At 41.5% G+C, this 72,089-nt stretch overlaps 1 protein-coding gene across 1 annotated transcript; it reads right to left on the bottom strand.

Annotated features, from left to right (window-relative positions):
* Positions 1–15,322: 15,322 nt before the first annotated feature.
* SHH (sonic hedgehog signaling molecule) lies at positions 15,323–71,405 on the bottom strand. The gene is made up of 3 exons (XM_077491154.1): positions 70,847–71,405; positions 46,617–46,878; positions 15,323–17,210 (listed from the first exon to the last, which is right to left on the bottom strand). Exons 1-3 carry the CDS (start codon positions 71,159–71,161, stop codon positions 16,513–16,515), a joined length of 1,275 nt encoding a protein of 424 aa, XP_077347280.1. The 5' UTR covers positions 71,162–71,405; the 3' UTR covers positions 15,323–16,512.
* Positions 71,406–72,089: the final 684 nt, after the last annotated feature.

Raw genomic sequence — 72,089 nt, 5'->3', positions numbered from 1 at the left:
AAAACCATGTAGTAGAAGGGCCTGCCTGATTGCATACACATTGAAACTCCTAAGGTTTGTCCTCATATTATATGGTTTTGGTAAATCTGAAGGAAAAACTCAGCAGATAATCTGAGTGTGTATGGGGCTTTAGGAACCTTCACCATTTTGAGAGACTACCCCTAATATTACATGATTACTACATCCTTACTATTCATATGTTATTTGTTTGCTACAAGTTTTTTGATATTTGATTTATATTTTAGGATATATCTAAATATTCTTCGAAGATCATGTGGGGAGTTATGTGAGTTTTAATAGGCACCCCATTATTTTTACCCTGTCTTTTGTGTCCTTATAATTTTGTAATAAAATGTCTGTTAAACGTTCGCTACATGAGAGTCCGATACGTTTTTCTTCTTTCTTTTAAAAATAATTATTTGAACTTCCATGGGAGTCCTGTGAAAGTAAATATTTATACAGTTGTGGTGTTGTGAATTTGTTTTTTGTGTGAAGGTTCGCTTTAAAATATTTGCTTATTTATTTCCTAAATACCCTTCTTTTGGAATCAAATCTGTTACGCCTCACCATTTTAAGTCTGTATTTTAGATGCCATTGATACCCCTCTGTTTAATAAAGAATCTGCTGTGCTTTGCACTGGTTTTGTGGAGGTTTTCTTTTGTTACCTCCCCCATAATCTGCCTGTTTATAAAAAACTAGACTTGGATGAACATTACACATCAAAGATGTAGAAGAAGTGTAATAGTCATTTATAATCACTAGGTGGCGATATTGGATCAGTTTTGTTACAGTCCACAGTTGGAACAAGATTACTTGGCACCTGCTGTTTCTTTCAGCAGATTAGTTATAAAAATTTCTGTATAATGATATAATTTTTCACAATGATGCCCTGAGGTTTCTTTTATTTACTGCTCCCATCAGTGATAGCTACTTAATACCTTCACAAGGAATCATAAAATGTAGTGCCCCAGAACAGCGTTTCTTAACTTCTTTTCAGTTAAGGAACCCTGTTAAAGCATTCAAAGTTTCAAGGGACCCCAGTCTAAAAATCATAATTGTTACTAATCAACGCAACATCTCTGCCTTGGTGAAATTACCTTGGCATCAGAGTTCCCTCCATCACATCAGAGTCACCGATATATAGAGCATAATCTCCAAACGTCAGAGACCCCTTATACACAAGTTCTCCTATACATCAGAGACCCCTTATATATGAGTTCTCCTATACGTCAGAGACCCTTTAGACACAAGTTCTCCTATACATCAGAGACCCCTTATACATGAGTTCTCCTATATATCAGAGACCCCTTATACACAAGTTCTACTGTACATCAGAGACCCCTTATATATCAGTTCTCCTATATGTCAGAGAACCCTTATATATGAGTTCCCCATATATGTCAGAGACCCCTTATATATGATTTCTCCTATACGTCAGAGACCCCTTACATACGAGTTCTCCTGTACATCAGAAACCCCTTATACACAGGTTCTTCTATACATCAGAGACCCCTTATATATGAGTTCTCCTATATGTCAGAGACCCCTTATGCATGAGTTCTCCTATACATCAGAGACCCCCTATACACGAGTTCTCCTATATATCAGAGACCCCTTATACACGAGTTCTCTTATACATCAGAGACCCCTTATATACAAGGTCTCCTATACATCAGAGACCCCTTATACAAAAGTTCTCCTATACATCAGAGACCCCTTATAGATGAGTTCTCCTATACATCAGAGACCCCCTATACACAAGTTCTCCTATATATCAGAGACCCTTTATACACGAGTTCTCTTATACATCAGAGACCCCTTATATACAAGGTCTCCTATACATCAGAGACCCCTTATACATAAGTTCTCCTATACATCAGAGACCCCTTATAGATGAGTTCTCCTATACATCAGAGACTCCTTATACATGAGTTCTCCTATACGTGAGAGACCCCTTCATACACGAGTTCTCCTATACATCAGAGACCCCTTATACACAAGTTCTCCTATACATCAGAGACCCCTTATACACAAGTTTTCCTATACATCAGAGACCCTTAATACATGAGTTCTCCTATACATCAGAGAACCCTTATACATGGGTTCTCCTATACATCAGAGACCCCTTACACACGAGTTCTCCAATCACATCAGAGACCCCTTATACATGAGTTCTATACATCAGAGACCCCTTATATATGTAGCACTAACCCCCGAAGGAGCTGCTGGTTATTTTTGGGCTTACAGTTACCTTCCGTTCTCCTTGTTTTCACGTCTAGTGGATGTCCCCTGGTAGGTGACACAGTAACTTGAGACTGACAATAGATCCACTTGAATGGATTTTATTTGCAAACTTAAACCATTGAACAGTCTTTTAACTTGGGATCAGAGGGTTGGAAAGGAAGTTCAGGTACTCTCAGTGTCAAAGTCCAAAAACGTTAAAGAACTTGCTTACTTTGACTGCATCCAGAGAATAGCCATTTGCAGCTGAATGAACACTCAGGTTGGACAGTCCCACTCTCACAAGGCCTAGCAGCCAACAAGGTGCTTACTCAGGAACATAGTCTTTGTCACAGATGTTGTTGCAGAACACGTAGGAAACTAAGCTTTAGAACACTTGCAGGATACCTGGATCTTTCAGCCTGCTTGGCGATATCTACAAGACCGGATTCTCTCGGTAACTTCAGCCCTTTCAGGCTCTTGTTAAGAAAACCAACCCGTGCGTGGTGTTCTTCTAAAGAGTCCTCCCCTGGAATGCTCGAAGTCACTGGGTCACTCCCAAACCGGAGACGGCCCCCATCCACCTCAGAATCCTCCTCTAGTTTCCCTGCCTTGGGCTAGCCACCCCCGAGGCATTAAAGTCGGGTGGATCCGCACCCCATGCCATAGCCTTCCTGGGGGCTGGTCAGGAGGACCACATCATACTGGACCGGAACCCCGAACCACGTGACGTCCGCATCTTAAATACACTCTCCCAGAGGGCACAGCGAGAGGGCCACTCCCACTGACCTGGCTCTGAGAGAGAGTTATTTAAGCACCTGACCAGACCATAGTTCCACGCCTTACTAAATAGTGACGATAATTTAGGGGCGCTCTAAATAAATTACTCTAATAATGTAAATGTTTTGAGACATATCAATACTCAACATCAATAATAAAAAGTGACATCAATAATAAATAAATCTTCTAAACGTGATCCAATCACCATAGGAAAAAAAATATATATATATAAATTGCACCATGTACTGATTGACATTTAATCACAAAAAAATCCCAATATAAGTGTCTTTACAGCTCCCTTGATGAATATTCTCAAATACTCCAAGTGCAAAGAAAAATCTTGTAAACTGTGGTATAGCAGCAGATGCACAGAGAAAACAGCACCACACCACTCGTGAAAATACAAATCCAAACTGCTTACCAGATTTGTTTGATACCAGATTTCAGCCCCTTACTCAGATCGGTGATCACCCGAGTCTCAGTGACTCGTGATCACATCTAGGGTGTGCGCAGAGAGCATGCACAGGGGAGGCCATCATATGACGGCCTCCCGGAAATTCAGGTCCGCACTGTGGCCATCATTCGGCTATAGCGTGGATGTCAAGAAGTTAAACAATGGGGGGGGTGACACCGGGTTTTACCACACCAGGTGACACCAACCCTAGTGACGCCAATGTGCATGTGTATATACACTACTGTGCAAAAGTTTTAGGCAGCTGTGAAAAAAAGCTGTAAAAGAAGAATGCTTTCAGAAATAGAAGTGTTAATAGTTTATTTTGATAAATTAACAAAATGGAAAGTAAATGAACAGAAGAGAATTCCAAATCATATCAATATTTGGTGTGACCACCCTTTGACTTCAAAACAGTATCTTTTCTTCTAGGTACACTTGCACACAGTTTTTAACCACTTGCCTACTGGGCACTTTCACCCCCTTCCTGCCCAGACCAGTTTTCAGGTTTTAGCGCTCTCACTCTTTGAATGACAATTGCACAGTCATACAGCAATATACCCATATGAATTTTTTATTATTTGTTTCACACAAATAAAGCTTTCTTTTGGTAGTATTTAATGACCACTGGGTTTTTTATTGTTTGCTACACAAACAAAAAAAACTGAACATTTTGAAAAAAAATAAAAACACTTTTATAGTTATAAAATTTTGCAAACATATAATTTTTCTCCTTCATTGATGTGCAGTGATGAGGCGGCACTGATAGGTGGCACTGGTAGGCGATCAATGTCCCTTTAACAGAAGCTGGTTATCGGCTTTCTTTCTCTCTCTTCATGCTGCCAGCGTGAGGAAAGAAAAGCCGATAAGCGGCTTCTGTTTACTTTTGTGATCAGTTGTCATTGGACACTGCTGATCACATAGTAAAGGGCTTCTGTGATTGTCCCTTTACTACAATCTGTGATCAGCTGAGTCCAGAATTACAGCAGGGGGTGCGTGGGAAGCGTGATCATGACAGGATGTTAATAGACACCTCCCAGCAAAGTAAGCCCATGCTGTAGGTGTCATTTATCTATAGCGTGGGTGTGAAGGGGTTAAAGGAACTCAGCAGGTAGGTCGTTCCAAATGTCTTGGAGAACTAACCATAGGTCTTGTGTGGATGTAGGCTACCTCAATCCTTCTATCTCTTCATGTAATCCCAGACAAACTTGATGTTGAGATCAGAGCTCTGTGTGGGCCAAACCATCACTTTCAGGACTTCTTGTTCTTCTTTACACTGAAGATAGTTTTTAATGACGTGGGCTGTATGTTTGGGGTCATTGTCCTGCTGCAGAATAAGACACGTGTGGCCAGTCACCCGCCTCCCTAATTGTATGGCATGATGGATAAATATGTGCCTGTATTTCTCAGCATTGAGGACACCATTGATCCTGGCCAAATCTACAACTCCATTTACAGAAATTCACATTTTGATTCACCAGTCCAGAGCACTTTCTACCATATTTCTGCACCCCAGTTTCTTTGTATCCATGCATAGTTGAGTCCCTTAGCCTTGTTACCCCATCAGAGGTATGGCTTTTTGGTTGCAATTCTTCACAAAGACCACTTCTGACCAGACTTCTCATATGTGTACCTGGGTCCCAATGGTTTCCACCAGTTCTGTGTTGATGGCACTGCTGGACATCCTCTAATGTTGAAGGAAAGTAAGCATGATATGTCTTTCACCTGCTGCATTAAGTTTCCTTGCCTGACTGATGTGTCAATGGCCCTCAACATTGCCCATTTCTTAGTGCTTCTTCAAGAGAGTATGAATAGCATATCTTGAAACCCCAGTCTGCTTTGAAATCTTTGCGTGGGAGAGACCTTGCTGATGCAGTACAACTATCTTGTGTCTTGTTGTTGAGTCTTCCCTTGATGTATGACCTGTGATATGAAACTGTCTTCCACAACCTTACCTTAGTAGCAGAGTTTGTCTGTTCCTCGCCCAATTTTAAGCCTCCTACACAGTTGTTTCAGTTAATGACTGTTTCAGCCTACATATGAAATTGACGATCATTAGTACCTGCTTGGAAAAATTGGTTAATCATACACCTGACTCTAATCCTACAAAATCCCTGACTTTGTGCAAGTGTATAAAACTGATACTGATTTGAAGCCAAGGGGTAGTCACACCAAATTTTGATTTAGATGTTTCTTCTGTTCGATAAAAATTATATTAAAAAACTGCTAAAAATAAACAAATGAAATATATATTTTTGAAAGCATTATTCACACCAGCCAAAAACGTTTGCACAGTACTGTGTGTGTGTGTGTTCCCAATCCAGGGAGCCTTCAGGTTTTCTTAGGGGTGCCTTGGCAGAATGCCTAAAAATTGCCCAAACATATTATGTAAGACAGGGGATGGATCAAGCCTGCCTTTTAGTTAGATAAAGCCACAGATTTTCATTGTGCACTATTACAACCTTCTAGCCGCCAGTGTCCTAACAACCAATGATATCATTGGTTTCTAAGGAGGACGTTGGGCACCTGCACGACACCTTGTTTGTCTTTCCCATTCCTTCAGCATTAGCTGAGTGAGGGAGAGAAGCTGAGAGAGAAGAGAAACAATGGCTTACTAGTCAGTATCAGTGTGCAAAGTTACGTTTGATTTGGAAGAAACCACTTCCAGCATTTGGTGTCCTATGTGTGAATGTCTCTTTGTTTTGTAACACTAATGGTTTCATTTTTTTACATTTTAGAATAGGGTGCCTTGACTGAAAAAAGAGTTCAGAAACACAGGTGCAGAGTTTGTAATCATGTAGGTACAAAGGGGCAGACATATTTGCCCTTTACATAGCAAAACAGTATGCAGAGAATGCTTATTTCATAGATAAGTCTGTCTGATTGAACACAATAGACTTTTTGAAATATTCCTAATGCATTTGAAAACCGAAGATCAAGTTGTGTTTGATAGGCTGCAGATTATATAATAGAGCTCAGAGCACTGTTGTCTCTTTTAAGAGAGGTATGTTGTATCAATATTATTTGGTAATGCTGACCTGCACCCTGTTTAATAGTGTGAAGTGTGATATTTAAAGCAGTAGTAAACCCCAAACCAAAAATATAATATATTTCACCATACTAATCAATAGTTTTGGTGGCTGGCTGCATTGGTTTTCTTGTTTTAGGCATTTTACCCTCTGTTTTCGCCTGGTTATCCAGCCACCTCCTGTATTAGAGTGCCCCCACTGAAGCAAAGCAGAGGGCACAGCAGACAGCAGCATTGTGTTAGATGTACTAGCAGATTTAAATCCACTAAAAACTGAAGCCAAACTCCAGCTCACACTGCAGTTACAACAACTGTTTTTTTCTTTGGTGGTAAGGATTTTACTTAAATAAATAAAAGCTGATCATTGTTAGCACCCGCCAATAGTTTGTCCCAACACTACTAACTGATACATTTGCAGTAGAGCTTGTTCTGTTGAAAAACAACAGACTTACCAGCGGGATCAGCAGGCAATAAAGGAAAGAGAGCCTAAAAGAGAAAACAAATGTAGCCACCACATCTAAGAATTGGTACGTTGCAATATAATAAATGTTTTCTTTTGGGTTTAATCTAAAGTAAGTTTGCAATATACGTTTTTGTAATTTTCCTTTCTTTTATTGAGTGCTGTACTAGAAGCCTCAGTGGTCCTGCCAGTTCATTTTCTGTCAATCCCAAGAGTATCTATATAAACAAAGCAACGTGGTATGTCTGGAGATCTCCAGCTTTCAATTTGCTTAAAAATCACCATTAAACTTACATAATTTCAATCTATGTGATGCTTTGCTTTTCTATCAGATCCTCGTAGCCAAGGGTCAGTTGTGAGGAATCATTGCATTGTCTATAAAAGCTAGTTTGCTAATGATATTACTTAGAAAAAATATTAATTCCTGCAAAACCCAGCAGTTTATGATTTTTTTTTCTTTAATTCCAAAAGATCCCCCGCCCCCCAAAAAAAAAGATTTTTTTTTTATTATTATTACATTTTAGGTGTAGACAGCTGGTTGTGTGTGGGACGTTTTTTTTTTTTTTTCCTCCTCTGTCAAATAATTGTTTTATGAAATAGAAACTATTTGATTTATTTGACTTTCACTAACATAGTTTAAAGTGGAGAGACAGACCTGATCTCATTCCACTGGAATATTCTGACGTTAAAAAAAAACTGAATACAAGAGAAGAGACTACGACAGAATGTGGCCGGTAAACACTGGGCACAAAGCTAAGGAAATCTGAAGTGCTTTCTTCACAACTATCCTGGAAAATAAAGCTGGCTTTGACAGGCTTAGCTAAAGTATGTTAGATAGAACCCTGTACAAAAATCCCTATGACCCCTCCCCTCCTTATTTCATCGCTACTGCGATCTGCGCCATTCTAGGATAATACTTTCTGAAATTCAAAACAAGGCAGAATGCTAATTGCTTAACTGAGAGATATGCTAGGCCATGGGTTCTAAAACTTTTTAATCTGAGGAACCAAATAAAAAAAAAAAATTGTACTGGGACATCAGAAGGAGAAATATTGTCAAAATATCTGAAAACCCAAAGAAATATGGTGGCATAATAAAGTAAAAAAGGACTAAGTCAAGTATAGTTTGCAATGTTTGATTGTAAAGCAGAAAAGTGAAAACCCAAAAATTAAGAATAAAACAGCAATTATCATTGGAAACTGAGAATAGATTTCTCAACATTATTCCAATGTAAATGTTCATATAATATATATATATATATATATATATATATATATATATATATATATATATATATATATATATAACAAAAACATTTTAAAGTTGAACACTAAGCAGATTTAAAAGGCAAACATTAATGTGGCTCTTTATTCATTAATACATAAGTAAATATTTTTGTTTTTAATTCAGGTATTCTAAGTACCTGAGTGTGACCTGGTCTGTGTAAGGGTCCTTTCACAGTGCCGATCCAATCAAATCTGCCTGTCTGTTTTTCTGATGGATCTTTTTGGAAGCTCAAGTTTAGTCTATGAGCAGGCTGACGTAAAAGGACATGCATGAAAATGTATATCCAATTACCTCTGAATATATCTAGATGTGAAAAAAAAAATAGAATAAGACTCACATCCTTTTCCGTGAAGAAATGCTGTAAAGTAAGAATGCTTTCAAAAAAATATTTAAATTGTTTATTTTTTTTATCAATTTACAAAATGCTAAGTGAGCAAACAGAAAAAAAACCTAAATCAAATCAACATTTGGTGTGACTACCCTTTGGCTTTAAACGAGCTTCAATTTCTACACTTGCACAAACTCAGGGATTTTGTAAGATTATGCCCTGTAAACACGGTCGGAAATTCTGAGGGAAAAGGTCTGTTTTTCCATCGTAAATTCCAACGGGAAAAAATTTGAGAGCAGGATCTCAAATTTTCCGACAAAAAAATCCGCTGCTCAGATCAAATTACGAGACCAAAGTTATTGGCTAGTAGCCTCAATGTAATCCCATCGTAATGAACGAACGTCATCGCGTTCCGAACGATCTGATTTTCCGACAACTTTGTCCGACCGTATGTATGCAGCACCAGTTTAGGAACAAAATCCGTCGGAAAAAATCTGATGGATTTTGTTGTCGGAATGTCCGACCGTGTGTACAAGGCATTAGCGTCAAGTGTATGATTAACCAAATATACCAAGTAGGAGCTAATGATCATCAGTTTCACATGTAGGTAGAATTATAGTCATTACCTAAACAAAAATTGTTTAGGAGGCTTAACACTGGTGAGGAACAGCCAAACTCTGCTACTAAGGTTAGGTTGTGGAAGACAGTTTCATGCCACAGGTCACACACCATGGCAAGACTGAGCACAGTAATATGACACAAGATAGTTATACTGGATCAGCAGGGTCTCTCCCAGGCAAAGATTTCAAAGCACACTTGGGCTTCAAGATGTGGTGTGCAAGCTTTTTGAAGAAGCACAAATAAAGGGGCAACACTGAGGATCGTAAACACAGTGGTCAGCCAAGGGAACTTAATGACAGACACATCATGCCTACTTTCCTTCATCATCCAGGGATGTCCAGCAGTGCCATCAGCACAGAACTGACAGAGACCAGTAGGACTCAGGTATAGCCATCTACTGTCTGGAGAAGTCTGGCCAGAAGGGGTCTTTGTGGAAGAATTGTGTTCCACAAAGCCATATCTCCGACTTGGAAACAAGACTAAAGGACTCAACTATACATAAAAACACTGGGGTGCAGAAAAATGGCAACAGGTGCTCTTCTTGACTGATTAGTCAAAATCTGAAATATAAGGGCTGATGAGTGTTTACAGGCAGCAGTGAAGCATAGTGGAGGTTCCTTGCAAGTTTGGTTCTGCAATATGCAGGCAGATACTTATCCATCATGCCATACCATCATAGAGGCATGTGATTGAATCCAGATTTATTCTGCAGCAGGACAACAATCACAAACATACAACCAATGTTATTAGGAATTATCTTCAGCGTAAAGAAGAACAAGGAGTCCTGAAAGGGATGGTTTGGCTCTCACAGAGCCCTGATCTCAGCATCACTGGGTCTGTCTGGGATTACATGAGAAGACAGAACGATTTGAGGCAGCCCACGTCCACAGAAGATCAGTGGTTAGTTCTCGAATATGTCTGCAACAAACCAATCTACTGAGTTCCTTCAAAAAACTGTGTGCAAGTGTATCTATAAAAATGTATGCTGATTTGAAGGCAAAAGGGTGGTCATTCCAAATATTTATTGGATTTCAATTTCTCTTCTGTTCAGTTACTTTACATTTTGTTAATTGATAAAAATAAAATATTAACACTTCTATTTCTGACAGCACATATATATTTATCTCGTGTGTAGAATGAATTTTGGTGATCTAGAAACAGTAAACATTTAGATACTTCAGAAGTTATAGCTTGGAGGCCACTAGAAAATTCTGTTATATGGCGGCGTTGAGGCCTCAAGTAACCATATCGCTTTTTGTTGGAACTTCATTGTTCAGGTTGTTGTTTTCTACAGCCACAAAAAAGTAATGGTTTCTGAAGGTCATCGTCAAAATACATATGGAGTGTTTTGGAATCCCCTAGAAATGACTTTATTACACTATCAGCAATCCTAATTGATACTGTTCTTCTGTGTCCAAACAAATGAAACACCTTATCTGACCCCAACGTTGTCTTCTGTGAATCTTCAACCTGATTTGCAGACAGAGGCTTTAACAGTTCTTTTGTACCCACTCTGTAGAGGTGCAAAAACTAATAATGGCTCTAGGTGTTATTTACAGGTATTCTCTCTAGTAGGTGCTAATTGGATGGTAGTCTTTAGTATTTAAATGTACGTATATAAAATAATTAACCTTTCCACTTTCCCTTTTTTTGTGTTTGATTTCACCTAAGTGAACTGTAGTTCTAATTTCATTTACAAGTGCATGAACAGTGGCACAACAATGATGACTGGAAAATCTAAACTGACAGATTTCCTCTGGTATACCACTATAAACCCATGAATATTTAAATTCTTCTGATCCTGCATAAACAATATGAAAATCAGGCTTAAACATGATTGCTTGATCGTGTGCAAAGTGCAATGATCAATAACAACCAAGCAGAATTTATTTTAGTGAAGTAAGACCAATACAAGATGGAATGTGGCTTGGTTCTTTGGATATTCCACTTTGTATTTAGCGCTTTCCTCTTTGCACTAGCCTGTGAAAGGTTTCTATTATTTAGATTTCCTTCACTGCAGTCTGATTGGGTATTCTGGTCATAGTAATGGGTGATTGACGAATGCTGCAGCTTACTGGGCCACTTTTCCGGCGATGCTCAGGACCAGACTGATGTCTTGCACGCTGGCACAGTATTTCACATATAAATATGAAGAGCTTCACGCAGGTATCATCTCAATTCAGTACATTCCTGCTCTGGCACAAAGTGACATTTCAAATTCCTGCCATATCTTGGAATGAATCACTGACTCTAGTGTATGTTGGTTACTGGATTGTCACTTATCAATTTCTACAGAAAATCCTGTTGACTCTTAAAAACATTCCGGATGGGCCCAATCATTTTTATAATGTCTCCTTTGACTCAGACACACGCTAAATATACAGTACATATACTCAGGTATACAAGCTGACATTTTTTTTTTCGTTCAACCAGCAGGGTGAACAAAAAAGACTCACAGATCTCCATATCCACACAAATGATGTAGAGGCAGGGATCTCCCCCGCTGTGCTATTGTATTCTGACAGGGGGGACTTCCCCTGTCAGAATACACAATCGGCTCCAAAGCCATTGGCTCCAAGCGCTGATCAAATGCTGGTTTTCTAGCATGACTGTTTGACAGAGGCCAGGTGTTAGAAGCTGGTTGACTTTTGGTATGTGTAAATCCACCTTAAAAAGCAGGGTGGTAACTATAATTTAAGGGGCCCCATGAGCTTTCACGTGGCAGTGGCAGTTGGGACAATGGTGTAATTGATCTTAACAAAGTATACCTATAACATAGACAATTAGCTGTTAGCATCAGTTAGTATACTACCAGGGCTGAGGACAGCACTGTCAAAGAAATTCACTTTAACCTTTTTCCCCACCGGTAGCTGTGCCTATGCACAATTATTTTAGAAATTTAATACAAATTTCTGAGACATGTTATACCCTATACACACGGTCGGACATTCCGCCCACAATATCCGTCTGATTTTTCCCAAAACTTGTGTTGCATACACACGGTCCCACAAAGTTGTCGGAAAATCCGATCGTTCTGAAAGAGGTGACGTACAACACGTACATAAGGACTATAAACGGGCCAGTAGGCAATATCTTTCATCTCTTAGTTTATTCTGAGCATGCGTGGCACTTTGTCCGTCGGAATTGTCTACACACGATCGGAATTTATGCGATTGGAATTTTGTTGTCGGAAAATTTTAGATCCAGCTCTCAAACTTTGTGCGTCGGAAAATCAAACAGAAGAAGTCCGATAGAGCCCACACACGACAACATAATCCGATCAGGCTTTATCCATCGGAATTTCCGACCGTGTGTACAGGGGATTAGAGTGGGCAGTCTCTAAGTGGGGGCCATTGCAATGGTTACTGCTTGAATAAAGATTTGAATATATGACGTTATCAGAAGCTTGGAGGGCATTTGGTTCACCTTAAGCCCAACATTGAATTTTTGGAAGACGGAGGAACTTTTGCTTTAGGGCTCGTTTACACTTGCTTCAAAACAGGGCTTCAGACACGCTTTGTTAAAGCTTTCTTAACACCAGCCCCTGTCACTAAATAAAATGGTTAGCTTGCAGTCCTGTTTACACCTTGTGTTTGCTTTACTTCAAAAATATACCCATGTCACTTTAGTGGTGCTTCAAAACATCTTCAAAGCCTCCATAGAAGTCTATGGCAAAGCTGGCTTGAAGCACCTGCAGCTTTTGAGAGGCTTTAATTCAGCTTTAGCTTCACTTTGATTTGGAGAAATTGCAGGTATGGGATACCAACAACCACACAGGACATCTGCCAAGCTTCAGCAAAGCTTCAAAAGAGCATCACTGAAGCTTCACTGAAGCATCAAAAACACATCATAAAAGATTGTTGAAGCGGTAGGTGCTTCAATGTGCATTGAAGCTGAAGAAAGTGTGAATGAGCCTTTATAGCGGAAGATGATTCTCAAATTCTCAGTAATATTGTGTTAGGGCTAGTTTAAACTTGCTTCAAAACATGGCTTCAGACAGGCTTTGTTAAAGTTCTTTGGATTCCAGTCAAAGCCCCTGTCACTAAATAAAATGGTTAGCTTACAGTCCTGTTTATAGCTTGCATTATCTTTGCTTTGCTTCAGCTTTGCTTCAAAAATTATACCCAATGTCGCTTTAGTGGTACTTCAAAGCCTCCATAGAACTCTATGACAAAGCTCGCTTGAAGCACCCTCAGCTTTTGAGAGGCTTTAATTCAGCTTTAGCTTCCCTTTGTTTTGGAGAATTTGCATGAGATATTCACACACAGGCAGGGCATCAGTCATACTTCAACAAAGCTTCAAAATAGCATCACAGAAGCATCCCCGACACTCCACCGAAGCATCACCAAAACTTTATCGAAACGCCACTGAAGCTTCATCGAAGCACCACCGAAGCTTCAAAAACACATCATAAAAGTATGTTGAAGGGGTAGGAGCTTTAATGTGTGTTAAAGCCAAAGCAAGTGTAATTGAGCCTTTAGGCATAAAGGGTTAATATCAAAGTGCTTTCCAGGATGACCAGAAGCTCTGAAAGCAATTCATCACAGATGGGGGGGGGGGGGGGTGCAATGAAGGTCTGTAATAAGCATCTGATGTCAGTTCATTGCATCTGAGGTCAGTTCTTTTGGATTAAAAGCATCAGAAAACCTTTCTAGTGGGGCCACCTTCTTGGTCTCAGGCCCCAAAGAAGCAGTGTGGTCTGCTATGCCCATAGTTACACCATTATAAAGAAGCAATTTTACCCCAATCCACACACACATCAAATACCCAATCAGCTTCAACATAACATGTTGAAACATAAATTCTCCTGAAGCTGATTGGGAATTGGAAGAAAGCACAGGCTAGAGTGAATTATGGTAAACGTGTCTCCAAGTATTTTGGTATCCTCTTAAATGGACTCTCTCTGAATAAAAAGACCATTTGCAGTTGAGTCTTCTAGGGGTTGATTTACTAAAACTCGAGAGTGTAAAATCTGGGTCAACTGTGCGTGATAGCCAATCAGCATCAGTTTCCTAAATTAAGCTTTGACAAAAAAACACTAGATCTGGCAGTTTTCAAGTTTTAGTAAATCAACCATTTAGCGTCTGAATTAATAATACAATGTAATACAGAACTCATTATGGGTGCTGCCATGTTGACTAACCTGTAGTGTGGGACACTCTGGCACAATACTGCTTCTATGCAGTGTTGGAAAATTAAATAAAGTGTCAAAATTGTGTGCTTGGCATTTCCTTTAAGCTGACCTGGAAGCATAAAAAGTTCTTATTTGTGTAAATGTTTAATCCCATCACCCCCCCATGTAGTGAGATAAGAAGGGAAGACATGTTTGTAGATCAGCCTGTGTAACAACTATGGTTTCCTGCATAGATACAGTGGTTTCAGTAAATACTGTCACCATAGAACAGGAAATGTAATATTTGCACGGTTACTGGGTAAAAAACAAAGAAAAACAGGCCACTTCATAGAAGTACTGGTAAGAGGTAGTGCATTACATTTTTGTTTTTGTTTTTTATTTTAGAAAGACTTTTAAACAACTACTGTATGTTGCTTTACTAAACGTGCTGAAAAATGTCATCCTGTGAAATATTAAAGTGAATACTTACCCCTCCTGCTGGTTGCACCACTAAACATCTCATCTCTCCACTAAAACTCTCCTCTAAAGTGTCTTCTGAAACCATTGCTTCCCAGGAGATTTGATATGTTGTGTCCTGTGCAGCAGTCATTGGTTCCTCCTGTTGACCTCCTGTGTTGAAAGTGACATGGAGGTCAGTGAGAGGGACCACTGAGCACTATGTGTGACACTTTGAATAAACTCTCCGAAAAGTGCTGTTTTTTGAAAACGCTTAAGCGGAGAATTACTTAACATTGTATTGCCATTCAGTGGCATGAGCCATTATCCTAGCAAGTTTAGTAAAACTTCAATTTAAGTTACTTTAAGTTCTAGTTAACAATAGAAAAAAAACATTTTGCTCCTCAGCATGTTTTAAGATAATTCAAGTTTAAGTCTTTAATTTTTATTACAAAAATGTTTTTGTTAATTAAAAAAAAAAGCCTTTACAAAAGTACATGAACCATTCTATTAAATTAATTTATGTATAATGTTCTTAGTCATATAATCTGAATTTTCAATGATTTTTCAACATTAAATACAAGCAAGCTGTGCATAGCACACTTTATTTCTATAAAACTATTAAAGCTATTACAAAGTATTCCAAAAAATACATTTTAGTAAATTTACAGCAGTTATTCAATTTATTAATGCAAATCAACAGTCTTCATCCACTGGAGGTCCTCATCTATGTGCGCTTTGTATTTTGTTTAAAAAATATGACTTTCTAATAAATTCTTTGCAGGTAAAATTACAAGATTCCTACTGTGTCAAAGAGAAAACAAACTGATAAAAAATGGAATTTTGTGTAACAGTCTGTGAGTTAGGTGAATGTGACCAGATGCAAGTTTATACAAATGAAAAAAAAAAATTAAAACATAAAAAAAACAGACATAGAATATGCGATAACGTTACGTTGTGAAACTATTTAAATTAAAATAATATATTCTTGTATTGTACACTATTTCCAAAAAATAAAAGAAAAGAAATGCAGTTCAGTAAGTATTGATCTCTGAAAAACAAAATTCTAATTTACAATTCTGTGTATAAAAATATAATTTACTGACCCCCACTGAGACAAGTCATTTCTCACAATTATTTAACACTTTCAGTGACAGCCAGGCCAAGTAAAACCCCTTATGGACACCTACAATGGAGGTCTGTCAAAGACGGTGAGGGAAAGACAAAAGTAACGAAACAGTACTAAGGGGTAGATTTACTAAAGGTAGTATCTTTTTATTCCAGAGTTCTGACCAGCACCTGTGCTTTCAAAGACCAGATTGCTATTTGTATCTTTATCTTTACCTGGTAACCCTTTGAAAGGAACATGAGTTTCCTAAGTTGAAGTAAAAGTTGTACCCTTGAATAAATCATCCCTTAGAGTTAAGACAACTCAACACGTAGAAAAATAGAATCTGCTTTGTTAACTTAGAATCAACACAGAGAACTTTCACGAGTTCACGGAAAGTTCGCAAGACAATAAATTATCAAAGAAACTAGTTAAGGCTTCTTGTATATCCCGTTCATATTTAACATCTAATCGAACAACACACAAATAAATATTCAGCAGAAGAGAACAAAAAGAAAGTAAAGTACAATGTGATGCAAGAATAAAATAATAAAAAAATAATAATAAGGACAAAGAAATGTGGGATGGGGTTCCTTAGTGTCTACTTTGGACAGTCCTACATTAAAAATAAATGTCTTAATATAATGACTGAGGAATGTTTCAACTGGACCTCGTTGACATTCCCAGTGGATGAAGAGAGTCATTATCCAAGATCCAAGTTCCTAACTGGTAAAGGAGTTGTGAGTACCAATGGATGCCTTCAACATGAAGGTATGTGGAAGGTGGGTTGTAGTAGTCTTTGGGGGAAACGTAGGAGAAAAGTTTAAAGGCAAATCTGAGCGGGGCAAAAGCCATGTGTGCCCAGCTATGTTCTTCAATGACTGCATAACAAGAGGCCAGGAAACCATTGATGACCACTGTTCCGTGAGAGGTCACAGGAGCATAAGCTCCAATGTCTTCTTCTAGGTGGACCTTGTCCACTGTCACCACCTTCAGATCCATCATCGTATGATCAGCTAGAAACACCTGATCTCCTGGTTTTATGTTGCTGGCAAAAACAGACTTGAAAGCCCCGGTGCCATTAGCTGAGCTCTGTAACACGAAGATAAGATGGGCAGCTGTCAGTCTGATGCTCTGCTTGGGTTCAGGAGTCTCAATCACATAGAAGACCTTTTTCACACTCTCCTGTTTGTCCAAGAAGGTGAGGAAGTCACTGTAGACCAGCTTGCCCTCCTCATTTGCTGCTAGCACCCGATCCCCTGGCCTTAGGTCCTTCAATGCCTTGGTACCACCACCTTCCAAAGAGACGCTAGCATTAGCAGGAAAGCATCCACCGGATTTTGCAGCCACCGAGTTTTCTTAAACAGAAAAAAAAAAAAGATTAACAATGCTAAATATTTTATTAAAAAACTTCACATATTGCTATCATCACACATGCTAACAATTTCAAACCCCATTTAAAGGCCGGGTTGCTTTTGTTGGGATTGTTTCTTAGGTCCAGTTACATATAGTATATGCTATCTATTCAATCATCTCTTTAAACTATGTTGGACTCCATAATTTCTGGAGCTGAAAGTTCCACCACTCCATGCTTTGTTAATACTGTCTTTAGATGTACATACTTTATATTAACGTGTACTGATTTGCCCAACAAGAAATCACTGCACTACCTGCTTAGAGTTTGCATGTTCTTCCTGTGCCTTCATGGGTTTCCTCCAGGTACTCCACTTTCTTCTCACACTCCAAGGACATGCTGGTAGGTTAATTGACTCCTATCTAAATTGGCCCTAGAATGTGTAAGTCAGAATGTGAGTTAGGGTCCTTAGATTGTAAGCTCCTTGAGGGCAGGGACTGTGAATGTGAAAGTACAATATATATGTAAACTGCTGCGTAAAATTGTTGGCTCTATGTAAATACCTGTAATAAATGAAAAAAATTATGCTGGAGAACTATAAAGCCAAGCTTGTCAAAGCTCAGTTAATAATATTTTTTGCTAAGTATTATTACTTTTCTAAAGTTTGAGCCTACAACATTGACCAGCATTTCCTGCTTCAAGTACCATGAATGCCTGATACTGTCCAAGCAGTTGTAATTCATCTAGCATTGTAAAGGGACATAGTTGGTCCATGATTGAATGGCTGAAATTTACAAAACATAGTTTGCTGTGAAATTACCACTTTTGCCCTTGTTGAAAATTCATCAACATTGGACTTTGACTCCAATACATTTAATGAATGCTGGTGAAACAATATAAAAGTAGTGATAAGCGAAACATTTTTATTTTACAGACATTCATTGAAATGCATTAGTCAATTAGTGGTTAATTTTTGGAACATTTGGGTAAAAGTGGCAGCTTGGAGTAAACTCACTTTTGGAAAAGTCTCATGAGGCTGGATTCACATCTAAGCCACATGTGCCTCACAGCAAGGGTCCGGTGCATCCCTATTCACCGTCTCAGGTCAAATTTCAGCCCGAATTCTTTGCTCAATTGGGACCTGAAATGGACCAAAAGATGCACAGGACCCCGGTGCAAATTCGCACCGGGGGCCGCAGCGGAGATATATGATCCGGCTCCATAGTGAGCCAGTCACAATCTCCTGCTATTGGAAATTCACATCCAATTCGCACTAGTGTGAACCCAGCCTTATGCATCCCTAATTTTACAATGCAGTGCCTGTGTGGCATTATTTATATAGCAGCTCCATGTTAAACCTACTTATAAAGCCACTATAAGTCAATAAGTTCCAACATTCACTCCCTGAGTGTGATTTACCCAGGAGCCAGTTTTTAGGAAAACTTTGAGGTTGATTAACTGAAGACAAATAGGTTTAATAACTTTGCATGGGAATTTACACTTTGTAGGCGGATTTTCCCCTAACTAATGAATGACAGGAAGCTCTGCTGACTTACCTCATCCAATCATGTGCAAGGAAAAAAAAAAGTGCTAATTTGTTTTCCCTGCACATGAGTGAGCATTTCTTTTGCATTCACCGCATTCACTAAGCTAAATCAACCATTTCGATTTTTCCCTACAAACAGCTAAGCAAATGCGGGGGGGAATAATAGCATAACCTGTATGAATGTTTGGGGCAACTTGGATTCATGGGACTAAGTACAGAAATGACTCCTTTATTAAATCATATAATATAATGAGAACTGATGTGGGCCGGGGAGTCGAGTCTGTTTTGCCGATGATTCTAAAATCCCCAAGGACTATTATTTCTGTGAACAAATCCAAGTAAGAATTAAAAAGAAGTAAAAAAAAATCTCAAGTAATTTACACCTGTCTACCATCTGTGTTAAGAAGCAATCGCCTAACACATGCAGTAGGTATTTTCATTGTATTACAACTTTAACTGCTTTATCTTGGGTCATGCTAGATAATGCAACATGATGCAAATTATTTGTGTTCATGTATAAGTGTAATTAGCATTATGTGTGAAATTCAGCTATACATGGGTAAAAAAGATTCAAGTGACCATTATGAAAAGGGAAATTGCTGTTGGTAGCAACCAATTAAGCTCCAGTTGTCATTTGTCAATACATTTTTGAAAAGAAAAGAAGCAACCTAGTTGGATGTTGAGGTAACACCACTTTGACTTTCGTCCATATGCATAGTAGGTCCTTCTTGATTTCACACTTGTATTTATCTCTGATCACTGATGACTTGTGAAGTGGAAGGGTTCCCTGCCAAACTTCTTTTCCTCCTTACGCTTAAGTGTTACAATGATTTCTTAAACCAACACTTCAAGCTGCTGCTTCATTACTGTAACGCTAATGGTTCTCTCGGGAAGAACTAACAGGGTGAAAATTTAGTTTTTATTGATCTGCTAACATCTTTATCACTTTCAGTGAACAAATTAAACAAACTGCAAAAAGATGGGAGAAATCCTGCAGCAGGAACCGACCACAAACAAGCTGTGCATTTTTTTCTTCTAACGTTTGTGCTACTGTTCTGTCCCATGGAGATGGTCCTCAGAGACAGAACAGCTTTGTTTGCATATTTTGGGGGCTGTTGAATAGATCGCAGCCTGTACAGCCACTCTACAAACACACTAGTGGATTGCCTGAGGTGTGAAGATTGAGTAGCCTCTTGTTTGGGTTCCCTAATTAAAATCCAATTGTCATTCTGATTCCTGGAAGAAAATGGAGGCACTCTTGGAAAAAAAGGATGCTTCATTTTTCTTCCCAGCTCCCCTATTTACTCAGGTGCAGAAACTCTCTCTGCCAATTCACACACACATACACTCCAAAATCCAAGAGGCACTATTTGCACAAGGCAGACACTTTCCAAGGCACTCAAATGCCTTTGAATTTTAAATGTAATGGTTTTTCTGCTGTGAAGACCACCCTGCCCTGGCAGTGATAATAATTCTGATCTCTGGGGCCCATTGTCCACTGTCATATGTTCAGTAAACAAGATATCTTAAAGAATCTTCCTGCTTGGAACTGTGGACTTTAATCTCCTCATCGTATTCTTCAGCATGAAGGGGAGACAGGACAATGGCAGGCTAGTTTTAAGCTGCAGGAATCCAATATTTGCTCTCGAATTGTGGATGGTGCAGTCACACGACCTTACATGGCACCGCAAACCATCAAGAGTAATGCAATAGACATAGGATGAAACTTGGAAGATGCTAGCACTCGGATGTTGGCAGCTTTATTGTTCATCATTGGAGAAGAACAATTCAAGGATTGAGCAAATCCTGACAAATTCAAATTACATCTTTTTCTGAAAAAAAAAAGGTTTGGATTTGCCTGAATGTGTTTAGGCAGTTTTGTCTGATCTGCAGCAAATTGCACAATTCACAAATCTCTATTCCATGAAGTCACTAACGCTGGCCATACATGGATGGAAATGCTGTCAGTTCAGTAGAGACTGGCCCAGATTTGAGCTATTTGTGAGCAGGCTGATTGTACCTAAGTCGATCCATTGGTCATCTTGGGTACAACGAGCCGGTTGGATTTTTCACGTTCGATTAGTGCCAGCAGCTATAGCTGTTAGCAATAATCATTGCGTTCTGCCGGCAGAACACAATAGCAATGGGAAAATCGAGCACATTTTCATAAATTCCACCTGTGGTGGAAGGAAATACAATTAAATTATATCTGGCCTGCTTAAGGCTTTGTGTACAGCACTCGCAGGAAAACGCTAAACGCTGCAAACACTGTGCGGTTTTGCCGTGTTTTTTGCCGCTGTTCAAAGCCTTCCTATCCTGAACGTGATATTTCCCCATTCAGGAGATGGATGTTTAAGCTCACCTAAAACGTGGCAGCTCCTAAACTCTGCTGAAAGCCTATGTGTACATTAACACATAGGCTTTTATGCAGTTGAGTATAGGAGCTCTGCCAAAGAAATGGCAAAAGCTCCTAAACTCAAGTTTAGGAGCTGCCAGTGTAGGCTAATGCCCCATAAACATGGGGCATCAGATCTCACATTGATCGGACATTCCGACAACAAAATCCATGCATTTTTTTACGACGGATGTTGGCTCAAACTTGTCTTGCATACATGATCACAAAAAGTTGGTCGGAAATTGTGAAGTCAAGAACTCGGTGACGTACAACATGTACGACGAGCCGAGAAAAATGAAGTTCAATAGCCAGTGTGGCTCTTCTGCTTGATTCTGAGCACGCGTGGAACTTTGTGCATCGGAATTGTGTACACGCGATCGTAATTTCCGACAACGGATTTTATTGTCGGAAAATTTGAGATCCAGATCTCAAATTTTGTTTGTCGGAAATTCTGATGGAAAATGTCCGATGGACCCTACACACGGTCGGAATTTTCGACAAAAATCTCCCATCGAACATTTTTCTATGGAAAATCCGACTATGTGTACGGGGCATTAGTGTACATGAAGCCTAAGTCTGTCTGATCACATTTCACTTTGGCTCATCTCTATCCACAGTACATGGGTTACTCTATATACAGGCAACTTTTTTGAAAAACTATTTTTTGTTGTTTTTTTACATGTATACATGTAATAAATTATTTCCTGTAATAGTCTTATTGATGCATTAGTGTTTGAAAAACATTGTCCCTGCAAATAGTATTTAAAGTGGACCTGAATTAAGTGAAGATGTGTTTTTTAATATAGAATGTCTTTTGTTATATCCTCCTAAAAAAAAAATAGCAGTGAACCTCCTGTGATGTGCCCTCAACCTCATAGCTGGATATCTGCAATGTGAAATCATCTGAGGCACTTCTGTATCAATATGCAAATCTCACGAGGTTTGGTGATATCACTACTATGCTGTTTACTGTCATCCTTGCTGTAGAGACTAAGCCCTTGTACACACGGTCGGAGATTCCGACGGAATGTTTCCTATCGGACCGTTTTGTCGGATATTCCTACTGTGTTTGGTCTGTATCGGACTGTTTCCGTCGGAATATCTGACGTACCAAGTTCTCCAACTTGCTGGTAAAATTTTCCGACAAAATGCTCCTATCGGACATACTCCGATCATGTGTAGCCTACTCTGACAGACAAAGTGCCACGCATGCTCAGATCAAATTCCTAGACCAAAGCTATTGGCTACTAGCCTGAACGTAGTCCCATCTCACGAAATAACGTCATCACGTTATGTACAATCAGATTTCCCGACAACTTAGTCAGACCGTGGGTATGCAACATCACTTCCGGACCTCTTCCGGAATTAATCCATCGGAATTACTCAGACGGATTTGGTAGTCGGAATCTCCAACCGTGTGTACAAGGGCTTACAGAGGAATGTTTCTGCTCCTACTTCATCCATTCTGTGTATATTGAATTTCTGAACCTTTTTTGCTACAGCTTCAATATTTCTCTATCACTTTTGATATGAGAAAGTAAAGCCCTGACAAAACGACCACCTCTACACCAAGACCAAGGAACAAGGTATAGTAAGAAAGTAATGGCAAATAATCTGCTCTATAGAGACCATGACCAAAACCCTTGACTAGTTTTTTTTTTGAGGCTCAGCTTCCCTAGTTTAGATCTCCTTTAGTCATAAATGTTCATGGAATAAGACATTTTCTGTGATTACATATGCAGGCCTTTTATAACCACTGCATAGTATTTGTGACTTGTTTAACCTCTTATCTCCCTATAAGTCAATCAGACAGGTTCTGTCTGATTTAAAATCATGGGCAATGCTGACATGACAGTAAGAGATCATTACCCTGGCCGAGGATCTCAGAGCAGGATATTTTTTATTCACTCCAATCTAAAGACATAATGTGATTTGGTTATGCTGACAGCTACCCGGTTGATTCATGTTAAGTATGAATGATAGGTCCACTTTAAACACTATGAATAGTCTACAAACCTTAACAAACAATTTGAGGAAAAGTAATTTGGCAAGGTCACATCTTTTTGTACTTTTGATTGATATATTTAAAGTTAACTTACCCGGCCTCCTTTTGAAAATGCTAGTTACCTGGCTTCAGTACTTTTAGAGTTACTGACCTGGAACAAGCATATAACGGGTGGAGTCAGGGAAAAGTCAGATCTCCTGATTTGTATACTTGTTACAGGACTGTAACTCAGAACCCACACACGCCAGGTAAGGTTTATTCCAATGACAGCACACCACTCACTTCCACACAAAGCCCTGCCCCTGACATGTTTCACCCACAGCAGGGTTTACTCATGGGGAAACCCAATGATTAAGCCCTGCTGCAGGTGAAACATGTCGGAGGCATGGCTTTGGGTTGGAGTAGGCAGTGTGCTGTTGAACGTCTTTGGTGCGCGGCCTATTATTTGGATGGTGAACTACAGTGAAGAAGGAACAGACTCCAGGACCTTGGCATCTGGTTGATTGCAGAGAATCAAAGTGGATACAGGCTGGCCTGTGAGCAGTGAACGAGGTTGAGTTCATCATCAGAAATATTAGGTTAGCTTAAAGTGGTTGTTAAGCCACTGTTATATCTTCATATAATCCTCTGAGTTTCCTAATCCTGTGTGCCCCTGTCTCTGTGCTTCATAAAAAAAAATGCCATCTATATTTCAGAGCAACCATGGCGCTCACGTGACCAGCCGCCTCTCCCCTCTCCCAATCTAACAGCTAGAGCAGGAGGAGCCGAGAATGCCCTGCTGACGTTAGTCAGGACGAGAAGAGGAGAGAAGCGTCCGGTCACGTGAGCACCAAGTGACGATCTGAAATCAGGTATAGGCTGCATTTTTTTGTAAAACACAGACACAGGGGCACACAGGATTAGGAAACAGAGAATTATATGAAACATTAAAAGTTATTTCAGCCGCAGGAGGGGAGGGGAGGGGCGGGCACTGTCATAAGCTGACAGGCAGGGAGGGGGAGGGGGAGAGGAGGACAGGAGAGCTGTGGATGAGGCACGTAAACTGACCACGGTATCAGGGGCTCAGCAGCCATGATAAACCATTTAGTTTACAGGTAGGAGGGCAGAACCTGGCAGGATCAGCCAGGCATTTCAGGTGATATGGGGGGCCCAATTACACAGCACAAGCAATTGTTTTTGGGTAACAAAGGCTTTAAAGCCCAATTAAAACTGTGCCAGTAACTACATGTAATTATTTACTAATGAGACAAAAGCTTTCTGTTAACAGAAAGGAATAGGCAGCAGGCTGCATGGAAGAATCCCCCGGCTTCACTGTTTGATCAGTGGTGTCTGTACAGCAGTCAGCACTACCTTCTACCCCTGCCTTGTCAGCACTACTTGCAATTAGCAACATTACATTTCTGGCAAAGCTTTAATGGCCAGGCAACTAGTATTTTGAAAACAAAAGTTTAGAAATGGCAGCCTACATATTTTTCTATAGTTTTCCTTTATGGAGTAGCTGTTTGGGCATTAAATAATTTGTGGATGACAGATATTCTATATCTATGTATTCTCTAAAGCAACCTATACATATAAAATGTGCCTAAAAGGTAAAACCACAGTGTGGGTTCTGTAAAATGATCATGTCATACAAATACACAACAGCACAGTCTGATTATGTTTTAGGCATGTGTAGGCACTCTGCTGTCTCCAGCCTTATCTTGGTGGAACAATAGGGATCCTCCAGGAAAATGTTTTCCTGATTATCAGTTATTTTCCTGAAATCAGTCAGCCAGGAGGAAGCCCCATCATCTTTGCCATATACAGACACAGTCATTCCTTGATGTTGGTGGGAACATTAAAGGGTCACTTCATTCAAAACCCATATTTCATTTTTTAGGCAGATCCATGGTGCTAAGGTAATTTGTTGGCTATAGCACCATGACAGTCTGTGGAGGTTTTAAATACAGCTAATGACTTCTTCTAACATTCACAGATTCCCGTGATGAGATGTTAAAGTATTACAAAACCTAGGACCCTGCATTCACTATATCTGCTCTCCCACAGTACACAGAACTTGGAAATGCAAAATGCAATCAGGTTAATAAATATAAACTGCCAAATACCTTTTCTCATCAGCAGTATATAGCAGTCTTGTGACTTCTATCAGTGTCTGCTTAAAGCTTGTAGGAGGAATTTTCATACTGCACTGGCTGTCCTATCAGGATCCAGGACCCCTGACCCTCTGTCTGGACAGTGCTGATCCCATGCACTCCCAAGAAAAAAAAAACTCTCTAGCAATACACATATCCGGACCTGTTTTGGAGTCAGTGGAAGAAGAGAAGGATCTGTGTATACAGGATCAAACAGCCTTCTTACACAATGCAGAGGATTAACCCCTTAGGTTCCACAGTGAGTATAACAAGCATGCTTTACTGCATATACAGACTGATTTTACTGTTGTGGGTTTAGTAACACTTTAAGTTCCCAGGAGAATTCAAAGGGATATGTGGGAACACAGATAAGTAAGTATTACATCTAGAACTTCAAGGTAAGTAGGACCAGAGCTAGGAACTATGCCGGGGAGATTTAGGCACTAGAGTCCTCAAGTCAAGACTATATAGGAAGCCTCAGGTTCACATATTCTATCAGGCTCCATCTATCTGAATTCTTTTGATGCACTGACCATTAAGAACTAATTACATCATAACCCAGGGAAGATTTTGTACTCGCTTTTCACAGCTTTTTATTTCTCTTTGATTCTTCATCAGAAGTGGAACTACAAAGTGCAACCTATTCTACTAGCTGCTGGCTGTCAGTACAAGCTGGGACTTGCATTTCTCAGTATGCGGAGAACCACACATTACAAAAACAGAAGATACAACACTTACATATTAGGGTTGATTTACCACTGCTTTGTTTATCCTTTTATGTGCAAAGGACATACAGTGAGGGAAAAAAGTATTTGATCCCTTGCTGATTTTGTACGTTTGTACACGGACAAAGAAATGATCAGTCTATAATTTTAATGGTAGGTTCATTTTAACAGTGAGAGACAGAATAACAACAAAAAAAAATCCTGAAAAATGCATTTCAAAAAAGTTATAAATTGATTTGCATTTTAATGAATGAAAAAAGTATTTAACCCCTTTGCAAAATATGACTTAGTACTTGGTGGCAAAACTCTTGTTGGCAATCACAGAGGTCAGACGTTTCTTCTAATTGGCCACCATATTTGCACACATTTCAGGAGAGATTTTGTCCTACTCTGCAGATCTTCTCCAAGTCATTAGGGTTTCGAGGCTGACATTTGGTAACTCAAAATCGTCAGCTCCCTCTACATATTTTCTATGGGATTAAAGTCTGGAGACTGGCTAGGCCACTCCAGGATCTTAATGAGCTTCTTCTTGAGCCACTCCTTTGTTACCTTGGCCATGTGTTTTGGGTCATTATCATGCTGGAATACCCATCCACAACCCATTTTCAATGTCCTGGCTGAGGGAAGGAGGCTCTCACCCAAGATTTGATGGTACATGGCCCTGTCCATCATTCCTTTGATACAATGAAATTGTCATGTCCCCTTAGCAGAAAAACACCCCCAAAGCATAATGCTTTCACCTCCATGTTTGACAGTGGAGATGGTACTCTTGGGGTCATACGCAGCATTCCTCCTCCTCCAAACACAGTGAGTTGAGTTGATGTCAAACAACTCAATTTTGGTCTCATCTGACCACAACACTTTCACCCACTTCTCCTCTGAATCATTCAGATGTTCATTAGCAAACTTCAGAGGGGCCTCTACATGTGCTTTCTTGAGCAGGGGGACCTTGCGGGCGCTGCAGCATTTCAGTCCTTCACAGCGTAATGTGTTAACAATTGTTTTCTTGGTGACTATGGTCCCAGCTGCCTTGAGATCATTGACAAGATTCTCCCGTGTAGTTCTGATGATTGAAACTCCAACGAGATGAGATCTTGCATGGAGCCCCAGACTGAGGGCGATTGACAATTATTTTGTGTTTCTTCCATTTGCGAATAATCCCACCAACTGTTGTCACCCTCTCACCAAACTGCTTCTCGATGGTCTTGTAGTCCATTCCACCCCTGTGTACAGTGCCTTGCGAAAGTATTCGACCCCCTTGAACTTTTCAACCTTTTGCTACATTTCAGGCTTCAAACATAAAGATATAAAATTTTAATTTTTTGTGAAGAATCACCAACAAGTGGGACACAATTGTGAAGTGGAATGAAATCTATTGGATATTTTAAACTTTTTTAGCAAGTAAAAAACTGAAAAGTGGTGCGTGCAAAATTATTCGGCCCCTTTACTTTCAGTGCAGCAAACTCACTCCAGAAGTTCAGAGAGGATCTCTGAATGATCCAATGTTGTCCTAAATGACTGATGGTGATAAATAGAATCCACCTGTGTGACAAGTCTCTGTATAAATGCACCTGCTCTGTGATAGTCTCAGGGTTCTGTTGAAAGCGCAGAGAGCATCATGAAGACCAAGGAACACACCAGGCAGGTCTGTAATACTGTTGTGGAGAAGTTTAAAGCCGGATTTGGATACAAAAAGATTTCCCAAGCTTTAAACATCCCAAGGAGCACTGTGCAAGCGATCATTTTGAAATGGAAGGAGTATCAGACCACTGCAAATCTACCAAGACCTGGCCATCCCTCTATACTTTCAGCTCAGACAAGGAGAAGACTGATCAGAGATGCAGCCAAGAGGCCCATGATCACTCTGGATGAACTGCAGAGAACTACAGCTGAGGTGGGAGAGTCTGTCCATAGGACAACAATCAGTCGTACACTGCACAAACCTGGCCTTTATGGAAGAGTGGCAAGAAGAAAGCCATTTCTCAAAGATATCCATAAAAAGTCTTGTCTAAAGTTTGCCACAAGCCACCTGGGAGACACACCAAACATGTGGAAGAAGGTGCTCTGGTCAGATGAAACCAAAATCAAACTTTTTGTCCACAATGCAAAACGATATGTTTGGCGTAAAAGCAACACAGCTCATCACCCTCAACACACCATCCCCACTGTCAAACATGGTGGTGGCAGCATCATGGTTTGGGCCTGCTTTTCTTCAGCAGGGACAGGGAAGATGGTTAAAATTGAGGGGAAGATGGATACAGCCAAATACAGGACCATTCTGGATGAAAACCTGTTGGAGTCTGCAAAAGACCTGAAACTGGGACGGAGATTTATCTTTCAACAAGACAATGATCCCAAACATACAGCAAAATCTACAAAGGAATGGTTCACAAATAAACGTATCCAGGTGTTAGAATGGCAGAAGTCCAGTCCAGACCTGAATCCAATCGAGAATCTGTGGAAAGAGCTGAAAACTGCTGTTCGCAAACGCTCTCCATTCAACCTCACTGAGCTCGAGCTGTTTTGCAAGGAAGAATGGGCAAGAATTTCAGTCTCTCGATGTGCAAAACTGATAGAGAATTAAAACCAAGCGACTTGCAGCTGTAATCGCAGCAAAAGGTGGCTCTACAAGGTATTAACGCAAGGGGGGCCGAATAATTTTTCACGCCCCACTTTTCATTTTTTTATTAGTTAAAAAAGTTTCAAAAATCCAATAGATTTCGTTCCACTTAACAATTGTGTCCCACTTGTTGGTGATTCTTCACAAAAAATAAAAAATTTATATCTTTATGTTTGAAGCCTGAAATGTGGCAAAAGGTTGAAAAGTTCAAGGGGGCCGAATACTTTCGCAAGGCACTGTAGGTCTACAATCTTGTCCCTGACATCCTTGGACAGCTTTTTGGTATTGGCTATGGTGGAGAGATTGGAATCTGATTGATTCTTTCTGTAGACAGGTGTCTTTTATACAGATAACAAGCTGAGATGAGGAAGACTCCCTTTAAAAGAGTGCTCCTGATCTCAGCTTGTTACCTTTATAGAAGACACCTGGGAGCCAGAAATCTTGCTGATTGATAGGGGATCAAATATTTATTTCACTAATTTTTTATTTTTTTATCAAAAAGGTTTTTATTGAACATATTATATAGTTTCCAATGCACAAGCCATAATTTTTTTCAACAATGATGGTTACACAGTCGAGTTAACGTTGCAGATGCTTCATATACAAACATATCATACGTTTGCTCACTTCCACACTGCCCCCACATGGACACAAATCACTTAATGCATGGGTCATATAGATAGCATGTTCACCCCTAGGGACACTGTAGAAGTCTAGACAGCACCAATTCTCTGGGACTTAGTCCAGATGTGTCCAGCCAGCGTTTATTTCAATCATTACAATGCAAATCAATTAATAACTTTTTGAAATGTTTTTTGCTAGAATTATAGACTGATCATTTCTTTGTCAGTGGGCAAACGTACAAAATCAGCAAGGGATCAAATACTTTTTTCCCCTCACTTTACTTTTATTTAACCACTTGCCAACCAGCCGCCGCAGTTGTACTGCGGCAACATGGTTCGGCTGCGTAAATAGCCATCATGTTAGGTTGCTAACATAGACAGCCACTAGGGTGCACATGCACATCCCCTGCTCGCCCACGGAGCCGATGCGAGTGCCCGGCAGTCGCGATCACCGCCGGGCTCCCGCGATTGCTCGGGCACACCGAGAACCGGGATCTGTGTGTGTAAATACACAGTTTCCGGTTCTTTGAGGGGAGAAGAGACAGATTGTCTGTTCATACAGAGTATGAACAGTGATCTGTCATCTCCCCTGCACAGTCCCATCCCCCCTTCAGTTAGAACACACACTAGGACACGCTTAACCCCTTCATTGCCCCCTAGTTGATAACCCCTTCACTGCCAGTGACATTTTTACAGTAATCAATGCAATTTTATAGCATTGATCGCTGTAAAAATGCCAATAGTCCCAAAAATTTGTCAAAATTGTCCAGTCCTGATAAAAATCGCAGATCACTGCCATTACTAGTAAAAAAAAAAATGAATAATAAAAAAGCCATAAAATTATCCCCTATTTTGTAGACGCTATAACCTTTGCGCAAACCAATCAATATACGCTTATTGCGTTTTTTTTTACCAAAAATATGTAGAAGAATATATATCGGCCTAAACTGAGGGAACATTTTTTTTTATATATTTTTGGGGGATATTTATTATAGCAAAAAGTAAAAAATATTGCTTTTCTTTCAAAATTGACGCTTTTTTTGTTTATAGTGCAAAAAATCAAAACCGCAGAGATGATCAAATACCACCAAAGAAAGCTCTATTTGTGGCAAAAAAAGGACGTCAATTTTATTTGGGTGCAACGTCGCACGAACACGCAATTGTCAGTTAAAGCGACGCAGTGCCGAATCGCAAAAAGTGCTCTGGTCAGGAAGGGGGTAAAATTTTCCGGGGCTGAAGCAGTTAATAACTGATGATTAAATGTTCAAAGTAAATTTAGGTTCCCTTGATTAGGTAAAAAAATGTACTTTTATAGTAAACCACCTCCAAAGCCTTATTGGTATTGGTTGTTTCACCAGATATATCCTGATGCACTATTTTTGCACTTGAAGGTGCTAAAATGTTTTCTTTCTTTGAAGGAACAATTACATTTTTTACTGCCTTTCTTAAAGACAACACATTCAGCTTAAATGTCGTTCTAGGACATGGATGCTGATGACAGATTGCTATTTTGTCTGCTTGCTCAGTGCTTTAGCAAAGATCATCCATGCTATTGGAAGTAACAGGAGCTGTTGCTGATTAGTGACAGAATGTGGCGTCCTAAGTGCATGGAAAGGAATCCAGGCCTCACTAGCTGCGGATGGCAAAGAACTGTTGCAACATAAGTCTTTGTTACAAATCCTTTATAAAAAAAATGGGCATGATTTCTTGTATTTCGGCTGGGAAATTTTGTACTGAGTACTGAGACATGTGAATGAACCCTTTGGATGTCATTTTTATGATTGGTAAATATTATTTTGTTTTTAATTACAGTGCCTTGCAAAAGTATTCACCCCCTTGGCTTTTTACCTATTTTGTTACATTACAGCCTTTAGTTCAATGTTTTTTTTATCTGAATTATATGTGATGGATCAGAACACAATAGTCTAAGTTGGTGAAGTAAAATTAGAAAAATATATACATAAAACTATTTTTCAGAAATAAAAAACTGATAATTGGCATGTGCGTCATATGTATTCCCCCCCCCCCCCCCCCCCCCATTTGTTATGCCCATAAAAAGCTCTGACACAATCAATTACCTTCACAAGTCACATCATTTGTGAAATGATGTCCACCTGTGTGCAATCTAAGTGTCACATGATCTGTCATTACATATACACACCTTTTTGAAAGGTCCCAGAGGCTGCAACACCTAAGCAAAAAGCACAACTAGACACCAAACACTGCCATGAAGACCAGGAAACTCTCCAAGCAAGTAAGGAACAATGTTGTTGAGAAGTACAAGTCAGAGTAAAGTTATAAAAAAAATATCCAAATCTTTGATGATCCCTAGGAGCACCATCAAATCTATCATAACCAAATGGAAAGAACACGGCACAACAGCAAACCTGCCAAGAGACGGCCGCACACCAAAACTCATGGACCGGGCAAGGAGGGTATTAATCAGAAAGGCAGCACAGAGACCTAAGGTAACCCTGCAGGAGCTGCAGAGTTCCACAGCAGAGACTGGAGTATTTGTACATAGGACGACAATAAGCCGTATGCTCCATAGAGTTGGGCTTTATGGCAGAGTGGCCAGAAGAAAGCCATTACTTTCAGCCAAAAACAAAATTGCATGTTTTCAGTTTGCGATAAGGCATGTGGGAGACTCCCAAAATGTATGGAGGAAGGTGCTCTGGTCTGATGAGACTAAAATTGAACTTTTTGGCCATCAAAGAAAACACTATGTCTGGCGCAAACCCAACACATCACATCAACCAAAGAACACCATCCTCACAGTGAAACATGGTGGGGGCAGCATCATGCTGTGGAGATACTTTTAAGCAGTCGGGACTTGGAAACTGGTCAGAGTTGAGGGAAAGATGGATGGTGCCAAATACAGGGATATTCTTGAGTAAAACCTGTACCACTCTGTGTGTGATTTGAGGTTAGGACGGAGGTTCACCTTCCAGCAGGACAATGACCCCAAACACACTGCTAAAGTAACACTTGAGTGGTTTAAGGGGAAACATGTAAATGTGTTGGAATTGGCCTAGTCAAAGCCCAGACTCCAATCCAATAGAAAATCTGTGGTCAGACTTAAAGATTGCTGTTCACAAGCGCAAACCATCCAACCTGAAGGAGCTGGAGAAGTTTTGCAAGGAGGAATGGGCACAAATCCCAGTGGTAAGATGTAGCAAGCTCATAGAGACTTATCCAATGCAACTTGGAGCTGTGATAGCCGCAAAAGGTGGCTCTACACAATATTGACTTTAGGGGGATGAATAGTTATGCACATTGACTTTTTCTGTTATTGTGTCCTATTTGTTGTTTGCTTCACAATGAAAAAAAAAACATCTTCAAAGTTGTGGGCATGTTCTGTAAATTAAATGATGCCAATCCTCAAACAATCCATGTTAGGTCCAGGTTGTGAGGCAACAAAACAAGAAAAATGCCAAGGGGGGGGGGGACTTTTACAAGGCACTGTATACTATTTAATGTAATAATGCAAATAGTCAGTGGCAGTAGTAAAAGCACTGGGGGGCATTTACTAAAACTTGTGCACACAGAATCTGGTACAGCTGTGCATAGCAACAAATCAGCTTCCAGGTTTTATTGTCAACTCTTAATTGAACAAGCTGAAGTTAGACGTTGATTGGGTACTATGCACAGCTGCACCAGATTTTGTGCACCAGTTTAAATAAATCTCCCCCTCTGTGTCACAAATGTAACCACTAATTTTTCAGACAAGATGTAATTAAAGGTTCCATTAAAAGTTCTTTATGATAAATTTGATGTACCCCATGAAGACTCTTCTGGGTTGTTTCATCCTATAAGCCATATATAATATGATTTTTGATTTATAGTTTATCAGTCTTGTAAGTTCTGTGTAGTAGGAAAAATATAACTATAATCTTAGCAGTAGTGACCTCTAAAGATGGTAACATACACCAATCAATTATAACATTATGATCACTAACAGGTAAAGTGAAAAACATTGATTATCTCGTTCCAATGACACCAGAAAGTGGGTGGGATACATTGAGCAGCAAGTGAACATTGTCGCTGGAGTTGATATGTTGAAAGCAGAAAACATGGGCAAGTGTAAGGATTTGAGTGACAAATTTGAGAGATATTTTAATGGCTAGATGACTGGGTCAGAACAACTCCAAAACTGAAGCTCTTGTGGGATGTCCTCAATTTACTGTGGTTAGGAACCCTCCAAAAGTGGTCCAAGGAAGGAAAACCACTGAACCGGTGGCAGGGTCATGGGCAGCCAAGACTCACTGATGTGGGGTGCATAGGCTCGCCTGTGTAGTCCGATCCAACAGAAGAGCTAGTGTGGTTCAAATTTCTAAAAAAAGTTAATACTAGTTCTGACAGAAAGGTATCAGAACACACAGTGCATTGCAATTCATTGCGTTTAGGGCTTTGCGGCCTCAGACTGGCCAGGGTGCCCATGCTGACTCGCGTCTACAACCATATAATGCGCAAATGGGTGCAAGAAGCTGGAAAATACATTGCCCAAAAGCATTCTGTAGTACAAAAATGGATAACTACACTACATAAACATGCTTGTTTTACGAGCAGACACTCCTATGGCAGTCTTATCTTTTCGAAAAGTCCATCCTGTAGGTAAGTTTCTCTCCTACCATCAAGTGTACCTACATGGGTTGCATATGACCTCATTCACATGATCCACTAATGGTGGATGAATTCTTGAGTTACTGCTCTTTAGTTGAAATAAACCCCGGCAGTTGATATTGTGTCTTGAATTGCCTAACATTTACTGAGCAGGTAAAAATTAACCTGTGCCTTGTGCTTAAGCTATAGTTTCACCTCTAATGCATAACCCAAAGGCATTTGGAAGATAGTATACAGGGTACACCAAAGCTTTCCTATATAAAAATAAAAATAAGTCAGCAACAAAGAGCTGATATACTAACAGACTGGATCTGTTCAGCCTATGTGTACTCAGGTAGTCTATGCAATGGGGTTTGCCATGCCATACAATGAATGGTGAAATATCACAGATCAATATATATGTAGCTCCTGAGCTCTTTTTATGATTTCAGAGTACAGAATAAAGATTGTTGTATTATGGAGGTACATTCTAGGAGATAGTAGAAGCATTGTACTGCTGGAAATTCCATGAACTCTCTGCCATTGACGGCCCATCCATACGGGGCGCAGGGGTGCCGTCCCCGCAATCAATGCGTCCAGCCCCTAATCTACATTCTGAACACATGATTCCAATGAGTTTTTTTAAGCACATGATTAGAGCCTGAGGCTCTAAATGGCACGTAAAAAAAGGGTGGACTCTGGACGCAGAATCGCTGCCCCCTGAGCCCACCCAGTTGTGTGAGGATAGCGAATTAATATTCTCCTCCCAGCCAATCAGGAAGCGGGTCCTGGGACCCAGAGTCTTATGACTTAGGATTGGCCAGGGAGTCTTAGGGGGTTTGCCAGCTCTCTGTTGAACAACAGAAAGGATATTCAGCTGCAGGAATTGTTTCTTCTAGAACTGGGTGATGGCCAACAGATTTGGCATAAAAGTCTGCTCTGTATTCACCATGCATCGGTACATTTCAACTCTGTCTTTGTACACGCTGCAGTGTGAAATCTAGGAGGATAAAAAGATACATTGCTATGTAAGTGTAACTTCGGCCAAGGTTTTATAATAATTTAGGAAACAGCTTTAAAGGATTACAGCCTCTCTAAAGACTGTCCCTGGGAAGGTTTCTGTTGAAATAATGTTCCAGAATCCACAGTAAAAGAGACAGGAAGTGAGGAGAAATTACCCAAATAGGGACACAATATGCAATAAAAAACTGACAGGGGTTCTTAACAATTCACATTCTACTGTAGTAGCCTGGTAGGATTAGAGAGGCTTGGATAGTGTACTTTAAATGAAAGTTTACTCGTTCTTTGATTTAATTTGATTGAGCCTTATGGGTTCATAAGCCTCACTAAACCAAAAAAGGAGTTTAGTGAGTGCTATACACATCTGCAAGTCTGAGCCCTTGTACAAACGGTCGAACATTCTGACAACCAAATCTGTTGGATTTTGTCCGACGGATTTTGTCCGAAACTGTTGCATACACACGGTCGGACAAAGTTGTCAGAGAATCCGATTGTACATAACGTGATGACGTTATTTAGTTACGACGGAACTACTACCAGGCTAGTAGCCAATAGCTTTGGTCTAGGAATTTGATCTGAGCATGCGTGCCACTTTGTCCGTCCGAGTAGGCTACACGTGATCGGAGTATGTCCGATCGGAGCATTTTGTCGGAAAATTTTACGGATGGAGACCACACACAGTCGGATTATCCGACAAAACGGTCCGATAGGACACATTCCGTCGGAATATCCGACCGTGTGTACAAGGGCTCACACTATACTTGATGTACCTTTCGATAGGGCAGCTATTCCAAACTCTGTTGTGGTCAAGTGCTAAATCCTCCAGCAAAGTCTTTAGCTTTCAACATGTCCAGGAGTGTCAAATGGGTGTTCCCTCACTGTGCTCAGTGGTTCCTGCAGTCACTACAGTGTCTTAAAGGGGCTTAGGGGCTGGCTAGAGGAACCACAGTGAGCATATAGATACATAGGTATCCCATGCTCCCAGAAATGTTGAATACCATTAAATTAAGCTTTTAACACTTAAAGACAGAGGAATTTGGACTCTCTGTGTCAGACAGGTAAGTATTCCACGTCTTCTACTGCAGGGAACTATTCTTGTACACCTTTTTAGGGCTGTGACAGTGTTGCTTCAAAGACAAATGGGCTTTTGTTGGCTTTAAAACATGCAATGAGCTTTTTATTATCTCATGCGGGATACAGAACCTCCTTCTAACTATCCTGAATCTGTTCTTGTGTCAAAAATGGTCCCAAATTAGCCTCATTAATTTACCCTTTGCAAAGACAATAAAAAACATAGACAAAAAATTTTAAAAAGGGAAAGCACACAAATAAAAAATCAAATATATGTGCAAAAAGGGTAAAACACAAGTTCAAAGAACACTAAATAAAATAAACTTGCCCTCTTACACCATCCAAAAAACAACCAACCACTCCCTCTATATTCATCAAATTTTATCTAGAACCTCAATAAATGAAATCTTGAGTTTCTGCTTTGACACAATTTCTCTGACAGCGATATTGGTAATTTTGCAATGAAATAATTTTTGCTGAAATCGCTCCTTTCATCAGTATTTATCATAGCAGCACCTAGGGTGTATTTACTGTTACATCATAAAATTAAATGAAACCTGCACTGAGTGAATCATGCTAACTGCTTTTTGCTGACCTTGTTCTGGAAATACATGCTGTCCTCCAGGAACTGACTTCAAAACTTTAAAGTGAACCTTTACCCATCAGATTAACTTTGTCTTAGGTTCTCCCTTCCCCCGTCCTCTTACATAATAACATAACTTTTTTTATGGTTGGCCCACCACTTCACGATTCCTCATCTAGTCAAGGATGATGTAGGGCTACCCCTCTACATCACACATCCCAGGAGGCAGTGTAGGAATACATGCATGCCATGAGGTTCAGTGAATGTGCAGACATGCCATGAGTATCTTGCCTGTAGTATGTATGGAATCCCCCCACGCCTGTGAGGACATGCTGGAGTTCTCATCCAGGTCCAAAATACTTGTGGTATGTCTGGGGTGTACACATACCGGGAAGTTTCCTTTTTAAATTATTGAACCAAATCAAGTATGCAAATGGGGGGCCATAGTAGTCAAAATGCCATATCTGCATACTTGTTTCAGGTTAGTATCTTAAAAGCTGGGTCCAATGGATCGGCATGGCAGCCAAGCAACCAACATTTTCAAAATGAAATATCAGTAATGACAGTCTGCATATTTCAGGTACATCTTTCCTTTAAACTGGACAATGGCAGACTTGGTGAGTCCTGGGAGCTTTGTTTTGCTTTACTCTGGACAAAAACTGCTGGAGTTATAAAAGTTTGAATTTTATCGATATGTTTTTTTTATGGATATGTTTTTCTTCAAGCTATGAACTAAGTAATTATATTGTATATAACATTGTTTAATTGAGTTGGCTCACAACCAAGTATTCTTTTATGGATGACACATTCTCTTAAAAATGAACTGTGCTTTGCCCTTGAAGAGCAGAACAACAGGTTCATCTTATAGGTCCTACCCAGTAGTAGCACATGCTTTTATTTCCTTGACTCCTCCTGGCTGCTCCAGTCAGCTGTTGGGAGCTAGTAGCTCAAGTCAAAAATAAAAACAAAAAATTGATTTTTGGCTTAATCCACTCCACATTAGCCTATGTCTAAATAATCTCCTATTTGACCCACTATCACTGATTCACAAAATCCCTATTAGATGCCGTTATGACAAATCTTTATTCAACATATATTGGAAGGCACAACATCCAAAATTAAAAACCATGTCTCATGCCCTTTCGCATAGTGATCATATATTATACAATGTAAATTCCAGAAATAAATATTTAATCACCAAATGTATATGTATATAAACAGGACACCAGTATCAAATATAAATCCTTATTTCTATGTAGAAAAGTCTCAATAGACTATTGATGAAATGGCAATGATTGATCATTTAAGCTGAAAATCAATTTTTTTACTTATACAGTTCTGTGGAAGGCTCCACTCTGGAATATTTGATCATACATTTTATTTAATTAACTAAGATCTGGTAGAATTTTTTGAAAGTTTTGATCATGTACAGCTAGTAGCTCTAGTCTACACTGGGCTAATGACCCAAGCTAATCACCAAGCGCTAGAAATGACACATGGGAAGAAGGGTGTAAAACACTTGCTCCTCCATACATGAAAGTTCCGGGGACACTCTCTGTGGCTGAACAGAACCATGGGGGGGAAGGAATGAAAATAGGTGAATATGTTGGTGGAAAGGGGGTACTAAAGGGGGCCCTGTTCAGCCAAAATAAAGGTTTCCTGTAAGTATGGGTATTCACTTTTTTTTTAGCCTAAATTTTGCGAGGAACGAGGGGGGGGGGGAAGCTGTAACTCATGGCAACCAAACCTAATTGTCAAAGGAAAAGAAAGTGCCGCAGACGACGTCATTCTGTGATGAAATGCATAGGGTGGAGCGACGTGCTGTTGTCATTGTGTTCTTTGGTTCTCAGAAGTGTAGGTTGCGTGTGCTTTGCTGGCTGGCGAGTTTGTTTTTAAGACATTTTATCCATTGAATTGATGTAATAAAGTATATCTTAAGATTTTACACTATGTGGAGTATTTTTGTATGTTTTTGGGACAAAATAATGGAGGCAATATCTGAATGACCTGTACCTTGAGGAGAACCAATAGGAGCAATATTGAAAGTCCCTGGCTGGGTGTATAGCTGCAAGTGGTGTTGATCTTCTGTTATAGAAGGTCCCATATAGCTGGTAAGCAGGCATTTCTACTATATATAGGTGGTGGTGTTTTAGTCAAGACTTCACATTTCTGTGATGGATGTTGACTACACTCAACTGTCTCGATACTCTGGTCACATACTGTATGAGGAGGACTTTATTTCATCTCATTCCTTTTTTAATTTATGATTCACAGTTTTTTGTTTTTTACTTTCAGTGGATTATATCTTATTCCGATATTTTTACTGGACTTTATTTTTGCAATTTTTGGTGCGTTATATTTTTATTTTGTAATTGAATATTTATATAGCGGGACTCTTTATATAGCGGAACCTAATTATCACTAGGCGAAAGCTGGAAACTACTTGGTTGTCTCTTGTGATTTCTCTTTGTTCTTCTTAAATAATTATTTAGGTTATGGCTTTTACATTTCCAGTTGTCCTCTTAGTATAAGTCCTGGTAACTAGAAAGAAGGGAAGATCTAGGCTGCAGACCTATAGGGGGTTCGGTTCTAACAACAGCAAATAGTAAATATACCCAACTTGATGGCTGATACATTTGTTTGCCAAGGAAGTCTTAACATTTATTAGTTTTTGGTCATACCAAAAACCACATTACTTTGCAGAACTAATTTTGTTGATAGAATTTAACATAGCTGATGAAATTTTAATTAACTGCTGTATGAGTGCTAAATATCCCTACTCAGGGACTACTTTAAATTAAAAACATATTTCTTTTATAGGCTATTGGGGACTTTTAAAGGCTCTGTTATTTATCATGGAAAGCCCCAACGTTTGATCCTTTACTACTATTGCACTGCTAAGCATAACATTCTCTGGAAGACATAAAGTTATACAATGGCCAATAATACTGGATGTTACTCCTTACTCTACAGAGATGATTTCCGCTTCATAAAATTAGCATTAAACTGCAATATTTAAGTTTAATATGAGTTTTCCATTATATGTTGGGTGTTGCTTAAGTTCAATCATTTTCCTTAGTCGTTGCTGCTTGCGTCTGCTATGTCTCCAAACTGATCTATTATGTTTTGTTGAGAAGTGTAGAAAATGTTTAACAAGTTTTGGAGTTATTTACTAAATATATACTTTTTATGTTATCCCATTATCAACTGTTTTAAGCTTTACCTATACAACCTAGTCTTGAAAAAAAAAAGGATCTATACTTATTCACCGGTGTGATGTAAACACATAACAAATAGTGTGTCCATCATCCAGCATCCTGGTTGCTGGTTGATGGACACACTATTTGTTATATGTTTACATCACACCAGTGAATAAGTATATATCCTAATGTATGATCTATGGAATTATATCTATGTATATATACTTAATGAATGTTTCTCCATTTTCATCTAGAAATTATATATACGCTCCCGAAGAAGCGGTTTCCCGCGAAACATGTCACGCTTCATGTAATCCATACTTTGCAATTAGCCCTCATGACAATACTTGTAGTTGTCACCAGCACACCCCTAATGTAGATGGCTGTCTTGGAGACATATATTCAACTATTATTTGTTTTCTCAATTACAGTTTTTTTTTTTTATTTCTGTTTATATATTTATGTGGTGTGATTAATAAAATGTATATCTTTTATCAGTGGTGCCTATAAAGCTAATTTTTCCAATTCTATTTTTCTTAATTTCTTAATACAGTAAAAGATCCAACATTTTTTGTTCTTTCAAAACATATTCCAAGATGTGAGACAACAATGGGATATTTGCTCTATTGATAATTTGGTGGATTGCAAATTATTACTTTTTCCGATGGGTAAAGATTCAATTTGTCCAACAGTATTGGTGTACTGCTAAAAAGTGGACCAGCCATCAACTTACTATTATATGCAGAGGGTCCATCGGCCCCTCTACCCAATGAGGAAGCCACCACACATACAGAGTCCAGGTTTCCCACCTACGGGGAATGGGGACTTGAATTCTTATTAGATAATATAGTACTTTCTTAGTGGGGCTTCAATATTACGCAGTGGGGGAGATTTAATAAAGCAGGTGCACACAGAATCTGGTGAAGCTATGTACAGCAACCAATCAGCTTCCAGGTTTTATTGTCAAAGCTTAATTGAACAAGCTGAAGTTAGATGCTAATGCACCAGATTCTGTGTGCACTAGTTATAGTACATCTCCCTCATTGTTTCCTTGTCCCAACAAAGGTCTACTAGAGTTTCCGTTAAAAACATCAACATTTCCATGTATGCTAGAGGAGTTTTTCCATTGAATCTACAGATATTCTTGGCTTTCAAATACTACTTTCAAACACTGATAGATATGTTAGCATTTATCTACACTGAGGGAAAAAAAAGTATTTGATCCCCTGCTGATTTTGTACATTTGCCCACTGACAAAGAAATGATCCCCCGCTCCTGAACACAAGTGCAAACGCAGTCTTAACCTTGTGTTCAAGCTTTGTGCAATAAGCCTTGTGGATAATTAAAAGTGCTGCAACACACCTCCATGATCCAACAGCTGAACAAAATCAGTGGACTGGGTTACAGTTCCCTAACATCTTGGGCAACTTTATATTGGCTAATTCATTGCTTGCTGATGTGATGATGATTTCGGAATTACTTATACAGTGAGGAAAAAAGGTATTTGATACCCTGCTGCTTTTGTACGTTTGCCCAGTGACAAACTGATCATTCTATAATTTTAATGGTAGGTTTATTTTAACAGTGAGAGACGGAATAACAACAAAAATATCCAGAAAAACACACTTCAAAAAAGTTATAAATTGATTTGCATTTTAATGAGTGAAATTAGTATTTGATCCCCTATCAATCAGCAAGATTTCTGGCTCCCGGGTGTCTTCTATACAGGTAACGAGCTGAGATCAGGTGCACTTTCTTAAAGGGAATGCTCCTAATCTCAGCTTGTTACCTGTATAAAAGTCACCTGTGCACAGAAGCAATCAATTAGATTCCAATCTATCCACCACAGCCATGACCAAAGAGCTGTCCACGGATGTCAGGGACAAGATTATAGACCTACACAAAGCTGGAATGGGCTACAAGACCATCGCCAAGCAGCTTGGTGAGAGAGTGGCAACAGTTGGTGTGATTATTTGCAAATGAAAGAAACACTAAATAACTGTCAATCTCCCTCAGTCTGGGACTCCATGCAAGACCTCACCTCATGGAGTTTTAATGATCATGAGAACGGTAAGCAATCGGCCCAAAACTACAAGGGAGAATCTTGCCAATGATCTCAAGGCAGCTGGAACCATAGTCACCAAGAAAACAATTGGTAACACACTATGCCGTGAAGGACTGAAATCCTGCAGCACCCACAAGGTCCCCTTGCTCAAGAAAGCACATGTACAGGCCTGTCTGAAGTTTTCTAATGAACTTCTGAATGATTCAGAGAAGAACTAGGTGAAAGTGTTGTGATCAGATGAGACCAAAATCAAGCTCTTTGGCATCCATGCAACTTGTCATGTTTGGAGGAGGAAGAATGAGGCCTATGACCCCAAGAACACCATCCCCACTGTCAAACATGGAGGTAGAAACATTATGCTTTGGGGGTGTTTTTCTGCTAAGGGGACAGGAGAACTTCACCCAATCAAAGGGATGATGAACAGGGCCATGTACCATCAAATCTTGGGTGAGAACCTCCTTCCCTCAGCTAGGACATTGAAATGGGTTGTGGATGGGTATTCCAGCATGACAATGACCCAAAACACATGGCCAAGGCCACAAAGGAGTGTCTCAAGAAGAAGCACATGGGCCTACCCAGTCTCCAGACCTTAATCCCATAGAAAATATGTGGAGGGGGCTGAAAGTTTGAGTTACCAAACGTCAGCCTCTAATCCTTAATGACTGGAGAGGATCTTCAAAGAGGAGTGGGACAAAATCTCTCCTGAGATGTGTGCAAACTTGGTGGCCAACTACCAGAAACGTCTGACCTCTGTGATTGCCACCAAGCACTAAGTCTAGTTTTGCGAAGGGGTCAAATACTTATTTCACTCATTAAAATGCAAATAAATTTATTATGTTTTTGAAATACGTTTTTTCTGGATTTCTTTTTGTTATTCTGTCTCTCACTGTTAAAATAATCTTTGTCCACTGACAAAGATTATTTATTTGTCAGTGGACAAATGTACAAAATCAGCAGGGGATCACTTTTTTCCCCTCACTGTACAAGCAGCTCCAAAATCATCATCACATTTGGTCCCAGCTGCCTTGAGACCATTGGGCTGATTCCTTACCGTTCTCATTATAATTAAAACTCCATAAGGTGAGGTCTTGCATGGAGCCCCAGACTGAGGGAGATTGACAGTTATTTGGTGTTTCTTCCATTTGTGAATAATCGCACCGACTGTTGTTACCCTCTCACCAAGCTTGCCAATGGGGTTGTAGCCCATTCCAGCCTTGTATAGGTCTATAATCTTGTCCCTGACATCCTTGGACAGCTCTTTGGTCTTGGCCATGGTGGAGAGATTGGAATCTGATTGATTGATCGATTGCTTCTGTGGACAGGTAGGTGTTTTTTATACAAGTAACAAGCTGAGATTAGGAGCACTCCATTTAAGAGAATGCTCCTTATCTCAGCTCGTTACCTGTATAGAAGACACTTGGGAGCCAGAAATCTTGCTGACTGATAGGGGATCAAATATTAATTTCACTCATTAAAATGCAAATCAATTTATAACTTTTTTGAAATGCGTTTTTCTGGATATTTTTGTTGTTATTCTGTCTCTCACTGTTAAAATAAACTTACCATTAAAATGATAGACTGATCATTTCTTTTCAGTGGGCAAACGTACAAAATCAGCAGGGGATCAAATACTTTTTTCCCTCACTGTATAAGTAATTCCGAAATCAACATCACATCAGCAAGCAATGAATTAGCCAATATAAAGTTGCCCAAGATGTTAGTGCCCGTTCACACTACCGCGACTTGTCAGGCGACTTAGCCGCCTGACAAGTCGCGCTCCGTTCTGTACTATGGAACCGTTCTAATAGGAGCGACTCAAGTCGCTCCGACTTAGAAAAAGGTTCCTGTAGTATTTTCGGGGCGACTTCAGGCGACTTGCATTGACTTCTATACAGAAGTCATTTTGCAAGTCGCCGCTGAAGTCGTGTGCAGGTCGCGTCTGTGAGTCGCGCTGCAAGTCGCGTCGCCCCTGTGTGAACGGGCACTTAGGGAACTGTAACCCAGTCCACTGATTTTGTTCAGCTGTTGGATCATGGAGGTGTGTTGCAGCACTTTTTAGTTATCCACAAAGCTTGAACACAAGGTTAAGACTGCGTTTGTACTTGTGTTCAGGAGCTGGGGAGGCATTAAACATACGTTTCAGCCACGTTTTACCTCAATCACTCCTCCTTAAGCAGCAAAGACAGCAGTCAGGGGTGTACATATGTTAGGGCTGCGATACTTTTCAAAAATGATCCTCCCCATTACATTGAGCGGGCAGTACAGTTCGCAGAACATGATCCGTTTTGACTGAACAGAGAGTGCCACAACCATGTGCATTGCACGGGGTATCAGTGCGGTGATGCTGGATTGTAGGAGTTAAAACAATCAGTGATGAGGCCACATAATGCCGCCTAGTTGCCTGTCAAATGCCTTTTGAAAAGTCACCGCTTTTCAGACCACTTGACCTGGGGGAATCTAGGATGGAAAAGGACCTGGGGGTCTTAGTAGATGATAGGCTCAGAAATGGCAATGCCAAGCTGCTGCTAACAAAGCAAACTGAATATTGGCATGCATTAAAAAGGGGATTAACTTCAGAGATAAAACGATAATTCTCCCGCTCTACTCTGGTCCGGCCTCACCTGGAGTATGCCATCCAGTTCTGGGCACCAGTCCTCAGGAAGGATTTACTGGAAATGGAGCGAGTACAAAGAAGGGCAACAAAGCTAATAAAGGGTCTGGAGGATATTAGTTATGAAGAAAGGTTGCGAGCACTGAACTTATTCTCTCTGGAGGAGAGACATCTGAGAGGGGATATGATTTCAATTTAGAAATACCATACTGGCGACCCCACAATAGGGATAAAACTTTTTTGCGGAAGGGAGTTTAACAAGACTCGTGGTCACTCATTAAAATGAGAAGAAAAGAGGTTTAACCTTAAACTGCGTGGAGGGTTCTTTACTGTAAGAGCGACAAGGATGTGGAATTCCCTTCCACAGGTGATGGTCTCAGCGGGGGGCATTGATAGTTATAAGAAACTATTAGATAAGCACCTGAACAACCGCAACATACAGGGATATACAATGTAATACTGACATATAATCACACACATAGCTGGGACTTGATGGACTTTTTTCAGCCTCACCTACTATATGTAACCATTTGGGTATGCCTTATTGTGTTCATTTTAAGTGTTAGGATAGCAGTAGGGTTTTACATTTAGGGGTGATGTGTTAGCCCTTGTACACACGGTCGGAAATTCAGACCACAAAATCCGATGGATTTTTTCAGACGGATTTTGTCCGAAACTGGTGTTGCATACACACAGTCGGACGAAGTTGTCGGAAAATCAGATCGTTCATAACGTGATGACGTTCATTCGTTACGACAGGACTACGTTCAGGCTAGTAGCCAATAGCTTTGGTCTCGTAATTTGATCTGAGCATGCGTGGCACTTTGTCCGATCGGAAATCTCTACAAGCGATTTTTTTGTTGGAAAATTTTAGATCCAGCTCCAAAACTTTGTTGGTTGGACATTCCGACGGAAAAAGTCCGATGGAGTGCACACACGGTCTGATTATCCGACAACACTGTCCGATCGGGCATTTTCCGACGGAATCTCTGACCGTGTGTACAGGGGCTAAGGGTTAGGTGAATTTTTAAGGTTTCATTTTCAAGGGTTTGTTTACTTTAGGCAGACCAATAAGGTTAAGGGTTATAGATAGGTCAGGCTGGGGGCGGGGTTGGTTAATGTGAAATTACATTTTATGTACTGATGGGTCCATACTTAAATGTACTGCTTCCGGCTGCCAGTGCCTAAAAGTAATACGTGAAAATTGAAAATAGTTGGTCACATTTTGAACTTTACAAAGGTTGCTAGAAATGACTGCATAAAACAAGCATTTAACATGCATGTGTACCTCCACTCTGGTTGTTATACATCAAAAGGGATATCAGTTGGCTATGGAGGTTCTCAACACGCAATACGAATAATTTTCAATAAGTTAGGCCCAATCTATGTGACATGCCCTACATGTTGACATCTTATGATTTCAGTTCTTATGGAAGTAGAATGCTGCAGCTTTTACTGCTGGGTGAAATACAAAAATCAACCCTAATTAGTCTTGAATAGTCTCAGAAAAATGAATTAGTTATATTATCACACATATGTTAGTCATATATATCTGTTCTGAGCTTCTTAAACCTTAACATGTAGAGCCACATATCTATTAAACCAAGTCTAATGCCGCGTACACACGACCAGACTTTTTGATGGACTTGGTCCGACAGAACTAATCCGCCGGACAATTTGATCGTGTGTGGGATCCATCGGACCTTTGCTGTCCAAAAATCCAAAGGACTTTAGAAATAGAACATGTTTCAAATTTTTCCGACAGACTCGAGTCCGGTTGAAAAATCAGTTTGTGTGTATTTTAGTCCGATGGACAAAAACCGACGCTAGGCCAGCTATTGGCTACTGGCTATGAACTTCCTTATTCTAGTCCGGCCGTACGCCATCACGTTCGAATCCGTCGGACTTTGGTGTGATTGTGTGTGGCCAAGTCCGTTCATTCGGAAAATCAGTCGGAACTCCGCCAAAAGTCTGTCAGGAAGACGGTCGGACCCAGTCCGCTCGTGTGTACACGGCATTAATGAGCATACTGCCCTTTTCCCACAATTCATCTGCTGAAGAACTGCAAGTTCTAGTATACGCCTTCAGCCCCCTAGCTGGCAAGGCATGCTGCGAGTTGCAGCTCATTAACAGCTAAAGGGTCACAAGTTGCTCGTGTGTAGTTAAGACTGCCTGTAAAAACAAGATAATGATAAAGTGGAGTTGGTCTTACCTGCTTTGACAGAACAATGGATGTGAGCTTTAGACTCATAGTAGACCCAGTCAAATCCAGCTTCCACTGCCAATCTGGCCAGCATGCCATACTTGCTGCGTTCCCTATCAGAAGTGGTGATATCCACAGCTCGCCCTTCATAGTGTAACGATTCTTCTGAGTGGTGCCCATCTTCGTCCCAGCCCTCTGTCACCCGTAATTTCACACCCGGCCACTGGTTCATCACTGAGATTGCCAAGGCGTTGAGTTTGTCTTTGCATCTCTAGAGGGAGAAAGCAAACAAAGAGAGGGCGAGGAGTCACTACTGAGATAAAAGAGGAAACTCCAAACTCATGAAAGAAGTTGCAGGACCAGTTTGTGGAATTTATGATGAGAAATTAGTGATTATATTTATAGCTGTCTTAAAGGGTCAGTCCACCGACCATTCCTATTTCAGTTTTTGGTTGGTGTCAGAGATTTAGGTGACCCACCACCAGCTTCTTTTTATCTCTGGGGGTTATAGGGGCAATATATCAGTAATTCAGTGCACAGTTAAGTGTTCTGTTAAATCTCTCTGAATTAGTTCAGCTTTCGCCTACAAGAAGTAGACCTTGAAAGCTTTTCCTCAAACGTTAAAGAGGAAGTAAACCCTGATGAGTTTACTTCCTCTTTTATTCCCTGCAAAGGCAAAGCATAATGGACTACTATGCATCGCATAGTAGCCCATTATGTGTCACTTACCTGACACAGGAGCCAGCGAAGTCGCCGCTGTCCCCTGTAGTCTGCCGCATCCATCTTGTTGGTGGGGTCTCGCAGCTCCGCCGCTGTCATTCGGCGAAGCCACGATGACGTCACTCCCGCGCATGCGCACGGGAGACGACACACGTGGCAGCTCCGTCGCTGAGAATGTCGCGCTCAGTGCGCCTGCGCGCCGCTGTCTACGGCGCATGCGCCGTAGACAGCGGTGCCCGTTTTCGGGCAAATATCTCCTAAACCATATAGGTTTAGGAGATATTGCTTGGACCTACAGGTAAGCCTTAATCTAGGCTTACCTGTAGGTCAAAGTGGTTTGTAAGGGTTTACAACCACTTTAACTGTTAGTGTTCATGTACAGTACTCAATTATGTTGTTATAAGGGCCCTAAAATGGCTACTATAACCTCCCATTTGTATATTTATGAAAACTGCAGCACAGGGAATGAGACTTCAGGGCAATGAAGCAAAGTTACATATGGGAGTCCTCAAGAAATAAATTTTCAGTGCCTATAAAGACCTGTAATATCTGTTTCGGTTGACTGACTCTTTAAAGCAATTCTGTCACTTAGAGATAAGCTCCTAGATATACAGCATGTCAAAGTTTAAATAAAATAATTTGTCCCAAACCCATGCCAATATTACAGAGTAATAAAAAAATCAGTGTTTGAATGAGTATCTTTGTTTTCACAGAGCAGCATTGCAGGCTTCTGACTCCATGAAACTTCTATGTTCAGAGCCAGAGATGTGAGAAAACAGGAACACAAGCAATGCTGGCTCACTGCAATGGATGCATGAATCTTAAAAAAAGCAAAAAAAATAATAATTTATATTATATCTGTGTATTCTATTTTTGATTCATCTGAATGCTGGCAGGCACATCTGTTTAAATTGTCATGCAATCCAGGAATCCTTTCAATTTGTGATTCATGGATTTTAGGACTGGATTTTACAAAGCTGCTTGCTTATATTTGGGCAAATGAAAAAAATTATTTCTTAAGCCATGATGTTTTTGATTCTCTTTAAATGTTTTGTGCATATTTAACATGGCTGTGCAAAAACTAGTGTAACGTTTATTTATGCCAACCAATCATATTTCTTTTCATATCAGTAAAATCAGATCAATGAAATATGACTGCAGACTGGTTGCTCTGGGTTATTGGTGCAGATCTTACAATCCAGGGTCCCTGTTTCATTTACTGCAAGACAGATTTAGTAAACATTCTAAAGTTTACTGCAACATCAGAAAAAAACATATAAGAATCAGGACTCCCAAAGTGTCTCTCTCTTGGCTGCTACTGGGCTGATATGCAACAGGTTTGGCAGTCTGTTCATTATTTTAAACTTCCTCCTTAAAGTGGTGTTCCCCCCCAAAAAAAAAAAAATTTTTTAAAATTCCGAAAAAAATAAATAAATAAAAAATTGGATTTTTTTTTAAACTCACCTCTAAATGCCTATTGCTAGGGGGTCCCTCGTAGTCTGCCTCCTTCAGTGCCTGGGCAGGTGACATCACTTCCCTTGGTGCAGGAAGGGCCCAGCTCTGCCCCCTCCCTCCTGTCAGTCATCTGGGACACGTGACAGGTCCCAGATGACTGCATGGCCAATGACGGTGCACGATGACACTCGTGCATGCGCAGTGGTTGCCCGGCTGTGAAGCCACAGCCGGGTGCCCACAGTTGCAAAGCTGGCACCACTGGGCGGAGGGGGGGCGGGTGGGGCTTCATTCCCCCGCATCGCTGGACCCTGGGACAGGTAAATGTCTGATTATTAAAAGTCAGCAGCTGCAGTATTTGTAGCTACTGACTTTTATTTATTTTTTAAGGGGAACTCCTCTTTAACTTGGTTTTATTTATTTCAGGTCAGGTACTTATATAGTGCCATCAATTAATGCAGTACTTTAAATGTTAGTGTACAATCCCTGCCCTCAATGAACTTACAATCTAAGGTCACATATGCTAGGGCCAATTTTGGCAGAAACCAATTACTCTATCAGCATGTCTTTGGAGTATGGGAGGAAACCCATCTAAGCAGAGGTAGCACATACAGGCTCCATGCAGCTAGTGCTGTGGTTGAGGTTTGAACCAACAACCCTAGTGCTGCAAGGCAGAAGTGCTAACCATTACGCCACTGTACACAGTATAAATGTATAAAAATATGTAAAAACTTAAAAACTTAAACTTGAAGGATATATATACAGTGGTGTGAAAAAGTGTTTGCCCCCTTCCTCATTTCCTGTTCCTTTGCATGTTTGTCACACTTAAGTGTTTCGGAACATCAAACCAATTTAAACAATAGTCAAGGACAACACAAGTAAACACAAAATGCAATTTGTAAATGAAGGTGTTTATTATTAAAGGTGAAAAAAAATCCAAACCATCATGGCCCTGTGTGAAAAAGTGATTGCCCCCTAAACCAAATAACTGGTTGGGCCACCCTTAGCAGCAACAACTGCAACCAAGCGTTTGCGATAACGTGCAATGAGGCTTTTACAGCGTCCTGGAGGAATTTTGGCCCACTCATCTTTGCAGAATTGTCCTAATTCAGTTACATTAGAGGGTTTTCGAGCATGAACGGCCTTTTTAAGGTCATACCACAACATCTCAATAGGATTCAGGTCAGGACTTTGGCTAGGCCACTCCAAAGTCATCATTTTGTTTTTCTTCAGCCATTCGGTGGTGGACTTGCTGGTGTGTTTAGGATCATTGTCCTGCTGCAGAACCCAAGTTCGTTTCAGCTTGAGTACACGAACAGATGGTCGGACATTCTCCTTCAGGATCTCTTGGTAGACAGCAGAATTCATAGTTCCTTTTATCACGGCAAGTCTTCCAGGTCCTGAAGCAGCAAAACAGCCCCAGACCATCACACTACCACCACCATATTTTACTGTTGGTATAATGTTCTTTTTATGAAATGCAGTGTTCCTTCTACGCCAGATATACTTGGACACACACCTTCCAAAGAGTTCCACTTTTGTCTCATCGCTCCACAGAATGTTGTCCCAAAAGTCTTGGGGATCATCAAGATGTGTTGTGGAGAAATTGAGACGAGCTTTGATGTTCTTTTTGCTCAGCAGTGGTTTTCTCCTTGGAACTCTGCCATGCAGGCCATTTTTGCCCAGTCTTTTCCTGATGGTGGAGGCATGAACGCTGACCTTAACTGAGGCAAGTGAGGCCTGCAGTTCCTTGGACGTTGTTGTGGGGTCTTTTGTGACCTCTTGGATGAGTCGTCGCTGCGCTCTTGGGGTAATTTTGGGCGGCCGGCCACTCCTGGGAAGGTTCACCACTGTTCCATGTCTTCGCCATTTGTGGATAATGGCTCTCACTGTGGTTCGCTGGATTCCCAAAGCTTTGGAAATGGCTTTATAACCCTTTCCAGACTGATAGATCTCAATTACTTTCTTTCTCAATTGTTCCTGAATTTCTTTGGGTCTCGGCATGATGTGTAGCTTTTAAGGATCTTCTGGTGGACCTTACTGTGTCAAGCAGCTCCTATTTAAGTGATGCCTTGATTGTGAACAGGTGTGGCAATAATCAGGCCTGGGTGTGGCTAGAGAAATTGAACTCAGGAGTGGACAACCACAGTTATAGTATGTTTTAACAAGGGGGGCAATCACTTTTTCACACAGGGCCATGATGGTTTGGATTTTTTTTCACCTTTAATAATAAACTCCTTCATTTACAAATTGCATTTTGTGTTTACTTGTGTTGTCCTTGACTATTGTTTAAATTGGTTTGATGTTCCGAAACACTTAAGTGTGACAAACATGCAAAGGAACAGGAAATGAGGAAGGGGGCAAACACTTTTTCACACCACTGTATATATATATATTTTTTTTTTTTTTTTTCTTTTCTTATTATTTATTATACAGGATACAGGATTTATATAGTGCCAACAGTTTGCGTAAGGCTTTACAACATGAGGGCAGACAGTACAATATAATTCAATACAGGAGGGATCAGAGGGCCCTGCTGGTTATAGCTTACAATCTAAAAGGGAGGGTCAAGTGAAATAAAAGGTAATAACTGTGGGGGATGAGTTGATGTAGAAAATAAAAGTACAGTTGTAGGTGTGGGCAGGATAGGCTTCTCTGAAGAGGAGGGTTTTCAGGGATCATCTTAAAGCAAACATAGTAGGAGATAATCAGACATATTGGAGTAGGGAGTTCAATAGGATGGGAGAGGCTCTGGGAAAGTCCTGGAAGCGAGCATGGGAGGAGGTGATGAGTTAGCTAGAGATCATATATATATATATATATATATATATATATATATATATATATATATATATATATATATATATATATATATATATTACTGAAGAGGGTGAGGTGCATCACAGCACATGCAAATCAGCCCTTCCCAGGGGCCATGTGTAGAAAAAAAGGAGAGGCATTGCTGCACAAATAGAATTACATAAAATGACATACTTTCCATGTTATGGAAAGGTGACAGTTTCGGGCTAAGACGATAGCACCCTTTTTCAGACCATTATGCTTTTGGTCTGAAGAAGGGCGTTATTGTCTTAGCTTGAAACTGTCACCTTGCATAACATGAAAAGTATGTAACTTTTTATATCTTATTTTAACCACTTGCCGCCCGCCCTATAACAAATTGACGGTGGCAAAGTGGTTGCATAATCCTGATCGGACGTCATATGACGTGATCAGGATTATGAGCCGCTGCGCGCCCCCGGGGGCGCGCATCACGGCGATCGTTGTTGCGGGGTGTCAGTCTGACACCCGGCAACTACGATCTCGGTAAAGAGTCTCCGACGGAGACTCTTTACCACGTGATCAGCAGCCGTGTCCAATCACGGCTGATCACAGTGTAAATAGGAAAAGCCGGTGATCGGCTTTTCCTCACTCGCGTCTGTCAGACGCGAGTAGAGGAGAGCCGATCGGCTGCTCCTCTGACAGGGGGGGTCTGTGCTGATCGATTATCAGCACAGCCCCCCCGAGAATGCCCACACTGGACCACCAGGGACGCCACCAGACCACCAGGGATACCCAGGACAAGGTATGCCACCCTAGACCACCAGGGATTCCAGTCAGTGCCACAATGGATGCCAATCAGTGACCATAATTGATGCCAATCAGTGCCCACAATGGGCATCACTGATTGGCATGCATTATTGTTTGGCACTGATTGGCATCCATTAGTGCAATATATTATAATACAATGCCGCCTATCAGTTCTTATCTGTGCCGCCTATCAGTGCCCATCCATGCCACCTATCAGTGCCCATTCATGCCCACCTGTGCCGCCTACCCATGCCCACCTGTGCCGCCTACCCATGCCCACCTGTGCCGACTAACCCATGCCCACCTGTGCCAACTATCCATGCCCATCCATGCCAATCCGTGCCAGATATCAGTGCCAATTTGTGCCACCTATCAGTGCCCATCCGTGTCGCCCATCAGTGCCACCCATCAGTGCCGCCTATCAGTGCCACATATCGGTGTTCATCAATGCCACCTCATCAGTGCCACTTCATTGGTGCCACCCATCAGTGCCGCCTTATCATTGCCCATCAGTGTAACCGCATCAGTGCCCATCAGTGAAGGAGAAAACTTACTTATTTGCAAAGTTTTGAAACTGAAACAAAAAAAAACATTTTTTTTTTTCAAAATTTTCGGTATTTTTTTATTTGTTTAGCAAAAAATAAAAACCGCAGAGGTGATCAAATACCACCAAAAGAAAGTTCTATTTGTGGGAAAAAAATGATAAAAAATTTCATTTGGGTACAGTGTAGCATGACCGCGCAATTGTCATTCAAAGTGCGACAGCGCTGAAAGCTCAAAATTGGTCTGGGCAGGAAGGTGTTTAAGTGCCCTGTATTGAAGTGGTTAATAAACATTCTATTTGTGCAGCAATCCCTCTCATATATATATATATATATATATATATATATATATATATATATATATATATCAGACCATTTTTAAGCATGTAGGTTTTTTCATTTTATATATATAGATATCTATCTATTTATGGATCTATCTGTCGATCTATCTATCTATATACAGTATATATATATATATATATATATATATATATATATATATATATATATATATAGATAGATAGATATATAGATATATATAGATATATAGATAAATATAGATATATCTATCTATCTATCTATCTATCTATCTCTCTTTCTCTCTCTCTCTCTCTCTATATATATATAGATAGATAGATAGATAGATAGATAGATAGATAGATAGATAGATAGATAGATAGATAGATAGATAGATAGATAGATCTCTGTATATATTCATATACTAATATGCATGTTAAGTGTATGCCCCATTTAAGTCTGTTCAAGGAAAAAGTAGTATCTTACTGCACTTCCAGTAAGGAATTTAAATCCATTCTTAAAATGAAGTGATCGCACATTGAAGTGAACTTGTGATCCACAATTATTTATTGTATATTTCAATTCAGATGTGTCTGATCTGTAGACTGTTACAGTTTAGGTTTTCTGCAAAGTTGTATGTCCTCCTAAGCCTGGACAAATCTCCACATTGTATCTTCAATTTAATATTCATGCAAATCCAAAGTTTGACAGTTGGCTGAATAAAAAGTCAATGTACCCATATTATCTATTCATATGTACAGTATAATGATTTATTTGTTGGTGTAATTTGCACTCTATAATACTTGTTCTACCTACCCGACTACTATTCTAATCAGACAAAACTCTGAACCCCCAGATTCCAATACTCAGCAGTCTATCTGAACATTGTAACAGCAAGTTATCAGTTCCCCATCAAACAGATCTCTCCGGCCAAAGGGGGTCCTGGGAAAATGGAAGGGACCGCATGGAGGGTTCTGCACTAGGTCCTGGCTTCCAAACGTGTCAGTCAGTCAGTCAGTCCCCAGTGCGACATTCAGCTCGCTCCATGGACTTTAACACACTGAACTTCTGCTAGAAGACAAATGCTGTCAGGACTTTAAATGGGGAGCTGGGATTTCCACCGGAAAGTCTGGGGATCCTTTTCACATGAATTCCTGGCACACCATTATGTGCAGCTCCTCCGCCTTGCAGATCACTCAGTAGGGTCCTTAGCTGTGCAGGTATGTGCAAGGTGTAAAGTGTCCCCTCACACACTCTACTACAAACTTCTATAGAGGAAAGATAGGGCAAGGACTGGGAAGATAACAATGTTAAAATAACAGGTGATTGGACTTTAGGAAAGGCAGTGAACAAACATTATTTATCTTGAATGTCACTTCAAAAATCTCCTTTAGTCTCTAATCCACCCCCCCCCCCCTTTTTTTTTTTTACCTAGTAAAATAATGTTCCTAAATGCCACCAAATAACATGCACATAAATGCAGATGGCCACTGCCGTCATTCATTAGAGTTATAAGTATATCAAATTCCATAAAAATCAGAACCGCTCACATTGCTTTCTCTAATGCTGGGTGGAGACTGGAGATCTTCTTCCGAAGCACTAATATATTTCTGCTCCTGGATGATAAAATATTATTAATGTCATCAATAGATCGGCGTCATTGATGTGCTGCTATGACGTGATATGTCATTATTAGATCGGTGACTACTCAGCATGCAACCCCATTCCAAATCCACCATTCTAGTGAAGTGCATTAAATGATTGAACTGCTATATGTTTAATTGTATGCTCCTGTATGTTAGGAGGGCTCTCTGTAGTATGTTTAATGGTATGCTCATATATGTTAGGGGACCTCTCCATATTATGTTTAATTGTATACTCATATTTGTAAAGGGGGCTCTCCATAGTATGTTTAATTGTATGCTCATATATGTTAGGGGGGCTCTCCATAATATGTTTAATTGTATGCTCATATATGTTGGGGGCCTCTCCATATTATGTTTAATGGTATGCTCATATATGTTAGGGGGGATCTCCATAGTATGTTTAATTGTATGCTCATATATGTTGGGGGCCTCTCCATATTATGTTTAATGGTATGCTCATATATGTTAGGGGGGATCTCCATAGTATGTTTAATTGTATGCTCATATATGTTAGGGGGGCTCTCCATATTATGTTTAATGGTATAATCATATATGTTAGGGGGGCTCTCCATAGTATGTTTAATTGTATGCTCATGTTAGGGGGGCTCTCCATATTATGTTTAATTGTATGCTCCTATATGTTAGGGGGGCTCTCCCGTAAAATGTTTAATGGTATGCTCATATATATTAGGGGGACTCTCCATAGTATGTTTAAATGTATGCTCATATATGTTGGGGGGCTCTCCATATTATGTTTAATTGTAAGCTCATATATGTTAGGAGGGCTCTCCATAGTATGTATAATTGTATGCTCATATATGTTAAAGGGGCTTTCCATAGTATGTTTAATTGTATGCTCATATATGTTAGGGGGGCTCTCCATAGTATGTCTAAATGTATGCTCATATATGTTGGGGAGCTCTCTATATTATGTTTAATTGTACGCACATATATGTTGGGGGGCTCTCCACATTATGTTTAGTTGTATGCTCATATATGTTAGGAGGGCTCTCCATAGTATGTTTAATTGTATGCTCATATGTGTTAGGGGGGATCTCCATATTATGTTTAATTGTATGCTCATATATGTTTCTATATCTGAGTAGCTACGAGATACTCTAGTGATCATTATTATTCTTTATTTATTAACTTAATTTCATTAAACTGCTACATTCCTTTTTTAAAGTGTTTATACATGTCTATCTTTAACTGCTTTGTGAGCTGTTACAACCACCACTGAATGCTTTTTATCATATCTGACTGATAAGTGCAGAAACAAAGTAACTGTTCATCCAGACAGAAATCTAGTGAGATGATAACTTCATGGATTCTCTGCCTCTGGGTTGTTATCAGTTAGCATTGTTCTCTGCTATCTCCGTGGACTATAAAACACCTCCCCCTGTTATGCAGAAGTGACGGAGGTTTAATATAGTCCTATCACACTCCTATGGTGACAAGGCTGCTCAGTAGCGTTATCACCCTAGGCCAGGTTAAAAGAAAAAAAAGTGTGAAAAAAAAAAATCTAATGCAGCCAAAACAAGGGTTGGTCAGCTGTAATTTTATCCCTTTTTATTATTGGGTTTAGATACCCTTAAAAATGTTTGTTTGTGTAAGGATACAATACTTCCTAACGTTTTAAGTTAGATCTGATAACTATTTACAAAGCCCATAAGGGGGCTTAGTGGTTAGCAGTTCTGCGGTGCAGCACTAGGGTCCTCCAATCACAACCAGGACACCACATGCATGGAGTTTGTATGTTGTATAGACAACATATAAATAAATATAGACAGGAGACAATTAATGTATCAACATGTTCAAAAACAACGTGTAAGTTAATTGGCCCTAGTAAGTGCAACCAAGCATGTGAGGTAGGGAATTTAGATTGTAAACTACTTGAAGACGGGGATTGATGTGAACTTACAATATGTAAAGTGCTGTGTAAATTGTGTGCTCTCTATAGATATACTTGTATTAAAGTAAGAACTGAGGATATGGTAAAAAGTGAAATAAATAAGTGAAATAAGAGCAGGATTCCGAGATACCAGAAAAGTAAACCAAATGACAAAAATACACCTATATTTACAAAAGAAAATCATAATAATTCAGATTAGGATTCAGAATACTTTATTGATCCCAAAGGGATAATAAAATCCGTTCCCAAACACTACACGCAGTAATGTTTACAAACACAAAACACTAGCTTTTTACTACTAAGAGTATTCAGCGCTTTCCGACATGAGGTTTATTCATCATTTATCCGAAATAAATGGTTGCTATTTTTTTAAAATAAATTATTAGATTCGATCCCAATAGCTGTTTAAATCATTAATAGTTTAATAACTAGGGGGATACCCCAGTTAGAATAGCTATGTGTATATAGGCTGTATGGGGGCATATATATGTAATAATTGTAGTTTACAATCTGGTGTAATGATCACAATGTACATTTCCAGTGACAGACTTTTCTATGTGTATGATGTATGATTGCAGAGTAGAGTGTGATGACAGTAATATTTCATACACACAGAGTTTACTAGGAGTTTACTAGGAGTTAGTGGGACCTTGTGCCAGCCAGGGGCTGCATTGTCAGAGTCACAACCGTGAAGATGAAGCCATTCATGAATGCACTGGGTCGTGTGCCACAAATCAACCCCAATTCTGCTCAGCCAACTTGAAGCCCAGCGGGGCAGCCCGAGCCAAGGCTTTGTGATCAGGGGAAGTTGGACAACAAGGCTTGGCTGCCTGCGACTAATCTCTTCATACAGGGAGACACTTCGCAGTTACCTGTCAGGGTAGACAAGCTGCTGATGGCCCTCCGCAATGCCAGACATTCCACAGGGGCTGGGGGGCACCTAGGTGACTAAGTGACACTCTGCTGATACTTAATGCGATCCAATGCAAACTTCTCACTTCCACACAAGTCAAGATTAAGGGGCATTATTAATATTATTATGGGTCCAAGTGAATAGAGGCTGTGCTGGGAATTTTAGTTCTTCATCAGCAAGAGTTCCTTTCTTTAACTTTGTCTACAATATATGGCTGGCAGTAAAAGCTGGCATGACATGCTTGGCTTTGTAGTCATTTCAGCAGTCCTGGTTGAGTGTTTCTGCTCTAGTGATGGACGAACTTCCGACGGGACGTTTCGCGAACGCGAAATGCGAACGGACCCAAACGTTCGCGAAACCGACCGTTCGCCGCGGGCCCCATTGACTTCAATGGGAGGCGAACTTTGCAAACCTTCATGTCGAATTTGCGGCCACGTGGTAATTATTAGGGGGTAAAACGTAGTCCCACCATCTGGACAATGACATAATACATGTATGAGGTGAATTTGGGATCGATAACTACAAGCATTTTTATTTTATTTGGGAAATTGTTCTAACAATTCAGGACTATGGAGCTAATGAAGGCAATGGAGGAGAGGGAAGGTCAGGGACCAGGGTAGGCAAAGAAGAGGGTGCAGGAGATGATCACCAGCAGCGTGACATACCGGAATGACACATGCACCGTGATAGAGGCATCTGACAGCAGCACCGTAATACAGAGCACTGACAGCAGCACCGTGACATACAGCGCTGACAGCAGCACCGTGACATACAGCGCTGACAGCAGCACCGTGACATACAGCGCTGACAGCAGCACCGTGACATACAGCGCTGACAGCAGCACCGTGACATACAGCGCTGACAGCAGCACCGTGACATACAGCGCTGACAGCAGCACCGTGACATACAGCGCTGACAGCAGCACCGTGACATACAGCGCTGACAGCAGCACCGTGACATACAGCGCTGACAGCAGCACCGTGACATACAGCGCTGACAGCAGCACCGTGACATACAGCGCTGACAGCAGCACCGTGACATACAGCACTGACAGCAGCACCGTAAGCAGCCCCAGGAGGAAGTCAGCACAGCACAGGGATGGTGTGATCCCCTCATAATAAGAACCCCCAGGAGGAAGTCAGCACAGCACAGGGATAGTGTGATCCCTTCATAATAAGAACCCCCAGGAGGAAGTCAGCACAGCACAGGGATATCATAAGCAGCCCCAGTAGAAATATGACACCGCTCAACCTCTTCAAAGAGGAGGGTAGGGGCATATAGTACGGTGTGCTTTTTTGGGTCAAGGAAGTGAGCCAAATGAATTAAGAAGGTCTGTGTGCTTGATTAAAAAAATAGTTTATAGACATATACATGGTCTACTGGTCACATGTGTTGAATTCCTCCGAGATCCATGCCTCATTCATTTTTAGAAATGTGAGGTAGTTAACACTGTGGTGAGCTAGGCGAGTACGCTTATCGGTCACAATCCCCCCTGCTGCGCTGAACGTCCTTTCGGACAGGACACTGGATGAGGGGCAAGCCAACAGTTCGATTGCAAATTGGGCAAGCTCTGGCCAGAGGTCAAGCCTGCCCACCCAGTAGTCTAGGGGTTCATCACTCCTCAGAGCGTCCACATCGGCCGTTAACCCAATGTAGTCGGACACCTGACGGTCTAGGCGTTCCCTGATGCTGGATCCGGATGACACCTGTCGATGGGTCGGCTGAAAGAATGACCTCATATCCGAAGTCACCAACACATCTTCAAACCGGCCTCTTCTTGCAGGCGCTGTTGGATTGGTACCCGCAAATCCTTCTCTGGGAGTGGGAATTGCTCCTCTGCCAGCGCACGCAAAAGCAGAATGCAGCATTTCTCGAAGCAAGGCCTGGAAGTGCTGCATTCTGACAGCCCTCTGCGACGGCGGTAACATTTCCGCCATTTTGTGTTTGTACCGGGGGTCTAAGTACGTTGCCACCCAGTACTGGTCCTTGACCCTCATGCTTTTTATACGGGGGTCCCTATTAAAACACTGGAGCATGAAGGCCCCCATTTGCACTAAAGTGGAAGCGGTGTGGTGGCCTGGCTCCTGCTCATCATCCAGGATAATGTCGTCCTCTTCATTCTCCTCTCCCCATCCTCGCACAACAGGGATCCCAGAAAGGTTTAAAGCATGCTCTTCTTGCTCCTGCTCATCCGCCCCGGCACCATCCTCCTCTGACTCCTCATCAGACTCCTGTTGTTGACTTGTCTCAGATAGAGTAGCCCCCCCTGGGAATTCATCCAGCATTGCGACTTCCTCATCTTCCCGCTCCTGCTCCTCCACAGCCTGATCAATGACACGACGCAATGCACGCTCCAGAAAGAAGGCATAAGGTACCATGTCACTGATGGCGCCATGGCTGCGACTGACCAGTTTGGTGATCTCCTCAAATGGCCGCAGAAGTCTGCATGTGTCGCGCATGAGCAGCCACTGGCGCGGTGAAAAAAAACCCAGCTCCCCAGAACCGTTTCTTTCGCAGAGTTCATACAGGTAGACGTTAACTGCACGTTTCTGCTGGAGCAGCCTATCAAGCATATAGAAGGTTGAGTTCCATCGCGTCGGGCAATCGCAAATAAGACGTCTGACCGGCAGATGGTGTCGCCGCTGAATGTCAGCAAGGCGAGCCATGGCCGTGTAAGATCTTCTGAAATGGGCCGAGATTTTCCTTGCCTGCCGCAAGATGTCCTGGACCCCAGGGTATTTGACAAGGAATCGCTGCACGACCAAGTTTAAGACGTGTGCCATGCACGGCACGTGCGTGATTTTGCCCTGTTTCAATGCGCTAAGCAGATTGGCACCGTTGTCACACACCACTTTACCAACTGTCAAATTGAGCGGTGTTAGCCACTCATCTGCCTGTGAACGCAAAGCTGAAAGGAGTGCCGGGCCAGTGTGGCTCTTTGCTTCCAGGCACAACAGACGCAGCACGGCATGGCAACGTCTCACCTGGCATGTGGAATAGGTTCTGGGGAGCTTGGGCGGTGCAGTGGAAGAGACGCTAGCAGCGGAAAAGGAGGAGGCAGCTGAGGAGGAGAGGGAGGAGGATGGAGTAGGAGGAGGAGAAGAAGAGTCAGGCCTGCATGCAATCCGTGGCGGTAAAACCAAATCTACACGGGTGCCACGGGTTACATGCTTGACGGCCGTCAGAAGGTTCACCCAGTGGGCAGTAAAACTGATATACCTTCCCTGCCCGTGTTTGCTAGACCACGTGTCTGTGGTCAGATGTATCTTGGCACCGACACTGTGTGCCAGAGATACATTCACTTGCCGCTGAACATGGCCATATAGCTCTGGGATGCCCTTCTCTGAGAAATACTTCCTTCCTGGGACCTTCCATTGTGGTGTTCCAATGGCCACAAATTTGCGAAAGGCCTCCGAGTCCACCAGTTTATATGGCAGTAGTTGGCGGGCTATGAGTTCTGACAAGCCAGCCGCCAACCGTTGGGCAAGAGGGTTATCCGGCATCATCATTTTTTTACGCTCAAACATTAGGCCCACGGAAGCCTGCCTTTTTGCAGAAAAATGTGAGCTTGGCGTGATGGAAGGTGGAGTGGAGGACAATTGTGAGGAGAGAGGAGAAGGAGAAGTAGAAGACGAGGCTGGACGGTGAGAGCCTGCAGTGTGGCTTTGTGTGTTCCGTTGCTCCCACTGGGCTCGGTGATGGCTGCTCATGTGCCTTCTTAAGGCGGTCGTCCCTAGGTGAGTATTGGGCTTACCGCGACTAACGCGTTGACTGCAAAGATTGCAGATGGCAACGCTATTGTCAGCAGCGGACACGTTAAAAAAAGCCCACACTGCGGAGCCATGTGCCGGTGTCCTGGGAGCGCCAGATGTGACCGTACATGGTCGATGACTCGCTCCTGATACATTTGCAGTCTGCTTTGTCCCTGCTGTGCAATGTAAGTCATTGCTGCTTCTCCTCCCTATCTGCTGGTCCATATCTCCCTCTGAACTCCCCTCCTCTTCCTCTCTTGTGGGCACCCACGTGACATCACTAGACACGTCATCATCAACGTCACCTTCCCCACCGCTATAAGTAGAGATCTCGGAGTAGGCAGCAACACCGGGGACCAACCTCCTCCTTGGGCTGATCTGGGTACTGGCGTCAGACTGCTGAGTAGCGCTTGTTGCTACCTCCTCTTCCTGATCCAATACCAAGAGTGGCTGCGCATCAGAAATGTCCTCTTGATATGGATCGGAAAATAATTCCAGTGACTCAAGCGGAAGGTATGTGGTGGTGGTGGTGGTGGTCGTGTTGTTGGTGGTAGTGTCTTTGGGGGTGCACATAGCAGAGAGTGAAGAAGAGGGTGCAGATCGAGAGGATGAGGAGGGTGCAGAAGAGTAAGGCTGAGCGAGCCACTCAACCAAGTCTGGTGCATCCTTTAAAGTAATTGAACGCACCTTCTGCAACTTCCCACTTTGGCTCAAGCCTGTTGCTCCTGCCCTACCCCTACCACCCCTGCGGAAGGGCCTGCCTCTTCCTCTGCATGTCATTTTTTAAATGACCCTGTGACAAAACTCTTAGTCCCTATACCGCTGAAGGACTGCTGCAGTATAGGTGAGCGGTCAGCAGTGGTGCACGTCAACCCTATCTATTGTGGACCTATAGCGGTCCTTACAGAACAGCAGACTGTACCGCACTCAAGCCTATGTACCGTAGCACCCTATACCAAGTTACCAGTCCTTATAAGAACTTTTGTGGACCAAGCAGGTTGTGTATTAGTGTTTAGCAGACTGTACGTCAGTCCCTATACCGCTGAAGGACTGCTGCAGTATAGGGCAGCGGTCAGCAGTGGTGCACGTCAACCCTATCTATTGTGGACCGATAGCGGTCCTTACAGAACAGCAGACTGTACCGCACTCAAGCCTATGTACCGTAGCACCCTATACCAAGTTACCAGTCCTTATAAGAACTTTTGTGGACCAAGCAGGTTGTGTATTAGTGTTTAGCAGACTGTACGTCAGTCCCTATACCGCTGAAGGACTGCTGCAGTATAGGGCAGCGGTCAGCAGTGGTGCACGTCAACCCTATCTATTGTGGACCGATAGCGGTCCTTACAGAACAGCAGACTGTACCGCACTCAAGCCTATGTACCGTAGCACCCTATACCAAGTTACCAGTCCTTATAAGAACTTTTGTGGACCAAGCAGGTTGTGTATTAGTGTTTAGCAGACTGTACGTCAGTCCCTATACCGCTGAAGGACTGCTGCAGTATAGGGCAGCGGTCAGCAGTGGTGCACGTCAACCCTATCTATTGTGGACCGATAGCGGTCCTTACAGAACAGCAGACTGTACCGCACTCAAGCCTATGTACCGTAGCACCCTATACCAAGTTACCAGTCCTTATAAGAACTTTTGTGGAACAAGCAGGTTGTGTGTTAGTGATTAGCAGACTGTACGTCAGTCCCTATACCGCTGAAGGACTGCTGCAGTATAGGTGAGCGGTCAGCAGTGGTGCACGTCAACCCTATCTATTGTGGACCGATAGCGGTCCTTACAGAACAGCAGACTGTACCGCACTCAAGCCTATGTACCGTAGCACCCTATACCAAGTTACCAGTCCTTATAAGAACTTTTGTGGACCAAGCAGGTTGTGTATTAGTGTTTAGCAGACTGTACGTCAGTCCCTATACCGCTGAAGGACTGCTGCAGTATAGGGCAGCGGTCAGCAGTGGTGCACGTCAACCCTATCTATTGTGGACCGATAGCGGTCCTTACAGAACAGCAGACTGTACCGCACTCAAGCCTATGTACCGTAGCACCCTATACCAAGTTACCAGTCCTTATAAGAACTTTTGTGGAACAAGCAGGTTGTGTATTAGTGTTTAGCAGACTGTACGTCAGTCCCTATACCGCTGAAGGACTGCTGCAGTATAGGTGAGCGGTCAGCAGTGGTGCACGTCAACCCTATCTATTGTGGACCGATAGCGGTCCTTACAGAACAGCAGACTGTACCGCACTCAAGCCTATGTACCGTAGCACCCTATACCAAGTTACCAGTCCTTATAAGAACTTTTGTGGAACAAGCAGGTTGTGTGTTAGTGATTAGCAGACTGTACGTCAGTCCCTATACCGCTGAAGGACTGCTGCAGTATAGGTGAGCGGTCAGCAGTGGTGCACGTCAACCCTATCTATTGTGGACCGATAGCGGTCCTTACAGAACAGCAGACTGTACCGCACTCAAGCCTATGTACCGTAGCACCCTATACCAAGTTACCAGTCCTTATAAGAACTTTTGTGGAACAAGCAGGTTGTGTATTAGTGTTTAGCAGACTGTACGTCAGTCCCTATACCGCTGAAGGACTGCTGCAGTATAGGTGAGCGGTCAGCAGTGGTGCACGTCAACCCTATCTATTGTGGACCGATAGCGGTCCTTACAGAACAGCAGACTGTACCGCACTCAAGCCTATGTACCGTAGCACCCTATACCAAGTTACCAGTCCTTATAAGAACTTTTGTGGACCAAGCAGGTTGTGTATTAGTTTTTAGCAGACTGTACGTCAGTCCCTATACCGCTGAAGGACTGCTGCAGTATAGGGCAGCGGTCAGCAGTGGTGCACGTCAACCCTATCTATTGTGGACCGATAGCGGTCCTTACAGAACAGCAGACTGTACCGCACTCAAGCCTATGTACCGTAGCACCCTATACCAAGTTACCAGTCCTTATAAGAACTTTTGTGGAACAAGCAGGTTGTGTGTTAGTGATTAGCAGACTGTACGTCAGTCCCTATACCGCTGAAGGACTGCTGCAGTATAGGGCAGCGGTCAGCAGTGGTGCACGTCAACCCTATCTATTGTGGACCGATAGCGGTCCTTACAGAACAGCAGACTGTACCGCACTCAAGCCTATGTACCGTAGCACCCTATACCAAGTTACCAGTCCTTATAAGAACTTTTGTGGAACAAGTGAGTTGTGAATGTTTAGCAGACTGCAGCAGAAGGGCAGCAGTCAAGTATAATATCCTTTCTATATTTGGAAGAAAGAATATTATACATGTACAAGCCTATTACTGTACCACTGATACCAGTCCTGAAAAGAACCTTTGTGGAACTAATAATAACAGCAAGTCTTTAAAATTACCCTCACTGCCTGACAACACTGCTTCCTTCCTGTCCCTATACAAATTGGCAAAAAAAGAGAACGATTAGTGGTTACTGGAACAGCTCTTTTGTGGACCTTGATAGTAACAGCTAATGATGATGATGATGATGATGATGATGAAAGACTAATCTGGCTGTCCCTGTAGCATACACCGTCCTTTCCCTTTCTCTAAACTAACAAAAGACACTCAGGCTGCTGCAAGAATCAGCAGCACAGCAAACCTATCAACACCTAACACCTATACCAGTCCTGAAAAGAACTTTTGTGTACCAAATAGCTAGTGGTTTATCTCTCCCTACTCCACACAGGAACCTGTCCCTATCTTAACAGAAGAAAGAATGTAAAATGGCCACCGGATCGGGTGTATTTATAGGTTAGGGGGAATGTACAAGTGTCCATGTGCTGTCATGTCTCAATTGGCTGTCCTGTATCACATGATAAACGTGTCACCAAAGGTTAAAGTTCTTGTATACATTAAACACGTAAGTCCGCCGCGGCGAACGACGGAAAAAGGCGTTCGAACGTGCGGACCGCGAATGTCGGAAATTCGCCGCGAAACGACCGCCGGGCGAACCGTTCGGCCATCACTATTCTGCTCTACAAAACAGATTAAACGCTGACATGTCACAATGGGACCCCAGGTTCAACACAGTTCATGAGTTGCCTGCCTGTCCCTGCACTGTAAAGCTGGCAGAGTATGCTGGGAACTGTAGTCCTTCCTACAGCTAACGATCCTCAGCACGCCTACCTCTGCACAACGAGAATGACAAAAGCTGGGACCTGTAGTCCCACCCAGGTGGAGATCCCATATCTGCCACCCTCTGCTCTATGAGGCTGGCATGATATACTAGAATTATTAGTCCCACCAAGCCGGAGATACACAGGGGTTGATTTACTAAGACTGGAGCGTGCTAAATCGGTGCATAGTAGCCAATCAGCGTCTTCTAACTTCAGCTTGTTCAATTCATCTTTGAGAAAAGAAAAACTGGAAGCTGATTGGTTTCTATGCAGAGCTGCACCAAATGTTGCACTCTCCAGTTTTAGTAAATCAACCCCACTGTCTGCTTGTGTCTGCATTGTGGAGTTGGCATGGTATGCTGGGACCTGTAGTCCCACCTCTGTAGAGAACTTTGGTATGCCTTTCCCTGTACTATAAGACTGACATGTTATGCTGGGACTAATTGTCCTACTCAGTTTTAGAGTCCAAGTCCTATCTCTGCACTATGAGCCTGACAAGGTGCTAAACTTGTCTAACACAGGTGGAGGTCCCCAGTCTGCCCTCCTCTGTACTGTGAGGCTGGTACGGTATGCTGGGACTTGTAGTCCCACACAGGTGGAGCTTCCCAGACTGCCTTCCTCTGTACTGTGAGGCTGGTACGGTATGCTGGGACTTGTGGTCCCATCCAGGAGGAGGTCCCCAGTCTGCCTTATTCTATACCGTGAGGCTGGTACGGTATGCTGGGACTTGTAGTCCCACCTAGTTGGACGTTCCCAGTCTGTCTTTCTCTCTGTGAGGCTATAGCTGTCTGTCTCTGGCAGCGTCTGTCTCGCTCCTCCACTTCAGTTAATATTAACTAGTAACTAACACATTAAACAAATATTTTGAAACTTTAACTGTCATTAAGAGGAAACTTTACATAGTAGATAGAGCAGCGAGGCGGCTCCCGACACCGGCCAACAATGGGCCGAACAAGAACTTATTACATAGAAAAGTCAGCAGAGAGCAATTCCCAGGGAGCTGGGGGCAAGTAATCTTCCGGGGCTCCTCCAGACTCTGACATCAGACTGAAAGGGAGCCTGCGCTGGCCTTCCAGGGAAGATAGTTTATCCACACAAACCAACCTGGAAGGGAACCTGTGCTGGCCTTCCAGGGAAGATAGCCAGTCTGTCACAGTACCCAGCCTGTAGGGGGAATCTGTGCTGGCCTTCCAGGGAAGGCAGTAGTCTACAACAGCAACCAGCCTAGAAGGGGACCTGTGCTGGCCTTCCAGGGAAGATAGTAGTCTGCAACAGCAACCAGCCTAGAAGGAAACCTGTGCTGACTTTCCAGGGAAGATAGTAGTCTGCAACAGCAACCAGCCTAGAAGGGAACCTGTGCTGACCTTTCAGGGAAGATACTAGTCTGCAGCAGCAACCAGCCTAGAAGGGAACCTGTGCTGACCTTCCAGGGAAGATAGTAGTCTGCAACAGCAACCAGTCTAGAAGGGAACCTGTGCTGGCCTTCCAGGGAAGATAGTAGTCTGCAACAGCAACCAGCCTAGAAGGGAACCTGTGCTGGCCTTCCAGGGAAGATAGTAGTCTGCAACAGCAACCAGCCTAGAAGGAAACCTGTGCTGGCCTTCCAGGGAAGATAGTAGTCTGCAACAGCAACCAGCCTAGAAGGGAACCTGTGCTGGCCTTCCAGGGAAGATACTAGTCTGCAGAAGCAACCAGCCTAGAAGGGAACCTGTGCTGACCTTCCAGGGAAGATACTAGTCTGCAGAAGCAACCAGCCTAGAAGGGAACCCGTGCTGACCTTCCAGGAAATTGTCGGAGGGTCAGCAGTTCACCAGCATGCTGCAGCCACATGATTGTATGGGACAGTATGAAGCACAGCCTGAGAATACTGAGACCTGACAGTCCGGAGCTTCCATCTTTATACCTATTTTTTTTTTGCTTCTTTGTATCTAATATTTCTGCTCGACTAACCCCTCTTCAATCTTATTATTTCTTTCTTTTCTTTTCCTTCTCTTGTCATTCTATAGTCGTTCTGCTAACTTTATCTCTCTTTCAATATCTGTCTATCTACCTGTCTGTATCTCAGTATATTCATATATTATCATCTCATCTCATTTATCAGTTAAACAGATCATTACTATTTCTGCCATAACATCTATCTATCTATCTATCTATCTATCTATCTATCTATCTATCTATCTATCTATCTATCTATCTATCTATCCTCTCTCTCTCTTCTATCTATCTATCTATCTATCTATCTATCTATCTATCTATCTATCTATCTATCTATCTATCTATCTATCTATCTATCTATCTATCTACCTATCCTCTCTCTCTCACATCTATCTATCTATCTATCTATCTATCTATCTATCTATCTATCTATCTATCTATCTATCTATCTATCTATCTATCTATCTATCTATCTATCTATCTATCTACCTATCCTCTCTCTCTCACATCTATCTATCTATCTATCTATCTATCTATCTATCTATCTATCTATCTATCTATCTATCTATCTATCTATCTATCTATCTATCTATCTATCTATCTCTTATTATTATCTTCCTTCCAGCCAGTGCCAGTCTCTTTCTCTCTCTCTTTCTCCCTGTCTCTCTCTCTCTGTACAGAGCACACAATGTGTAACTCTATCCGGTGGATCGATATTAGGGATGATAAGTGGATGGGAGACAGGGGGTGTCCTGGGGGGGGGGGGGGGGGGGGTCTGGGTGTAGATGACCGTAGTGTGTATAGTGGTGGGTCGGGGTGAGCGCCGCTCTGCAGGCTCTGTACACATGGGTGCCCCATGGCATAAATGGGGTTAAGAAGGGTGATCCCCCCCTTCAGCCCGGCTGTCTGATCTGCTCTCTTCGAATTGATCCGGCACTTCGGGGGAAATTTAAGGTGGCAGCTCGGAGATCCCGGGGGGAAGGTGTCAGTGAGCGGAGGAGCGGTGGGGTGCGGAGCTATAACGCCCTGACATGCTGAGCCATCTGGGAGGTGTATACAGCATACAGGGTGACCTATATATAGGAGCCCCCCCCCCCCCCCTCCTCTATGTGCCGCTAATGCTCAGGCCAGCCTCGGAGCCCCGGCCGGCAATATTCATTTCATTCCAGGAGAAAGGATGATGTCATGGCCACAAGTTCCCAGTGCCTGTCTACCAGCAAGGTGGCAGACGTTGTCACAGGGCATCCTTAAATACACACAGCCATCTCTATTCACGCTCCGATGGCCAATGCTGCAAATCATGCCGGAGCCACACAAGCCATTTACACCACCAGCCGCGGTCGATGGAGATTTAACTGCCTATTGTGGGAGGATAACCAGGCACTAAATACTGGGGTGGGCGGGGGGCAGCCGATGGCCGATTAACACACACATGAATGAGTGCTGTCACATGGAGCTAGATGATGGATAACTGATCTATGGGGACCAGCCTGGACCACATCACCTCCAATAAATAGTCTACAATCTATTCACATTAGGAGCTAGGACCTGTCCTATTATAGAAGAATTTACATGGGATATATATATATATAGATATATATATATATATATATATATATCTTTTAAATGTTATACCACACTGTCCCTCTCACTATGCAGCTCAACAAATTAATCACTTAAATAGATGCACATTGGACCTGATCTAGTACTTAAGAAATTAGTCTTATAGACCTGGGATCTGGGAAAGGGGGATACATGATTTATATGTACCTGGACCCTACAGAAGTTGTCCCAATTAAACAGGTTTATACACAGACCCAAGTTATGAAGACCAATTAAAAGAAGTTCCCCCTAGAATAAATGTATACTATGTACCCAATGATGGTATACAGGGTAAACGTAGGCAAAGAGAATGACCCAGAACATGTCATAATTAATGTGCTATGGAAAAGATTCATGCATCTTTGCACTGAGGACCTGTCATAATGACGAAAGTGCTAAAAGCATGATAAAGCTGTAAGTGTATCTTTATACCCGAATCTTGAGGACCTGTCATAATGACTAAATTATATAGTTTTACAGAGACCCCTATATCTGCATCCTGAGGACCTGTCATAATGACTAAATTAAATAGTCTTATAGATAGCCCCATATCTGAATCCTGAGGACCTACCATAATGACTAAATAAAATAGTCTTATAGATAGGCCCATATTTGAATCCTGAGGACCTACCATAATGACTAAATAAAATAGTCTTATAGATAGCCTCATATCTGAACCCTGAGGACCTACCATAATGACTAAAAGAAATAGTACAAAAACCCCTATACTTGAATCCTGAGGACTTGTCATAAGGACTAAATTAAATAGTCTTTTAATTTTAATAGCCCCATAACTGAATCCTGAGAACCTATCATAATGACTAAATGAGATAGTCTTAAAGACACGACACCCCTATACCTGAATTCTAAGGGACCTATCATAATGAGTAAATTAAATAATTAAATACCCACATAACTAAATCCTGACGACTCATAATAAAGTGTAAATTAAATAGTCTTATAAATATCCATATACCTGAATCCTGAGGACCTACCATGATGACTAAAAGAGAAAGGTCTTATAGACATCATATACTTGAATCCTGATGAAGCAGTTTTACAGGCACTCCTTTAACGGAATCCTGAGGACTTATCAAAATGAGTAAATTAAACATTTTTATAGCCCCCTCCTATATACCTGAATTCTAAGGACCTGTCATAATGATTTAATAAAACCTCTTTATATAGACTTCTAAGGAATGCATACATGAGACAGCTTTATAGACTTCTGTATATCTGAATCTTGAGGACTTCTAATGACTACAAGTACCAGCTTCACAGACCCTTCCATAGCTGAATCCTAAAAAGCTCTCCTAATGATTAAATCAATCATCTTTTAGGACGCCCGTTTACCTAAATCCCGAGGACCTGCTATAAAGATTTAATAAAACAGCTTACTTCTCAGTCCTGAGGACTTATAATGACCAGTACCAGCTTCATAGACCCTTCTATACCCGAATCTTGAGAAGCTGTCATAATGACTAAATTAACCAGATTTTAGGACACCCCTTTATCTACATCCTGAGGACCTATCATAATGATTTAATAAAACAGCTTCATAACCTCCCATATACCTGGATCCTCAGGACTTATAATGACTAAAATAAACAATTTTCTAGCCCCCCTTTATACCTGTGTCCTGAGGACTTATCATATTGAATACACAGGGCAGCTTCAAAGACCCCCCTACACCTGAGTCCAGAGGACCTGTCATAGCGACCACAAGTCGGGAGCGTTGTACAGCGGTCAGTACCTGAGTCATGAGTCTGTCGGCTGCTGTGTTCTCCTCGTCTTTAAATATGATGTCAGGGTTATAATTTGGGGTGAGCTCTTTAAACCTCTCCGAGGTCCTAGTAATCTTTCCTTCATATCTTCCACTGGCCCCCAGGGTCTTCTCGGCGACATTGGGGATGAACTGCTTTAAGGCTAAGGGGGTCAGCTTCTTGGGGTGCCTTCTCTTGCCAATGCCTCTGCCCGGTCCACAGGTGAGGGCAGGAGGAGGGAGCAGCAGCGCACTGGTCAGAAGCCCCATCAGAAGAATTCTCCGGAGTCCCTGCATCTCGTCCATGTGAATCCTGTGGCCCTTGTGCCAGCTCAGCCCGTCAGTGACGATGTGTGCAGGCTCCCTGCCTCCTTCTCCTGCCTTCTAGGTCCTTACGCGCTGCCTGTCTGCCAGATTATCCACCGATTCCCTCCAAGACAGGTGCTCATAGACTACTGAGCTACACATCGGACTGCACCCCACACACAGCCCGGTACAACAAGGGGCAACAAAAGTTTACAACAAAACAAAAAAAAAAAAAAAAAAAAGGAAAAAAAAAAAAGAAAAAAAAAGGTTTGATTGTAATGGGAGCAAGCAGGGCTGGGGAGCCTGTGAGAGCACACTGCCTTTACTGCTATATTATAGCTGCCAGGGCCGGGAGCTGATTGGCCAGGACGGGGGAGCTTCTTCTCTAATATGTTAACCCTTCCAAATGTATCTTCAGCTTCTTATCTGAAAGCTACAAAATGGGCGTGGCCTCTCATGACTTCTTCCTAAAAGGTAAAAGTTTTTTTTTTTTTCTTGGCAGGGTGACAAATGTTCAGCATTGATAGTGGATGCTCCTATCAGGAGACTATCTGCTCCTACATCTATGTCTAAGGAACTTCTGGTGTCATAAGATTATTGGCAACAATTCTTTCACTTTCAAAATAAAAGGATTTATCCAATTATTTATTCAACAATTTCCAGAGGAACAGGCTGCGAATCTGAAGCAAGTTACAACACAGAGTATTACATACTTTACTGAGACATACACAGGGCTCTATACTCTATATTGGGGGGGGGGGGGGGTAAAATATCAGAAAAATCTATCAGTCCTCTATATGATCTCTATCTATCTATCTATCTATCTATCTATCTATCTATCTATCTATCTATCTATCTATCTATCTATTTAATCTACCACTCATTATCTCTTAATTCATTTCTTTCTCTCCCTCTCTCTCCATGTTCC

The sequence above is a fragment of the Lithobates pipiens genome, unplaced genomic scaffold (assembly GCF_037356315.1).
Source record: "Lithobates pipiens isolate NorthernLeopardFrog02 unplaced genomic scaffold, aLitPip1_a1.2 Scaffold_19, whole genome shotgun sequence".
Taxonomy (NCBI): Eukaryota; Metazoa; Chordata; class Amphibia; order Anura; family Ranidae; genus Lithobates; species Lithobates pipiens.
This window is presented reverse-complemented; position numbering and strand designations above follow the sequence as displayed.

Coding starts and splice junctions, on each gene's coding strand:
- SHH (XM_077491154.1), bottom strand. CDS start 71,161: ATGGACGAGATGCAGGGACTCCGGAGAATTCTTCTGATGGGGCTTCTG. Junction 46,879..70,846: donor CCGACAGACTCATGACTCAG/GTACTGACCGCT, acceptor TTCTCCCTCTAG/AGATGCAAAGACAAACTCAA. Junction 17,211..46,616: donor CCATTGTTCTGTCAAAGCAG/GTAAGACCAACT, acceptor TTTCTGTTTAAG/AAAACTCGGTGGCTGCAAAA.